Source organism: Thermobia domestica, chromosome 7 (assembly GCF_964235325.1).
Source record: "Thermobia domestica chromosome 7, izTheDome1.hap1.1, whole genome shotgun sequence".
NCBI classification, from domain to species: Eukaryota; Metazoa; Arthropoda; class Insecta; order Zygentoma; family Lepismatidae; genus Thermobia; species Thermobia domestica.
This window is the reverse complement of record NC_137460.1, coordinates 46,603,681-46,675,769: the sequence shown is the minus strand read 5'-3', so window position 1 is coordinate 46,675,769 and position 72,089 is coordinate 46,603,681. Positions and strand designations below refer to the sequence as shown.

The window sequence follows — 72,089 nt, the reverse complement described above, 5'->3', positions numbered from 1 at the left end:
CAAAATGTATTGGACAGAAACAGCCTCGCAACAACTGCGTTCAAGACTACAAATATAACTCACGCATGTTTCACAAACACTGCACTTTAATAATGTGAACACAAAATGAACATGAGCGATTGACTTCTGTTACCTAGCACACATGAGACAGAACACTTCACTGTCTACACACATGCCATGTTCGGAAAGTTAGCTTCCAAATTGGTGTCAACAAGATTAAAAAATACCGTAGTTTATCTTAATATACTGTACAGTGAGTTATACACTATTTTTTGACATAATGAAACAGTTGTTAATAGAAGCATTGAAATATATAACAGGCATATATAGTACCAGGTACTGTGTTAAGAAAATATGCTAAAAAACACACCTTCAGTCTGAAATAGGGGTGGTATCGAGACGAGACGAGACGAGACTTTGTACAGTCTCAGTATCGTCTCGGTTCATAAATAACGGTCTCGGTCTCGTCTCGACTAAAAAATCACTGTCTCGGTCTCGTCTCGGTCAAGAGATGCTTGTCTTGATCTCGGTCTCGGTCTCGAGTACCAAGTCTCGGTCTCGTCTCGAAAGTCTCGAAAAAAATTATGTGAAATTAAAATAGTGAAAGTGTTATTCTTGTACAGTCTGTTGTTTCCGCTTATTTTTTCCTTTTATTTTTAACTTAGAATTATGGTATGGTGTACCTCTTCATAGCTAATTTGCTAGGACTAATGCTTTCCATGTGTGTATTCCAGGTTCAATGATCAGTGGGTATATCACTCTAAAACCCTAATAGTAACCCATATTTCACTTTCAGCAATAGACTTTGAATCATATAGCCTCAGAACTGCCTATATAATTAAACTCTATTAAATAACTCCAGTACTATTGTAACGAAATACCCTTAATCCCCCCTAATTTTCAGAATGACCACCCCGGGCCAAAATCCGTACTTGAAAAGAATGAAAGAACAGCACACATCTAACCTTCAAAATACAGACCCGCCCACCGGGGAAATAATCCTAAAAAAATGAGGAGAGTTTTCGCCGGTTCTGTATTAAAAGGCCGCGTAGCGTACCCAGATAATGTATATGTATAACTCTCACCTTTAATTTACAAAATTGCAAGCAAAAGTTCTCAGTTGTTTTAAGGAAGTTACTTAGCAATGACAAGCCTCCTATTTCAATTTTAACAAGGATAAACAATTTATTGTAATAAAGAAAAAATAAATAATAATAAAAATAAAAACAAATAGTACACAAAATATTAACAATTTGATATTAATAGTAATAATAATAATAAACAATCTTACTGTTTCTGATGGAAAAACAGCCTAGCATACATTTAAAAAAAATCGCCATTCCAACATGGCCTACACCAACCTCTAATTTTCGTCTTTCAGTAATCTAATTTTTCAATCAGCAATATTTTACACTTGCTCGTGACTAAATAAGTCAATCCATAAGTATTTATCGTATTTCAAATACATTTGAGTATACTCACGAAAATTCCAATGATAAATTTTTCACCAATTTCCACAAAAAAAAAAAAAAACAATAATTGAATTTAACAAAGTGTAAAGAACAAACTCTACATACCTTGAACAGTGACCAACTGACGATCTACGTCAGTTGATTCATGGCTTCCATTCCGGGTTCAAAACCAACTAATCACAATCCGGATTTTAGATCACGAGGACCTCGTCATTTTACATTACCAGCTGGTACCAGATCTTCGAATATATTTTCTTAATACACTACAAACCTGTTTTGAGACCAGAAAGGTAGGATGGAAAGGGCGAAGGGAGAATAAGGTCGTATCTCTCCATAAAAATAAAAGATGGCGCCATCTACTTCCTAATAAATCCATAATAATAAGTGACCTATTTATATATATATATATATATACATCACCCAAATCCACATTACATATTTGTGACAATCCATGTCGTCACACATCCCCCTCCGTAGATGAAAAATTTTACTCATAGAAATTTTTCATTACTGACCAATTTTTAATTAAATAAACAAATTAAATCATCTTAACCAGATTTTAGGAGTACCTTACACATTTTTCAATGAAGATGAAATGAAATGATGATGGAAAAAAAGTGTTAGTAGATGATTGATTGATTGTGAAGGTGAACAATAACAACAAAATATACACACAAAACCGGTACCCTCAATTCTCATTATGCTTTTCAATTTTCACTGATGTTATTAACATTTCTTTGTTCTCTATATAATTTTGCTAAACTTGTATGGGTAACAACCATTTTACCATCTTCAGTCTTACATTGAAGTGTATTGGCAGTAGGTTTAGATACGACTGTCATTGGCCCCCACCACTGTGGCATCAATGACTTTGTTACGTTATCTTTCAAGGAAGATTTTAACTGAGACTTAACCAACATCCTGTCTCCGACAGCAAACGTGACTGGAAGCATCCGCTTATTATACAACCGACGCTTTGCTTCCCATGCTTTATCCATATTAACGAAAGCTTGCTCTCATATTTGGGCATTATTAGGACCCTCCAAATCCTCAGGTGTAATACTCCACTTTACCATCAACGTATCCACCGGTTCTCTCCCAAAAAACAGACGAAATGGACTAAACTTAAGCTCCGCATGTTCCGCAGCATTAAGACAAAATTGGAGCTCATTCAGGAAACGCACCCATTTCTCCTGCTTACCATCCAGATATGCCCGAAGACTCGTTTTAACCAGTCTCACATATTTTTCGAATGCGTTCCCTCCTGGAAAATACGGAGAACAGCGTATGTGCTTTATCCCTTTACCAAACAAAAATTGTCTGAAGTAGGCCGATGAAAAACAAGGGCCCCTGTCCGTGGAAATAGCTCTAATAAATCCATATTTACAGAAAATATCATATAACGCCTTAACTACTAACTTACTAGTAGCATTGCGTAACGGAACTAAATGTAGATAACGACTCGCATTATCTAAGCACAGAAGGACATACTGATACCCGAAACTGGAAGGCAACGGCCCAGCTAAGTACGCGTAATAATGGGCGTTAATTTCCCTACAATATTCCGAAATTAGTTGTCCTTGCGGAAGAGTATTTCGTGCCTTTACTAATTGACACTCATGGCACGAGTGAACGAAGTCCCGCACTTCGTTGAATATATTTGGCAAGAAAAATATCTACAAATCTTTTTGTATACCTTCAATAAACCTAAGTGCCCGCCATTAGGCAATAAAGTATGATAATAACTTAGTAGTATAGGTCCCAATATACGCGGGACGAGTATTTTATAAGGCGACACCTTGGCCTTAGTTTTTATGTATAAAGTATCTCTCATTAACTTATATTTTGATGCTCTCCGCCATGGCTCTTTACCATCTCATAAATATCCTTAGTATCTGTCTCTGATTGCTGATACTGTTTAATGTCCTCATGTGCTAGCGGTAAATTCCACAGACTATACATATATCCCTCTGAGTCATTAAAAGGACAAGGATCAACATCAATATCATTCGGATTTATCTCATAAATCCTGGAAAGAAAATCTACCTGATAGTTCTTATAAGACGAGACATGTACTATTTTAAATCTGAACTCAAATAAGTTCTGCACAATGTTGGCATATCTTCCAAAGTTCTTAGGGTTTCGCAACATGTTAACCAAGGCACTATTATCCGTGAAAATAGTAAACTCCGAACACAAAAACGGGCGAAATCTCATTACCGCATTATATATAGCAAGAAGTTCAAGTTGAAAAATAGTGCGATTAAAATCAGCTGGTTTCAAAGTTTTACTGTAGAACCAAACAGGACGCAATAAACCTTGCTCATCCTTTTGTGACAAAATAGCCGCTTGGCAACGTAAAGTTGCATCGGTATGCAAGTAAAAGCGCTTACTCATGTCTGGAATTCGCAAAATAATTTTTTCAGCAAAAGCCTCTTTTATTTGTGCAAGACTCGCATCCTGTAACGGACCCAACTCAAACTTCACCTTCGGAGATCTTAATCGATTCATCGGTTCTACGATACCTGCATAATTATCGCAGAATTTAGCGTAGAAATTTAAAAATCCTAACATTTTACACAACCCCCGGCGATTTACAGGCGGACGGAGATCCTGTATGGCTTGCAACCTATCTGGCAACATAGATATCTCAACATCTTTAATAAGAAACCCCAAAAATTCAACACTACTCCTCAAAAGTAAACATTTATCTGGTGAGATGGTTAAGCCCCTTTTCGCAAAACGCGATAAGACTTCTTCTACAACTGACTATGTTCTTGGATTGTAGAACCAAAGATCACAATGTCATCTGCATAGTATTCTACCCCGCGCCCACGTAAGTCTCCCAGGATATCATCCAAGGCCCTCATAAGTGCTTGTACTCCGACACAGATACCCATGGGGATTCGCAAATATTCATATAATTTATCCTGTACGGCGAATGCTGTGAGCTTACGGCTATCGGAGTCAACTGTAACTGGAAAAAAAGCTTTTTTTTTTTCATCGATCTTGCTTACATATTTAGCTTTAGCGAGCGAACTAATGCATTCCTCTATATTAGGACATGGCAAGCCGTCCCCACAAATGAGCCTATTCAGTTTAGAGTAGTTGACTACTAGTCGAGGTGACCCATCTTTATTACGCACTAGGAAGCACGGAGATCTATATTCAGACTTGGAAGGTTGTATCACACCATTTTCTAATAATTGTTCAATTAAGTTCGATAACTCTTGTTGCTGACTTTTCGAAAAAGGATATTGGCGCTCCCGAACTACTTCATCAGACTTTAATTGAATAGTGTATTCAAAGTCACTGATAGTACCAATTCGGTGGGTAATGACATTCGCATATTTATCTAATAAATATTCTACATACTGAACCAAAGTAGGATCTTGTTTCACAATATCCTCATCGATACCATTCAAGATCTTAACCTTTTCATCTGTACTAATTTCCCACTTATCGCTTTTACAATTATTAAATGCTAATAGTAACGGATCCCCTTCCTGACCCAAAACATCAGAAAAATTATAATCTTCATTACTATAACAAGACGTTACATCCTTATTAACACACTGTTTTTCTCCCTCTATTGGCATAGAACTAACAGAGCCACCTACATCCACGACACTTTTTCGATTAGAATTAAAGCTGGAATTCTCTTTTAGTTTCGCAACCGAATGTTTATTGTTTCTCAGACCATTTACTGTTTTATGTTGTTTCATCTGTAATGAATGCTTTTTGTCAAACCTGTTCTTTTCCTCTCCATTACCAAACATCCTTGGACCACCCGACGAAGTTCCAGTGTCGCTTTTCCTATCAGCAGTAGTTTCAGGAAAACTCGAGCTAGCGAAGACCAATTGCCTATTTACTCCACGTTTGTTCTTTCTTTTGCCCCAGGGCGTACCATCGGGACTAGAGAGATCTCCCAAAAATAGCCTAGCGAATGACCCTCCGTCGCCAGGACCCCTGGAATGACAAGAAGCCGCAGAAGAATTCGTTTGGAAAGATGAGGGGGAGGGGAAGTCAACAAGAGGGGTTGTAACATTTCCTTTGCTAAAAACAACCTTAGATTCATTGAAATCCACTAAAACTCCTTCCTGACGAAAACAGTCTAGTCCCATCAAAATGGGAAATTCCAAATCTTTAAACAAAAACAGTTTGCATTTAAAGGTGTAATTATTCACCGTAAACGGAACCAAAACTGAAGGTCTCAACACCATAGATTCTTTATTTATAGTCTTTCCTTTAAAACACTCTTTATAATTTACTTGCACATCACTAATTTTATTGAAGAGCTCCAAATTCAAAAGACTAGTCACACACCCACTATCTAAACAACTATTCACTGCAATTCCACATACTTTAACTTCAATTGACGCCGCATCATCTTTTTTATTTAAACGATTTAAGTTCTTATTAGTCTTATTTGAAAAAGAAGAAAATATTTTCAAAGTTTTGTTTTCTGGGCATAGCCTCACTAGATGTGGACCCTGACATTTGTAACAGCTTATAGTTCTACGAGAATTCTTAAAGTCACTCCCTACCGGAGCATCCGGCAACTCTATTTGGGACCTCATTTTATAAGTAAACTGCTTCATATAAAGTTCATGATAACTATATTCACTAACTAGTTTATTAAGTTCATCTATTGTCTTGGGTTTTCTATGGTAAAACAATCGCTCCCTTATGTTTGGAAGAACGCCACTAGTAATAAAACTAATCAGCTTTTCGTTCCCACAACGCAACTTCAAAAGTTTATCAACAGTGGTTACACGCTTTACAAAAGCTTTTAAATCCTCGTTATTCTCTTGATGGCGATACATGTATTCTACTATTATTATCTGAATAGCACATTCTGATAATAAATTATGAAAAACAAAATCACGTGCAAAATCCCAGCTTTTACATGTATGTGGCAGCTCGTTCAGAATTTCCTGTAGTGGACCCGTAACTTTCCCACGCAATGAATACAAAACCGCAGAAAAAGGAAAACGTTCAATATTACAAAAATCATCAATCTTTTGAATAAATTGATACAATTTTAAGGGATCCGTACCATCACAATTCTCTAATGATTCCATGAATGAACGTAAAACTAAAAATGCTGATGACTGTTCCATCTTATTAAAACAACTATTTTGTGTCAATTCAGATAGAGGTTCAGCTCTAGCTTCTTCGTTCACCGAGCTAAGAGGTAAATGACCTGGCTGACTGCCAGCTGTTTGCACACACACACTTCCACCCGGCTGTGTGGTTGTGTTATCAGTGCCTCTACCTTGACCTACTACAACACCCGAACCAACAGGTGCAGTCTTGCTGTTAGCAGTTGTTATGGACAACAGCAGTTTCTTAGCGTCACTTTCATTCATAGAAAATATTTTTGATTGCTTTTCGTCTATAATCGTATTCAAAAACGCATTAACATCCACAGGAATTTCGTCTACAAACTCTTCTTCAGGACAGAAACTAGAGTCACCACCTACAGCCATTTTTTGGGATACGATTCTATACTTATATACCAGATAGCATGGGTTCGATCCCCGGAACCAATTCCTTGCACTGCCGTACAAGACTTCCTACAAGGTACCCAATTAATTTATACGAGCAAGTAATTACATACACAGCCCTGACTTTATATGCCATTAACATGAAAAGTAAACAACTGAATTTAAATTTAAATTTAATAAGTGAGAGAATTTTAAGTGAGTTGGTCACTGTTCTGTAACGAAAACACCCTTAATCCCCCCTTCTTTTTCAGAATGACCACCCCGGGCCAAAATCCGTACTTGAAAAGAATGAAAGAACAGCACACATCTAACCTTCAAAATACAGACCCGTCCACCGGGGAAATAATCCTGAAAAAAAGTGAGGAGAGTTTTCGCCAGTACTGTATTAAAAGGCCGCGTAGCGCACCCAGATAATGTATATGTATAACTCTCACCTTTAATTTACAAAATTGCAAGCAAAAGTTCTCAGTTGTTTTAAGGAAGTTACTTAGCAATGACAAGCCTACTATTTCAATTTTAACAAGGATAAACAATTTATTGTAATAAAGAAAAAATAAATAATAATAAAAATAAAAACAAATAGTACACAAAATATTAACAATTTGATATTAATAGTAATAATAATAATAAACAATCTTACTGTTTCTGATGGAAAAACAGCCTAGCATACATTTAAAAAAAATCGCCATTCCAACATGGCCTACACCAACCTCTAATTTTCGTCTTTCAGTAATCTAATTTTTCAGTCAGCAATATTTTACACTTGCTCGTGACTAAATAAGTCAATCCATAAGTATTTATCGTATTTCAAATACATTTGAGTATACTCACGAAAATTCCAATGATAAATTTTTCACCAATTTCCACAAAAAACAATAATTGAATTTAACAAAGTGTAAAGAACAAACACTACATACCTTGAACAGTGACCAACTGACGATCTACGTCAGTTGATTCATGGCTTCCATTCCGGGTTCAAAACCAACTAATCACAATCCGGATTTTAGATCACGAGGACCTCGTCATTTTACATTACCAGCTGGTACCAGATCTTCGAATATATTTTCTTAATACACTACAAACCTGTTTTGAGACCAGAAAGGTAGGATGGAAAGGGCGAAGGGAGAATAAGGTCGTATCTCTCCATAAAAATAAAAGATGGCGCCATCTACTTCCTAATAAATCCATAATAATAAGTGACCTATTTATATATATATACATCACCCAAATCCACATTACATATTTGTGACAATCCATGTCGTCACACTATATAGTAGTTTACTTCCTTTTTATCAGAATTGTTCAATATCTCCTAACGGATAACGCAACACATAGCAGCACGAATGTATTTAATCGTACCGAAATTCAAACTTTACAATTTCTCATTTATTATTCAATACACTCTGCTTGCGGGCTACTTGGACCCTTAAGGGGCTACTTGGACCCATACCAAAAACTCGTTTAAAGTCCCATGTGCAATGCAATAATGAGTTAGTTCAGAGTTAGATCCGTTAGATAGGATCAAAATGCAGGCGTACACACATTGAAACTAGTTTTGTGGTAGGCTACGATTGAGCAGCATTGGTGAGAATGGTCGTTGATGAAAACAGTGTATTTATTGACAGCCAAACTTTTATGTGTGGACACTATTTGCAAGGAAGTGGAACCAATGCTAAGTAAACACATAAGTAGTTACATATATGTTAATGAAACTGACATGGTAAACTTTCTCATATACAATAAGATGTGTGCGTAATTGCATTATTTATGAAGTGTGTACATATGACTTGGAAAACAGATATTTTGTCCCACCACTTCTTTTGTTATCTTTATCCCACCCCATCCTTTGTTATCTTTATACGTGAAAACTAAAGGTCTGTTGTCACGTGTCACACAAGTAAAAACCTTTCATTGTTTCCTTAAGGATACCGGTACAAAATGGTATATCAATATAAAAGATTGCCTGCAGGTCGAAAATATGCTGATTTTTCATAACAGCTTGAAGAATGTTTACCAGCAATTCAGTCGAGGAAAATGTCGCAAAAAGAAACAGAAGCTCACTTCAAGTTAAGTCGTTCCACCATAGAAACAAGATTAAAGAACAGATCAAGGCAGAATCCGGGCCATCTGAAAGTGTTCACTGAAGAAGAAGAATTAGCCTTCGCTAGTCATCTTGATAAAGTTTGTGATTTCGGATTCATCGTTAATTAACTTGATTTCAGATTTATTGTGAAGTCCTATTTAGCCATGCATGGGAGAACTGTCATTGCTTTCTAAGACAAACTTCCCAGTCGAGATTGAGTGAAGTTATTTTAGAAACTGCACCTCTAGTCAACGACTAGATTTGCTGCTAATATAGATAGGGCTCCTGCAGCTGCAGAAGAAAACGTAATCAGCTATTACAGTCATTATATTTGATAGTACCTCTTAACATGTTCTCTTTGTGGTTTGAAGTAAATAAAAGGTGTTGTTATTGGAACACCTACATCCTACTTAGTCTCAGAGCAGACCTCAATGGTTTTCTGTAGGAAAATATGGGAGTGGGTTCAAGTAGCCCGAACGCGAGTCTTACTTGGACCCATTTTTTACAATAATCGCCTGTGCTTTGTTTTCAATATATGTAACTAAAACTGCCCTCGATATGTATAATAAAGCCTGTAGTTCCAGTTAATATGGGTTATGACAATAACTTTCGAGTTTTCGTGGGTGAAAACAGGCCGAAAGAACGAATTTATTGCAAAATTGGGTCCAAGTAGTCCGCATCTACGGTAAATTATTACTACAATATACGTATTTTGTTTCAAATTGATGAAATGCTTTATTACCGTTTCACATCTCCGTGGTTATTTAACACTTCATAACATGAACGTCCTGAACCTTGTGGTGGAAGCTACTACACTCATCTTTGCTATGTGAGGTCTCGAGTTGGATCACAAAACAAGTTAGATTCAAAGTACGATGTTTCGCATAGTTCGCGTCTCATTTTAAGTGCATTCTGTTTCTTATGCAGGTTCATAAGGTCGTAATGCATTACGTAAGCACATATCCAGCGCCGTAACATAGATTAATCTTATTCCTGAGCTCTTAACGGTGCATACAATCTTTATTCGAGAAAACTAATCTTGCGTTCATTACGTTGAAATTTTATATTGATTAAAAATTACTTGCGAACCATGGACATACATATTATATAAGTATATAGGTAATTCGAGTTATCTGCATCTATTTTTTCTCACTCGCCAAAACAAGTGATTCTTAACTTTCTAGTTTTCTTTTGTATTAATTTTCGTAGTTTTGCTGCAACATGATGCATTAAATAGTCAAAAATATTTTTTTTTCGCTCTAGAACTTTCATTAAATTTTGGATCCATTTTTAATTTACCTTACCTAGTAAAAGTTTATATATATATATATATATATATATATATATATATATATATATATATATATATATATAAGTTTGAATTTACCTCCGAGGTCCAGATATAATAAAATCATCACCATTATCATAATCAACCATTATCAATACACTGCTGGATGAAGGTCTTTCCAAGTCTTTTCTACAACTATATAACTTGGGCAATTCTTTTCCAGGTTACTCCTCAGTGGTTCTTGATTTCCGTCACACCTTCTCGTATGCGGAGGTTTCCTAGGCTGTTTTTGTCTCGTGGTATCCAGTCAAGAATTGCTTTCGTTCGTCGATCATAATTTCTTCTTGCAATACGTCCAGCACACTTTCCAGCTCATATTAAATTATTTCATTAGCACCATCAGTATTCGTTTCTATATATTTGGGCTACAAATAGTTCTAATTCGCTACTTTCGGAGTACAGACACGCTAGTTTTTAATCTTCGGATCTGGCAACACTGATTGAATGATTTAAATCAACACAATGTGAGGACTCCCATTTGATCTAGCTTCAAGCACGCTTGATTTCGGTTCGCGTGGTCCCGAGTTCGATTTCCGGTAAAGTTGAACGACCTAAGTGGTTCGGATTCCACTATAATCATTAGCTCCACGTCTCCTTTAGCCGTCCTTACATAACTGTGGGAGGGACACTAAACTAAAACAAAACAAAACAAAAGTGAATACTGTGTATTACTAACTGTTAAGCCCTTGAATAATTGCATAGACCTATATGGGATGGATCGAGTTTGAGGTGGTCGGTGGTCAAACTAAAACAAGTGAAATGTAAATAGGGTGTAATTAGAACTTTTAATTAAGCACGGTCTTAATCTAAAGTGTACACCAGGCCTACATTTAATTTCAGTTACAATTTGCATTTACATGTATTGCTGGAACGAAGATTTAAACACTAACATTATAAGTAGCCCAAAGACTATGAAAAACGTCTTCTCTTGAAAGCATTCTTGCACCATAAAACAAACTACGAGTAATTTTAAAATATCTTGCAGTTTATCTACGTTATTTGGACATATATAGAATAATATTTAACAATTTATTTAAGTGGGCAACACTGCTTAAAAGAATGTAACTGCGACTTGTTGTAATTAAAACCACCAAAAACTATTGTTGTAATGTTATAGAAGTAAAGAAAAGCAATAATCATTATAAAAATTTAATACAAATTAATACGTCATTTTAAGCAGTATAACAATCACTACCAATGTGTTTGGTATCTCTGAAACGATTTGAAATATCAATTGTTGTAAATGGCGTTATAAGCATTTAAGTCTTTTGGAAGCATCTACATGATGAGACGTGATATGTCGGCGCGTTTTCGAAGTGAAGTCTTTAGAAACATTTAAATTTTCCGTTCCTTGTAACTTTGCTCCTTCATTCATTCGAACTATATTATACCATGATTATAGTATTTGACGCTAAGATACAGTTGATGCGCATTGCACCGTCCATGCCATTTGACTTATTAGAGATCTCCAAAACGTTGATGTTAGTGATACTGTGGTGTCCTTTGTTACACTAAATAATATATGGGCTATTGTGGTTTTGTTAAGTAACTAAATTAGAAATATGTAATACTTTACGTAGCGCAATTTGAGAAAATGTAACTTAATTTTGCTTTAGCAACATTGCTTGTTTATCTATAGAGGTACTGCATAGTATCTAGAAGAATTTCCCAACTTGGTTCAAAATTTCAGCATTATATATATATATATATATATATACCTCGTTCAATAGATCTTTAAAAAAGTAAAAAGTGTTGTGGCAAAAGATTTTTCATATCGGTCACCGTATTTAAGATGGCCGCCAATACATGGTGCCTGTATAAGATAAAACGTCCAGTACCACTAATATGAAAACAGTTGGAGATAAACGAACAGTCAAAAAGCGAAAGAGGAAAGGTATGGGGTGCGTCGAGTAATGTTCTTGCAGTGCTCCCAGGGCAGCCTTTCAAGGGGGCAAAACTTAGAAATTTTAAACCGAAATATGGGTCAAGTGATACGTCGTTGGATAAATCTTAAAACACTAAACAGTGTTGTGTCAAAAGATTTTCCATATGGGTCACCGTTTTCAAAATGGCCGCCAAGACATGGTGCCTGTATCAGATAAAACGTCCAGTATCACTAGACCCCTAATATGAAAATAGTTGGAGATAAATGAACAGAATAAAACTCGTATAGAAAAGCACAGAGGGTATTTATCATTCCACGGCTCGAGTATACCGGGTAATGCAATGGAGAAAAAGATTATTAAAATATAATTGACATGTTGCAAAAGAGGAAATGATAGAAAATCATCTTTCCGATCTCTGTCCGTAAGTAGGTGAAGCGGGAATGAATGGTAAAATCTCAAATGAGAACCTCCCTTTTATTTGCAATAGATATGGTTTGTCTGAAACACTTGTGTGTACAAATGACTGGTACTATAATGAATAAAAATAAAGTGAAATAAGGTGAATAGAAAATAAGGTAAAATTCAAGTTTAACAACATTTTAGCCGCCTCTTCGCCCCTGATAATTTAACGCATGCGTGCAAGACTTTTGGGACATATCTGCATCAGTATGTACCGTTTCGTTACTAAGGATCACAACTGAAATTATCGTTGAAAGTTATTCGGAATGTAACTGTGGACAACATCTCAGTGAAACTCATATTCTATCACATGCAAGAAGACAGAAGGAAAAGAAGTGAACCAATATCATGCAGACGATTGTTGAACAAAACCAACGTTTGTAAACATTGTTCTAAAATTGCATTGTTCGACAAATTTGTTTCGCATTTCAGTTGATTCATTTTTGCACCAAACCATTTTTGCACCAACGGAGTGAGGTTGGAGCGATAATTTTCTAGGAGTTAGATTTTTCTCTTTCCATTATCGCACTCTCACTCTAATAATTTTTTCGACTGTTGCAACATTCCCGAGCTATAGAATGATAAATATCCTCTGTTGTTTCCTATTCGAATATTTGTTTTGGTGTTTTCATATTAGTGATACTGGACGTATTATCTGAAGCAGGTACCATGTCTTGGTGGTCATTTTAAAAACGGTGACCCATATGAACAATCTTTTGCAACAGCACTCTTTACTTTTTAAAGATATGTCGAACGAGGTATATACTCACCCCATGTTTCCATTTACAATTTTGAAGTTGCACCCTTGGCCCCCATGAAGGGTGGCCCTGGAAGCCTCCGCGACAATATCAATCAATGTACCACATGACATTTTCTATTTGAGTTTTTGTTAGATTAATTTACGTTCAACTGTTTTCATATTAGTGGTATTGCACGTTTTAACTGTATCTGATAGAGGCAACATCTTGGCGGCTGTTTTGAATACAGTGCCCGATATGAAAGAACATTTGCCACAACGCTTTTTAGTTTTTAAAGATCTATCGAACGAGGTACCACTCACCCCTTGCTTCCATTTAAAAATAAAGTTGAATCCCGGGAACCCATGCAGGGCGGCCCTGGGTAGCACCGCGACCATATATATATATATATATATATATATATATATATATATATATATATATAGAGAGAGAGAGAGAGAGAGAGAGAGAGAGAGGGGGGGGGAATTCTATTTGCATCAGCAGTGGATTTTGTTTCGGAAGAGGCTTGATGAACGAGTAAGAAATGCAATGCAAAAAAATGATCACAAATTTATTTCGGCGGGAGGGGGTTGAGCCCGATAACCACCCCCTAAATGCCACTGTACATCAGTCAACCGTTCTCATATTATCTAACACAGCAATGAAACAAATTTTGAGTGAAGGCAATTTTAGTATCTATCAATATCAATATTCGAGACGAGACCGAGACTTTCGAGACTAGCCTAAGTCTCGTCTCGGTCTCGTCTCGATTTATAGAGGTCTGTCTCGGTCTCGGTCTCGTCTCGGTATTTAAAAGTCCGTCTCGGTCTCGGTCTCGGTCTCGTCTCGGTATATAAAAGTCGGTCTCGGTCTCGGTCTCGTCTCGATAATTCGAGACGAGACTGAGGCGAGAACGAGACTGGTCTCGGTCTCGGTACCATCCCTAGTCTGAAACAGATGAGACTAATTTTTTAAAAATATTTAATTTTTTTATAGAGATAAGATGGGTAATGACAAGAGCAGTTGATGATTTAGTTTCCCGGTATTTGCCTGGTGGGACTGAGGGCGGACATTGCTGCATTTTCTGTTCAGCTCGTCTTTTCTCTCTGTTTTCATTCTACTTTATTTAACTTCTCCATTGCCTGCAACAGCGAGCAAAGACTCCGTCCCATCAATATTTGATTGACAGACCATACTTGTCCTGAACTGTGGGGCACAGTATTTCTGATTCCGAACGCTTGCGAAACGAATTGTTCCATACGTTCTTTTGTACTCATGTTACCTATTCCTACACCAAATTTGGTGGAATTATCTTTGAGCAACATCTCACCCTTCCCTCGTTAGTAAATAAAATGGCAAGTCAAGTAAGAAAATGTGTGCTGGTTTACTATACTGTTACTTGGCGCATGCATCTTGGTATTGTATTGTTGTCTATACATACAATCCGTACTAATTTATTAATATTCAAGGTGCAAATCTGAAATAGTACAAAGATACACATCTTTAAACTTTGCATTCTGTGATCCTTTCCTATAGATTAACTATTTGGTTGGCTGGTTGGATTGGAATCTAGCGTGTGTTTCAGCAATAAGGCTAAATGACATGTGGACTTAGTTTAAGGTATAATCTGAGCTACCGAAACGCGTACAAATGTTTCAATACTCTCATTGGAAATTCAACTTGTGACTCTGTGTGAACAATCTGTATTACACTTCATTTAAGGAAAATAGTTAAAATCTGGGTATATAATGACATTAGTGGTAGTGAAATATTGAGGTGAGAAGCAACAAAGTTTACCTAGTCAAGTTCTAGAAGTATAACATGTTCTAAAGCCCTGTACAAGTTTGCAGACTGTGTTTAAGAGCATCAACATTGTCGTAGGATTCACAAATATTGTGGGCCATAACTGGTTCAATCTACTTAGTGTTTCGTGCTTGTTATTGATTTGATTGCACTTTGTTGTTTAAAGGAGCATTAATATTTGATCAGATACAAATCCAATTGAATTTTAGTTGAATGTGAGTTGTTAAATAATGCTGTGTGTTTATGTAATGTTGTGTCACTAGACCAGCGGTGATTTTGATAAATTGAATTAGAATCATAACAAATAAAAGTACCTAGGTAATTGGTGAGAGAAAAAATGTTTTAGCGTAACATTGGGTGATCCCCAAGGAAAAGGCGAGAACTTAATATTCCCCACCCAGAACCATAGCTAGGAATTGGATCATAATCCTTCTCGTTAACTACAGATAATGTCTGTACCAACGAGTATACAAAGACACATTCAAGAGAATTTAAAAATAAATAGACATTTCCGTTTTATGGTATTAAATAGTATCATAATTTGTTGTGTGCACAGCATGACTCGTTTTCTGTTTGGATATTTGTTATACGCACGTGAAAACGATATCGAGCGAGACTTCAAAAATATAATTCCCAATGTAAATGTAAATGTTAATGTGGAATGAAAGCTAAAAAAAAAGCGTTTTACAACGTATTAATTATTACGGGTAACTGAATAATTCTTTCCTTTCCTTTGCATACAATTCATTTATAAATATTTCGTTTGTAAGGAACAAAGAAGAATGTTCATGCCAAAGAAGTTCATGCTACACAGTAGTAAGATAAAGAACAAAATGAATTATGAAGTACATTTAGCAAAATGCATTTTCTCGTAAAACATGGAGCCCTAATAACATGTGTTTTGGAAAAGTTGGTATATTCATCCACATTCCGAGAGTGCATTTACCTATTCTTTTCTGCATACCAAGAACGATTTCAGTAAATGTTTCCCTTAAAGTGTTCCATGTTTTTGATGTGTTAAGATATTCATGTTCCTTAGAAAAAGTTCTCAGAAAGAAATACTCTGAACCTTGTTGAGGTGATTATGTCCTCCGAAAAGATTCTCAAATTAGGATACTCCATAGTTGCAACCGTATTATGACAGGACTCTCTATCCTGCTGAAACCGCGAACTTTTTTACTCAGATTCCAATATGGCAATGGACGGTAACGCAATATGTAGATAAATCTTAGTCGCGCATGTATTGAAGAAACAAACTAAACGTGAACAATTAGACATAATACAATACTGTACATCTGCATTTTGTCAGAATGGTGTAGAATCATGTGGAACACGATGACGATTAGGATTAGGATTTAGATTTCTCGGCTTTCGGCATCTATGGCCATTTAGCCCGTCACGTTTCAGGGACGACGTTCCTCGGTGAGCCCACTACCCAGGGAAAGGGCAGGGAGAAAGGAAAGGGGAAGGGAGGAAGCGGCCTGAGACCTATATGTTAGCTACCACCCGGGAATTTGCCTGGTGTGAGGGAGGAAAACTCAGGAAAACCTCATTGAGAATGGCTGGCCTGAGAAAGCTTTTACACTTTTTCAACCGAGTGGTCCCACCGGCAATCGAACCCGGGACCGCTAGCACAGAAGGCGAGAGCGCTAGCAACTACGTTACGCGGGACCACATGTGGAACACGAGTAGGTTGTCAGATGCCATATATTTAGTATTATGTGGGTTCACCGCTTCTTGTGAATTGAATACATCTCAACTGAAATAAGTCGAAATTAATTAGGATACTGCTCCATGGTATGAGATCTTTAAGCCACACATGTAACTACGTTAGGTTCCTTGTGTCAGGTGGTTGAGGTTCTTGTAGCGTAACAACTTTATGTTGATAAAGGCGGCATTATTATATTTTCTTTCACTTAACTTTATCTTCCCTGACTATACAAGTTAATTTTCAGACAAGATGGTGGATGTCATGCTGATGGAGATATCACGTCATAATGTTGCTATACTCTGATATTCAGCAAATATCACCTTACATTTTCACGGTTATCTTCACTTTTGATGGGGCCGCGGTGGCTAAGTAGTAGAGCGTTCATCTCTGGAACAAGGGTCTCTGGTTCGATCTCAGTTCGTGCCAAGTGCACTTTGTGATGGACAAACAACGTGTGCGTGGGCTTTCTCGGGGTTCTCCCGTTTCCTTCCACTTTATTGTTCCACCATTACATTCATTTCTCCTCATCAGCGTCTCCTTTAGCCTAGCCGACATAATTGTGAGACGTATAACTGAAAGATTTTGACTTTTCGTATTCATACGATTATGTTTAACGAAAATATTTAAGTGATTTTCATTATCCTTAGGCCTATAATCTGACAGGAAAAACATATTTCAGATGTGAGAAATATTGTGAATGAGTGATAAATTTTAACATTTTTATTTCTAAGATTTTACTAGTTTTATTTATAGATTCTTTTGAAATGTTTCCGTGTATTCTCTCAGGATTCTAATTCTATTAACTCTACTGTCATTTACTTCTCTTATAGTTTATGTGCTGTGCTCCATATTGTAAGGGGTTTTAAAAGTAGGACTCCTCGCCAAATTTGGAGACAATTATTGACATTAGTCTCAGGTTAATGTTTATGATCAATGAATATTACAGTAATTTCAGAAACACATTTGCTTTGTTATAGTATGCCAACATTACTCGAAGTAACTAACTTTTTCTTACTTGTAATTTTGAGGACTTGATTTATCCAAATCGATTAGGTGGATTTGTACTCTCAAATGCATTTAAGGTTAGGCCTATATCGAAGTATGGGACCTTTTCTCATAATGCTGGTTCATAGAATTATTTAAGTAATTGACTGAAAGGGTTGTTATATAGTTACAATGACGATGTAACTGACAGGTCTAATGAACAAAAAGCTGACTGTCGTTCCAACTGCATCACGAAACGTATGACTGATTGACCTTTTCGCTTTATTTTGCGAAATTTAGTTCGTTCAGTTTAACATATCTACCCATATCGTAAAGTCGCCAACTCCTAGTGGCCCACTTGCCGGTAAATGTCGATCGTCGATATAGTGAAGCGTCGAATGATTATCGCTAGTGTGCACGGTTTTGTCAAGTTATAAAATTCAATGGCGAATGCATTTTATCTGATCCCAAACGGTTATCGCCGAATATTCACGGTTAAAGGAGCATTCTGTTTAGCCAAATTAAAAAGACTTCAACGATTTATCTCAGATTTCTTCATTGCGAAGATTTCTTCATTGGAGAAGTCGGAAGAACACGCGGCTAGTAATCATAAGGTAGGTGGTTCGCGACTAGCTATGGGTACTTTTTCTTACCTTTTTAAAAGTGCTTTTAGACTCACCTTAATGTAAACAAATTACGCATATGAAGATTTAACTGATTTTGGAGGGATAATTTTGTTGTTCATTGGTATTCCGTCGCGTTTGTGTTGCTGGTGGCCCACTGGTGGTATAATTTTCAAAATGGAAGTGGGGCACCGCGGATCGTCGCTGTGGGTCCGCCAATTTTTTGCGAGATGTTGCTAGTTGCCCATCGGTGGTCCCTCATTAATTTTGCGATACATTACCATTTTACGTGAAAGAGCTATTGGGTACGTCTATATAGTGTTTCTATCTTTATGACTAATTGAAGATGATATGCATCTAACGATACATAAATCAGACAGCAATAGAATTAGTGTGTATACAATTTTAAGTGGAAGTAAAAATGGTGAATATGAGAAAGTGGTTACTCTATCTTTCCTCTGATTTCTGAGTCAACGATAATTGACATCCACTAATATATTACATACTTCTTTCATATATAAGAATGCAATACAGTTATTTCTATCCTCAAAAGGAAAGATGTCCTTTGTTTTCGAAGACAAAGTCCATCTAGAAAATGAATCAGTTAATGGATTGTCTAAAACATATCTCGTAAGAGTTTTTGTTTCTTTTCTTCTAATTACTCAAAGGACAAATACAACAATCACATGTCTAAACAGAAGTATCAGTAAGTTAGTGTAGAAATACGCACATGTTTACATATATAGTTCCAGATCGTTAAGCTCTACAACCTTAGTTCATAACATGCTCTCTCTATATATTTACTATGCTCGCAAGATGGCATCAACATTCAAGGGGTATTTTTTTTTCTTTAGAGAACACGAAAACAGCTAAGAAAATAGAGCTGAAACAGGTAAAGTAAGCAAAACTAGGATATAGCTAGAGTACTAGAGTATAGTAGCGGAAATTCCCGGGGGTTTGAGGGGGACATGTCCCCTCCAATTTTGGAACTGGGGGGACAGTCCACCCAATAATCCGATTTGAAATGTGTGTTTTTGGGGGGAGGGAAATGTGATGATTTGTGTCCGATTGCCACAAAGGAAAGTGAGATGAAATTGATGTCCCCAAGAATAAGCCTCAAATCTGCCCGCCTCCCAATGTTGAAGACAACTTTGCTTCCTGATCCTCCACAGGATTGTTTTTCAACTTCACAATTATGAAAAAAACGGTCTTATTTGCCCCCCTCCCCCAATGTTGAAGACAGATTTGCGTCGCTGCTCGAGTATTAGATATGTTCGCTACAAATTCCCTTTATTGTTACTTTTGGATTCTCGTGTCTTACAGACGGACATGAACAACGCAAAACGAAACGATACCTTAAAGGAGCAGTTCGACTTAGAAATGCATTTTTTACAATTTATTTCCATTTGTAGAGTTGAAAATTCTAAAAGGAGTGGTGTTTGTTTGATCGTGATACGTTCAGTCGTTAGCGAGTAACAGAGGAAGAAATATTTTGTGATGACGTCATAGGTGGGCAAGGAGCGCGAGCAGGCTTACATACTACACAGTGCCAAGCATTTCGTTTGTGAGAGGTGCGGTGGCACGTCCTAAGTGCAGTTTCCTTTTCCAGAACTGATTGCAGAAACTTACAAATATCATCTGCATGTAGAAAATGATATCTGATGATGGGCTGTACAAACGTTTTTATAATATTATAAAACGTATCCTATAAAGCATGAGTTCAGCGTAAAAAAAAAAAAATCGAAACCAATATGTAAATAGATGGCGGACGAGATTGCTGCAACACCTTTTCTTTAATCATTCTTCCGATTCCCAAACGTAAGTATGTTCATTTTCATGTTTTGTTGCAATTTTTAATGCTGACCCTATAATTTTGTGCTTCAAGGTATGTACAGGAGCGCAACATATGAGGCAAAAATGAAATAACATCTGTAAAGTTTGCCAGAATACGAAAAACACTTCACCGGTTAAATTTCTTTTATTCGCATAGCTGTCCGCGAAACAACTCTCATCACCCGTTTCATCATCATTGTCATATGATATAGAGAAATTAAACGATGAATCAAGGTCTTGAGGAACAGTCATTGTCATTGATTCCTTCTACAAGCCGGTATATTTCACTCCCTAATTCACAGTGTATAGCTTATTTCTAAAGCAGTATCTTCAGAATCTTGAGTGACATCGTCTCTATTACCCTCTAATGCATCGTCTTGACTACAACCATCAATTGCGTCTTGTACGATATTTGTACGTTGGTAACTGGACATAAATCGGTGCTTGTTCAATGGCTCGGATTTTAAACCTTTCAATAATATACTTGGAACAGCATTCTTTCTCAGTTTGCGTGTAAATAATTCTCCTGGCATTAGCCAGAAGTGGATCTAGACGGTAAAAACTCAGGGGGGGGGGAGTCAGAACCCAGACTATAATATATGTATATCATGTTTACTAAAAACTTTCAAAAATATCTAAATAATAGCTTAAATCAATTTTGTCACTCAAAAACTGGGGGGCCGAGGCCCCCGGCCCCAGCCTAGATCCGCCACTGGCATTAACTTTTCTTTCAGTAAACTTGACTTCTCGAAGGCAGGCTTTTCAAGATGTTTCGAACACGAGTGATTTTATTTGGTACATTTTTTCCCATTGATTTTCTTGGGCCTTAATTTATATCGATCTGGTGATTTCTCACGACTTAGAAGCGTAAGAAAAGATAATTTACGTCCTCAGCTTCAATTGCACAAGAATTACAACCGAAAACACAGCAGGTGTTAGGCATTTCTACTTCACTTCACAGACACAGCACACGCTGTACTAACACGTGTTTTCTACTTCACACTAGTGTTTCTTTCAGAAAAAAAATCGGGGGGGGGGGAAGGAGAGGAAGGGACACTTAGTATTCGAAGAGGCACATTATATTTACACAGTACAATTATATTTATTACATTATAGACGTATTAGTTTGGTCTCCTCCGGGGGAATCTCTCAGAGCTCCGGGAGACAATGCCACCTTAAAAACATGTCTGGAAGAAACACTGTTTCGCACAACAAACGTAATTACTGCTCTCTCTCTACTCTTTTTTATACTAATGCTATAGGAAAAACAACTAACAAAAACTTCCCTCAAGAATTCAACACAGGGCAAGACTGCTAACAAATCCAAAACATAATCTATTAAATCCAATGCACTATTAAAGGTTACCAGCTACGTACAAGGGAGTGGTTGCTGACTCACATTGAGTTTCTCGCGTATCCCACCAATGACGTCACCATTTACGATTCATCAAAAACAAATGCCTGTAGAAGCTGAACGAGACGGCCTATCAAGATATAAAAAAATACGGGTCTCTTATTTTTTGTTTCTCTTTCTATTGCACCAAACTTGTTTTTAACTCGAACTGCTCCTTTAAAATTACTGATCCAGCATAAAAAGATAAATTCTCGAAATTTCACTTGGGAATACTCAATAACTCACTATTTTTTTGAAATTATCTATCAGCCACGCTCTTATGCAAAATGGAGAAATTATCTAAAGCTTACTGCACTTTGACTCTATTACTTTCATCGACTACCTTTATCAGGAAATTTCAAGCCAAAATTTGGTAAACAGTTTGAGGAGACAGAGTACTTCTATAAGAGAAAAGACACAAACAAGTGCAAATGTGACAGGAACTTAATTATCATTTAGAAATATTTAGTTAAATCTGCTGTATAAGAAATTGGACGAAAATTGAAGGTCTACGAAGAACTGTGGTTGGGCATGCGTATAAAAAAAATTAGAGAACTTACCTTACATGCTATATTTCCACAATAAAATCATTACAACACTTAAGGCAACTTTTAATTTGTATGATCTTTTAATTTCACTGTGCATACTTTATATAGCTCATATTTAGAAAGGAGACAAGGTAGCGGGAAACAAGTAACACAACTTTAGCTTGAAATTATCGAATTTTATATTTTAAACAAGCCTTTCGCTGGCTGGGGGCTCCGCCCCCAGACCACAATGTTTGCTCAGCCTACGGCCTCGCATTTCTTATCTATCGGCCTTTCGATCAACAGTGAATTTCGTGAACTTGCTCTTGATATTTCCTAATTTTGCCCATCCGGAGGCTTCGCCCCCACACATTGTCTTTGCTCGACCTACAGGCCTCTCACCTCTTGAACCCATCATTTTTTTCTTATTTCAATTATTTAAAAGATAAGATTTTATATCCCAAGAAAACGCCCATTTAAATAGCATGAGAATTTCTTCATCCCCCTTTAGACCCCTAAAAAAATAAAAATATTCACTTTCGGCAATTTTTCTGTCGGTTAGTCCTGGAAGGCTACAATCATGAAAATTTCATTATTCCAACCCTTCCAGAAGTGCCTAATCATTTTGGAGTATAGAAGTCTCATATAAATAACATGGGAAAGATTTTTCAGTCCCCCATAAAACCACTCTACGCTTGGAAATTTTTATTTCTGATGAATCACTTAGGTAAAGCTAACTAAAACGTATAAGCATACCGAATTTCAAGTTTTTATTCCAATTGTAAGTACCTAAAACATGAGATTATAGTTCCAAGAGTAAGGTCCACTTAAATAACATGGGAAAATTCTTCATCCCCTCTTTAGACCCCTAAAAATTAAAAATATTCATTTTTGGCAATTTTCCCGTGGGTTAGTTCCGGAAAGCTACAATCATGCCTAATTTAATCATTGTAGCCCTACATAAAGTGCTCAATAATTTATGTCAGCTCATGTAGTTTTACATATAGTTAAGATATAAACATGGTATTTTGCTAAAATCTGTGGTGGAAATTTAATTAACTTTCTTGGCTCTTAAGTCGACCCCACTTCCGAAAGTATCTTTTTTTCCATAATTGTGGCTAAAAACATAAATGGTTTCTCCAGTTTGTTGGAGAGTAATGTACACTCATGTCCAAAATGACTGTCGCATATCTATAACTGTCTTCTTGTAAGAATATAATTTGATAATGATTTTCAGGGTAGTTTTAATACAGATACTATGTGTATAATCGAGAAATGTATATTTGTGGCAAATTTCATAAAAAAATAATTATAAATACGAAAATTAGAATGAGTAAAATAGAATGTTGATAAATGTACAAGAAAGTTTTATTGTTCTAATTTACTGCTGTTTTGACGTGAAATTTGCCAGATACATGTCTTTGCCGATTATATACATTATAAGAAATACCAGACGAATTTGTTATCAAATTATATTCCCACAACAACATATTTATAGACATGCGACAATAATTTTAGATATGAGTGTACCAATATCACCAGTAACAATGAAGGTTATAAGGGAGTTCTTTGTCCAGGAAACAGTGTACAATGTGAATATTACGACTGATCCTGATCTAATGTCACGATTCTTGTTGACGTCTCACTTTGATGTAAAATTTAAATGTTGGGTTTCTTAATATTAAGATTATGTTGAGATTTAGGGATGGGCACGAGTCGAACTGAAACTTGACTCGACTCGAAACTCGACTCGAATTCAAGTCGAGTTTCGAGCCGAGTTCCGAGTCGAGTTACTGTTTTTGAGATCGAGTTTCGAGTCGAGTCAAGTTTGATACGTGGCTCGCTCGTTTAGCTCGTTTTAGCTCGTTTTGAAATCATGGCCTGTTTAAACTGGAAAGCGAAAGCCATGAGAAATGTAAGCCGTAATGTAGAATACTTTTAGTGTTGCTCACGAGAGGGGACACTGCTTGCATCTCATGTCGTCTCGATAACGAGACCACAATAGAATTTTTTTTAAAAAAATAAAAGGACAGCCTCAAATGTCGTGAGCACCAATATATATATATATATATATATATATATATATATATATATATATATATATATATATATATACTGCAGTTTTTACCATCAAGACTGAGGCCTGCACGGTCGTATTTCTGAACCTAAGCAGAAGCCCAACCAGGGTAGTGATGTCAACGGGCTCGGCTCGGTTCAACTGTGCGAACAGCTCGAGCCGGCTCGGTTCAACTGAGCCATCGGCTTGGCTCAATTGAGCCCTATGGCCTGAGCCGGCTCGTTCGGGATGAGCCACCGAATCGGTTTAGTTCGGCTCAAGTGAGCCATCGGTTTTTGCCGTCTCGGTTAGATGGGATGTTGACTCGGCTCACTTCTCGGTTCGGCTCGATAGTAGATGAGTTGTGAGCCGAGCCACTCAATCCGTTGACAACCCTAAATCCGGGTCAAGCACCGCGGTAATTCAGATAACTGCTAACTCCAGACCAGAAAAATAACAGGGTTGCCGTGGTATTCTAAGATGGATATAGGCCTATACATGATATGTCTCATGTAACCCCTCTTTAATCAAATTGATGTCGGTATCAATTTATCTCCTGGTATACACCTTTATGCTATAGCAGTGTCGAAGCAGCTCTCACGTTATGAATACTCGTAATTAATTAATACGTAAAATTTACCATATTTTCCAATATTTTATCATATATATATATATATATCGAATTACCCCCTCCAACCATAATTATCAACATTAAATCTCCTTATCTTCATATACCGGTATGTGACTGTGTATAGCTGTGTTGAAATGGCTCCCATTATGAATGATTAATAAAAGGGATAATTCAAAATTGATCACTTTTCTGAATATCTTATCAAAGGCTATATGGAGAAATTACTAATTTTTCAGTATTAACATATTGCTTTATTAGTCTGTTTTTCTGTTAGTATCAATTATTATAAAGAATTCTAGTGACAAAAGAAATCATACTTAACTTTAAATTATCTTCATAATACTCTTTCGTAATATTCCTATATTGTCTTTAGCTGTATAATTTTTAAATTCTCATATTTAGAATTTCTTGCGAGAAAAATAATCGTCATCTAGTTTCTACATATTATTATTATTATTATTATTATTATTATTATTATTATTATTATTATTATTATTATTATTATTATTATTATTATTATTACCAATATTTGCAAAAAGCCTATTCCGGATAACAATGTTGTTATTTGTATAATATGGACAGCTCGTGGAAACATATTGTATGCCACATTTTCTGACTTTTGAGTAAGTATAAAAAGAAAGTTCTCATTCCTATGCAATTCGATACAGTGATACATACCAAACAAGTTTCCCTTGTGGTTTAATACCAATCCAGTCGGTGTTGTCCCACTTGCGACATTCCTATTAGCGACAGGAACTGTTAACTGTCCTATGAGCGACCGATTCGATCTGTTAACTGCTCTATGAGTCACCGATTCGTTCATACTAAGATAATGGAAGAAGACAAGGTTCTCTCTTCTTTAACTTGTTTCATGCTAATGCGATTTAGAACATAACAAAATGTACTATGAAAAATTTCGCTCTACCTGAATTTAATACGTGAGACTACTCTCATTACACTAACAATATTTTCTACGTTTTTCCTAAATATTTTTGAATTACTTTCTATGAATACAATGACTATATCAAGGGGAAAACTAACTAAATATTTAGAGTAGCTCCGCCTTTGTCTATGATTCTAATATAATTAAAAATTTCATGTTAAAATGATGCGGAGCATAAGTTTAGATTGAATATGTTTATGGCATAAGAAAGAAATCAGAAAGAGGTAAGGGTGCCCAAAGAAAATTTTCTAGGGAGGGGCATCTTCATGGTTGCTGTATCATGTCTGGTATATCTGATATTTAATATACGTGGTTTGCTATATTACGTATACAATTTAGTGAGCCAGGGGGGTGATCCCTGCCTTCCCATCGGGCGCCCATGGGAAGAGGGTGTTCAGCACTTGAGGATATCAAAGAAATCTAAAAAAAATTATTCGAAGAAATTATTACACAAGTTACAAATCTCTCGCAGGACTTAACAGTTCGTCTAGTTATAAGGGATTACTCGCATTTCAGATTGCTATACGACAAGCTTTTATGTATAAGTTAAAACAAGGAAGGAAGGCAAAGTAAGCAATTAGTTTTCGTTTTTGTAGCTTACAATACGGAGGAAGGTAGTAAAGAGTTTGTTTACCTTTTGGATTGTTTAGAGTGAACTGCATTGTAATTGGTGAGATTGGTTGAGAATAGCCAATCAGATGTAAAGGATCTCAAAAACTGTCGTTTATCATTGACTTTTTTCATTTTATTCAGTGTCTTTGAAGTCTAAAAAGTAGATAGTTAGCGAAACTGTTACACGTTTAAGTTTTTCAAAATAAAATATATTACTGTGCTTAGTGAGTAACTAGATTTGAATCAAATTAAGTACAGAAAACAGAGCTTTTGAAGAAAGGAGATATTACAACTGGATTGTCAATAATTACATAGAAATATACTTTTCATGGAAATGTCCCTGTTGTCTCGCTAAGTTATTTGACATGTTTTATGTCAAATCTAACTCAAAATTAAAATAAGTTTTATTTACACTCACTGTAGAGGGAAAATATATTTGATGAACTGTATTACTGGCAGGTACATTTTTCGTAGCAAGGTTGTTCGGGCGCTAATAACGCCAGAGGCAAGCATATTTCACGAGAGGGAATATATCATCTTCCATCATCTCAATGTAAATTAATCGGTTGCTCATAGGACAGATAATAGTCCCTGTCGCTAATAGGACTGTCGCTTCTGGGACTAATTCATCCAGTCTACCTTATAACTTAATTTTACCAGAAGTGACTATCATGACGTTCGCTAAATCCTCTCATATCATGGTAAAAATGAAATGAAATATTTAAGTTTTATGTCCCACGGTTATGCCGGTTGGAGTAAAGGAGGCGGTGATGATGAGAGATGAGTGAAATGGTGGAATGAAGAAAGTGGGAGGAAAGGGGAGAATCCCGGGAAAACCCACGAGCACGGTGTTTGTCCACCACAAGGTCCACACGGCGCGAGCTGGGATCGAACCAGGGATCCCAAGTAACGGAGGTGAACGCTCTACCACTGAGCTACCGCGCCCCCACATATCATGGTAAATAAAGAGCTGACTTCGCTTCTTCATATTTTGTATGGCCGGAAATTATCTTTTATCTTATTCATTGGAGGCAAACGTTCTTACAGATTTAGACTGGACTGCAACTGAACACGTGTGGTTTATTGTTCAACAGCCCTGCAACTCTGCAAGTAAACAAGTTACCACCAAACGGAGTCTGTAATCAGAAGTCCCTACAGAGGTTCAGAATTTTCTTTACTGAATAGTTTTAAGCTCTTTTTTATAGTAGGCAATAAAAATAGGAGAAGAACAATATTACTTTTCTGCGGCAGTTTGTCATTTATTTGAGCAAAGCTATGGTAGTCAAAATTTGCAGACACTCCTCAAATAACAGGAAAAATCGCACAGCTATTTACATAGGCAATCGGAAAAACAAGTTCATTTCTCTGCTTTCACGAAATATTTACATGTGTGACACTTTGCGTGCTGAAATTAATAATAATAATAATAATAATAATAATAATAATAATAATAATAATAATAATAATAATAATAATAATAATAATAATGGTGAATATCTACAATATATTATCATTATTCATACTTTATCTTATTTCTGACAGCAGTGTTACATACATGATTTTGTCTTCTTCAAACACAAGCCACTGTTGTGCTTATCCGATTCAAATCTCTCCTCCATATTGTTCTGCCTATTTACTCAGTGAAGTATTAAACTAATACTCATTCACAACAATTCTTTGATCCAATACTTGATCCAATTTGTTTTGTATATACCCACATTCATGTCCAGTTCCATCTAAATAAACTAGTGTAACAACAATTTTGTTCCCGAGTGTTATAGTAGTGTATGATTGAATTCCGTATATATGAAGGCCCATAAATATGCAAATTACATATGAGCCGTTAAAATTAGTGCAATATGCATTGGGCCGCGCAGAACTTCGCATTTGAATCAATTTTACACAAATCCCGAGAGAACACTTCGCGAATGTGTCATAGATTGTGTCTTAAAGTTACTCATATACAGACCATGACAATAGTCTAGGAGACAAAGTTTGTGTCTGTCTCGTATCGAAAAAGTATCGTAAAAGTGGTGGTCTCTTAGGAAGTGTATATGTACCTGGAAACTTATGACTTCATGCCCACCATGAGCCATTTTTTTGCAGAATTAAATGAACTTGAGATATATTTATTTATTACTAAGCTACCAGATACAATCTCAGAGGCCATTTTACACTGGTGCACTCAACAAATTAACAATAATAACAACATTGGGAAAGAAAATGGAAGGATGGCGGCCAGGGTCTGTATTTTAAGGTACCATCTCAACATTGACCTGGTGTAACTGAGGAAAACCCTGGAATAGCTCAGTCAGGATACTGAACTCTGGATTCGAGCATGGGACCTTCAGATTGCGAAGCAAAAATAACAATAAACCTTTCAGTTTTACGTCCCACTATTATGTCGGTTGTCTAAAGGAGATGGGGATGATGAGAAATGAATGAAATGGTGGAATGAAGAAAGTGGGAGGAAATGGGCGAGCCCCGAGGAAACCCATGCACACAGTGTTCGTCCAGCACAAGGTTCACTTGGCGGGAGCAGAGATGGAGCCCGAGAACCCATGGAACGCTCTACCAATGAGCCACGGCGGTCCTTATAATAATAATAATAATAATAATAATAATAATAATAATAATAATAATAATAATAATAATAATAATAATAATAATAATGTTGTAGTAGTAGTAGTAGTAATAGTGTCATTGATAATAATTATATTGTGTATGTATGATACTTGAAGAGAGTACTTGAACTACACACACGATTCGGCTCGATTTTGCTCGTTTTGGCTCGATTCGACTCGAAACTCGAACCAAATTCGAGTCGAGTTTCGAGTCGAGTTGGAGGAAATTTTTCGAGCCGAGTTCTCGAGTCGAGTTCAAAGATGTCTGTTTCGAGTCGAGTCGAGTTTCAGAGAAAACTCGCTCGAACTCGCTCGTGCCCATCCCTATTGAGATTAGAAGTAAATTTACCGATTAAAATTGTACTTTTCTTTCTTTCTTTCTTTCTTTTTGGGGGGGGGATCTGAGAAACGAGGTTTTATATTTTGACAAGCCGGCTTTCCATACCCCAGATTTTTTTTTCTGAATTAAAATACTCTTAATATTTTTAAGCTGTGGAGAGTGAAGCTCATCTAACTTAATATTAAAACAGCAATATCCAACGTATGATAATTTTTCAGTCAATTCCATTTTGTAATAAGTAGATAAAATCGAAGACGTTAAGACGTCCCTCTATTTAGGAAGTCTAATATACCGGGACGGAAGAAGTGAAAGAGACGTAAGTTCAAGAATAGTGCAGACTAAACAAGCATTCTATAGGAAAAGAGGACTGCTAACACCAATAAATGTATCATTGGACGTTCGAAAAAGATTTATTAAGACCCTGGTATAGAATGTGGCACTTTACGGGTCAGAGACTTGAATATTGAGAAAAGCTAAAATATCCAAGCTGGAAGCATTTGAAATGTGGTGTTGGCGCAGAATGCTGCGCATTTCATGGACCGAAAGGAAAAGGAATGAAGACGTACTAAAGGAAGCTAATGAAGGACGACAGATCATAAGGATAATAGGATAAAGAAGAAACAGCATTCTTGGCCATCTTATTCGACACTCCGATTGGATCACTGTGCTGATAGAGGGAAAGGCAGAAGGAAAACCAGGAAGAGGAAGACCAAGGATATAATAACTAGATGCAGTTACGAACAAGAGGCCTTATCAAAGTATAAAACGGCTCTCCCAAGCGAAAGAAAAGTTCTAAAATTTTCATGTTGCCCGCCAACCTATGGTTGAGGTGACAAAGAAGAAGAAAATGTAAATAACATTCAAGTATAGATACCCAAGCTTAAAAGACCAACGTAAAAGAAAACCATTAATCTTCGGTTTGTTTTGCACAAATTATTACATGGTACAACCTTAAGCTGAATAGCTACTTATTGAATTTAAATGGTCTGATGTATCAAACGAATTGTCTAAAATATGGATACTATAAAAGTTTTCTTATACATATAATTATTATAATATTTATGTCTCTCACCCAAGAATAGAACACAACATTTAAAATATCAAGGATATTAATAATTCACTTCATACTTAAATAGAACAATTGGACAACATTTACATCCGCTTTATACTGTACTTGGCAAATAACTTGAAGTGCGCCAAGATACATTTCATAAGTAAAGTGAGAAAATATCACTTTCACCATTAGATCAGGCAGAGCTGACTATATGATTATGAACCATAATCTCATAAACAGAAGCTAATTTTGATCCACCTTCAGTTTACCATTTCTTATTTGTAGAAGAGATGCCAGAATGAAAAGTAGTAACTATTCGTGTGAAAATGTCAAACGAAATATTAATATAAAATATGTTTATAGGGAATGTGGTTTATTGCACGCAAAGCAATCAACCAATAAATATATGTGCTAAGAAAAGTGTTGGGTGTACTCTATAAATAAAATTTTGTTCCCAAACATAACAATGAAACCAATGTAAAGTGCTACAAGCCGATAATGTAAACATGTTTGTTCCAATGTGGATTTCGTTTTGAGATTTTCGGTAGAAAATTTAAAAAGTAAACACTTATTACAAAAAACAAACTCTTTACATGAGTGCATGTAGCAGACAAGAGATTGTTCTCGTTTTGGACATATAACCATATAAATGAGTATCAGTTATCCAAAATTGTACTTCCACCAACCTTATTTCGATTTGCATTCACGACTACCCAAACCAAGCAAAGTGTATACAGATTTTAAACTTTGACATACAATCTGTTTCATAAGTGTCGTAAGTCTACTATTGTACAGTTAGCCTAAGTATATTGTTTATGCAACATGAATATATTTATTTAGATTCGATAGAACAACAACAATAGGAATCGAATGCTGTTACAAATTGTGATCACTTTATACGATCTTTCTAAACTGCAATTAATAAAATATAAGTGGTGAATGACATAAAATTGTACTCAAGAAGTAGATTTGAATTAATAAGACATAGGCCTATCTATGAATACGGACTCTGACTTGCTGCTTCAAACAGGCTAGCGAGTATGCTCGAGTCCCACCTTGTGTTCTTTTGTGGCCAAGAAACGCAATTTCTATGTTGGTATTCGTGATTTAGTTCCCAATTGTACCGTGTGCTGCGAAAGCGAACTTAGCGCCAATTTCACACTTTTAAGAAAATTACGTATAAAGGTTGATGTCCAGCATCAACGTAGCCGTAATCAAAAGTGAAATTGTGTTTCCTTTTTTGGAAAGGTGTTGGTTTTCCTCTCTTTTCGATTATGCAATCGTCGCATTTATGTGGATTTTCAAAGTTTGGCGCTTAGTTCATTTTTGCATAACACGGTACAATTAGGAAAACGATTCTCATACAAATTCCAGTTCTTATTGGCGCCTCACTTTAAGACTTGAATATTACGTCATATACAATGATCTCGAAGTTCATAAGGTACTTAAGAGGCCTAATCAGTGCGAAATTAAAATACCGCTAATTTTACTGTATACTGAGAAAAATCCGTTATTCGGACAGCGGTATATTGTACAAACATACGGTATCCTCTTGCTTACTATAGAAATCAGTACGGAGCATACGTTATCCGTATGCTACATGGGCACTGCCCTTAGATGTTATATCACGCCGTTGCAGGATGTCTGACATCTAACAGTTTTCCGTATATCACATGCATATACTTATGTTACCTTCGTCAGCTATATGTTATATACGTCCATTTGTATATGAAATCCTGACCACCTACATTGTTTCATACGAAAAGTACGTATAGATGGAACACTTATACGGAAAGTATTATAAGACATGCGTTTTCAGTTATACGTTTGCTGTACGTTAAGTCCAAAAACTATAGGATTTACAAATATAACATAAGCATTACATTTTATGTACGCCACATAAGATGTTTTTATCAGTGTAATTATGCGATATCTTCAAATAGATAAATAATAATCGAAATGTGGAACAAGAGTGCGCTGGACAATATTATTTTGCATGAAGTACCGTTGTCACGAGTCACTTAGTAGCTTTCCGTTTGCAGCCATTTAGAAACGCGAAAATAAATAGGCCTACCGATTTTTCGAAATGACTGGAAATCAAAAGCAGATAAGTGAATTGTGATAACTGTATCTCATGTAAAATAATATTGTCTAGGGCGCTCTTGTTCCACATTTCGATTATCTTTTATCTATTTGAATACATCAGATAATTACCGTAAAATTAGCGGTATTTTTTTCGCTGTGATTTGGCCTCTTAATCACCTCAATCAACGAAATCCAGTCTTCTCTCATCTTACCATTAAATATTTGTTTCGTTATAGTCAAGTACATATATCTCATATCCTTTATGGGGGCGCGGTGGCTCAGTGGTAGAGCGTTCACCTTCGATGCTTGGGGTCCCTGGTTCAATCGCAGCTCGCGGCGTGTGGACTTCGTGGTGAGCAAACACCGTGCTCGTGGGTTTTCTCGTGGTTCTCCCGTTTCCTCCACTTTCTTCATTCCACCATTTTCATTCATTTATCATTATCACCGTTTCCTTTAGCGTAACCAGCATAATCGTGGGACGTAAAACTTAAAGATTACATTTCATTTCATATCCTTTATTTCACATCCATAATATGGGACGTGAAACAACATAATAAACTAGTAAGTTATTATGCAAGAATTTTACATTCCAGAAACAGTTACATGCAGTCACAAGTCTATTTATCTCTATTCTACTTTGTCATTTATTGATAAATATGCAGCTATGACCTTGAAAGCGACTACGTTTTCCGCGAACATAAGATCTTAGAGCAGAGTTTATACTGTGTAGAACGTTGAGTTGAGATGGTTTTGAGTTTAACGTCCCGTTTAGCAGCGATGCTATATCAGACGTGGACCTGCTGATTAACGTGGAATCCGAACCACATGAGCTCCCACTCGGGTCTCCCACGCCAAAAACGCGTACACTAACCGCTTAGCCACGAAGGAGCTCAAGTGTAGAACGTTGTAGGTTTTCATATTTAACTAGTATTATTACATAATTCCTATACATTTTGTCAATAGTCTATATACACTAGTTTGTTCTTAATTGTACTAGTTAATGTAGTTAATGTTTTTGCGGAGACAAGTTAATGTTTTTCTCTTAATGTGTTAACTGATAAAAAAAATGTTTATTTCTTTGTACAAGTGTATCAAATATTTCAATGATCTAAAACATATTATTTTTTTCATTGCAGGGACGTATCTAAAATGAACGTAATGAAACCATTAATTATTACGATTGCTGTTTTCCAAGTAATATGTACAACATATTGCTCCAATAATCATAGGATCCATATCCCTAATGACATTTCGTCTATTGCTATGCAGAAATGCTTGAGAAACCTTTTAATAAACAACCAAGATGTTATTATAATTTCAAATCAAAGAGAGATAACGAGATGGAAGTATTCGCTATCATTTGATCAAAATACTGAAATATATGTTTCTGTTGTATTATTTAGCGATATTAGCAAATTCCGAAAGCAAATTCATAAAACTGGAGATATGATAATTATATACACTTACTATGATTGTTTTCGTAATGTCAGTTCTTTATTGGCACGAGGCTTATTAAATCCTAAATCAAAATTTATAATTTTTCTTGGTGATTCAGTAATTACGGAAAGTAAGCTGCGTGTAGTGTTTAACGACATGTTGAAATTCAAAGCTGATTCTGTGTTAGTTGGAGTACATTCAAGCAGTGAAATACTTTTGTATTCGTATTCTTTGTTTACTTACAATAAGTGTTGGTACGCACATAACATTGTCTCCGTCACCTCATGTAATGATGTCTTGAATACTCAACTAGAGACACTTTACGAACAAAGAATAACCAACCTTAACATATGTCCAGTACGTTTAAGTACAACAAATACAAGTCCAAACATAGAAATTGTATCGGGTAATAGTAGGAAAGATATACAAGGAGTCGAAGGACAAATTCTGAAAACATTATCAAAGAAAATGAACTTTACGTTAGTTATCACAGAACCTGCAGACTTAATGAAATGGGGCTATAAGCTTCCAAACGGAACAGTTTGTGGAATATTTGGTGACGTAGTGCATGGCAGAGCAGATATTGGAGTAGCTGGCCTGACACCAAATTTAGACAGACTTGAGCTCTCTTCTATCAGTGTAACATTTTTACGCCGTCAGTTTGTATGGGTTGTTCCAAAAGCATTAGCAGTTGCCAGATGGAGAAGTATTTTATTCCCTTTTACGTTGCGCTGTTGGATGCTGGTAATTATTCTTCAATTTATTTATTCATTATTGCTGTCAGTAGCGAAAATATTGAAAGGAAGACGTGATATGTTATTTATTAAAAATCCTACACTAAATGCTCTCGCAGTGTTGCTCGGAATTTCAGTTCCTCGCGAACCTCAAACGTGGTTTTACAGAACTGTATTTCTAATGTGGCTCTTTTATGCTCTTGTCATAGCTACAGCATATCAAAGTGCTCTTGTAAGTTTCTTAACATCTACTACATATGAAGCAGACATTAATACCATGACTGAACTTGTGAAATCAGGTTTAACTCTTAATGTGCATCCAGTTATAAGAGAACATTTTCGGTATACTAGCGATTCAGTTTCACGATTTATATTTACAAAGAGTGTCCAAGGAGATGCTTTCAGAGATATTGACCGTGCAATTCAAGAAAGAGATATTGCTGTTGCTTATGAATCGGTAGCAACGATATATGTCATGAAGCAAAAAACACAGGGTAAAGTACCAGTTCATATTATGGATGACATAATTGCAAACTTTTATGTGGTATTCCTCCTTCAGAAAGATTCAGTTCTGCAAGATCAAATATCGAAACTTTTGTTTCGGTTGTTTGAATCTGGATTGAGTTACAAATGGGAGGATTATATTCTGAACGCGTTTTATTATGAAGAAGAAAGTGCAATTAATGTACCGATTTCCATATATCATTCAACGGGTGCTTTCTTTCTTCTATCATTCGGACTGGCTGCAAGCTTTATTGTATTTCTATTTGAGAATTTATTTTTATGGTTAAAGAAACATAAGTAACCTAAAGCACGTGTCAGAGGGAAAAAACGTAATGTTTTGGCTACAATGCTTAATGCGTGTTACAAATTAAGAAACAAAGTTATGGAAAATGATTGATTAGGCAACTGATAGTATTAATTGAATGTTTAAGGTGGAAACTGTTTGGTTTGTTCTTCACACACACAGTTTTTAATTATTAATAAATCATAATTCCACGATGTACTTGTTTGTGAACACACCATGAAGATCTTCTTGGCATAACAAAATACAATTTAGGCTGAATTATTTGCCGAAGCCTTCCATTCCACGTCTCAGCCTTGCTAACACTGGAGCAAGCGTATTCTTATTTAGAAGATGTAATAAAATAGGATATTACTTCATAAGATAGTTAGGAGAAACAAATAACAAGAAACAAGTAAAAACAACTAAATACTGCTACTTCTTGACATCAATATAAAAGTAACAATAGAACAGATACTGTCATCTGAGCGTCCTTGATGAATCTAGGAATCCAGATCTTTTTTGTCCTCCGTCCCAGGGAATCATGAGATTCACGCATTCTCTTTGACCTGGAGAAACAAGGCGAAGTAAAGAGGCTGAGACGTCGTGCTGTGAACTTGACTTCCATGAGTGAATAGTCAAGGAAGTGTGGCATCTCCTCAGTGTTGAATTCAGGCATGTTCAAGAGGGGGCTGAGCCTCTCCTAGAATATATATGCGCCCCCCTAGAATAGTTATACACATGCACTGAAATATTTGTTTTTCCTGTTTAATTTTTCTCGGAAATAAAAGTTTTGAAAGCAAAGATTCTTTTTTAAAAGAAAATTAGTTTCTTCTTTTGCCCAAGCTAATTGTTGTAATTAACAAACCGCGTTCTTGTATAAAGTCGAAGTTAAATAAAAACTTGGAAATTAGACACAGACGCACACAAACCCTTTACAACGTTAGTTAGGGAAAAATGGCAATATGTTGGTTATTGCAACCGACCAGACAATAACAAGTCACGAGTTTTGTCGCGACAGATTCCTACTGCTCTATTGTACTCTAGAACACTGCCCCCCTTAAATTTTTTGCCCCCCCCTGGTACACAAGTCTGAATTCAACACTGCACCTCCTTCACACGCACAGACATTAGAGCCTCTTTGTCATCCCAAAGGAGACACTTCTTTTGCTTACTTTATTTTATAATGGTGGTAGTTATCATGATATCAAGAGTACGTGCCTGTTCCCGCCTTGTTGCTTGATTCAATTTTAACGTCTTTTCCTACAACCAACTCTACATGAGACGAGAACGTACAGCTTAAGCTTGACCACCGTAGTGTAATTAATGTCCTGGTCCCGGGAATCAAACCTAGTACTCTGTGCACAAAAGTCGTGCGCGGGAGGCCACGGAATAATATAGCAGGCTAAAGGTCCTCAATCGTAAGAAATCACAAAAAGTAAAGCAAAATTCAAAGGAAGCAATATATTTTTTGACATAACCCCAGTGTAGAGGGCTTACGGTCATCACGAAAGCAAAAGAGAAAGTGAGCATTCGTTGTGCGATTTTCTTTCTAGCGTAATTACCAAATATATCGTACACACACATACACATTCGATCTTTTTCATAATGTTTACGACCCATTCTTCAAAAATGCCTCTTTCATTACATAATTTCCTCGGTACTGAAAAACAAAAAACGATAAACGTACGAAAGTATAGAAAAATTATACACTATGCAATTGCTATTAAATACAGAGTGTTTGAAAACTATCTGTCCAAATTGTAAGATGTGACCGAGAGTACCAATTATACACTGACTGTCACAGAATATGCATCTGGAATTGTCGCGAATTGCTAATGGCGAAGACAAAGAAGGAAAAGTAATGAAACATACCACATGCGATGTAACGTAACTTTACAGTACATGCCAGAAAGAGCAAGCATCAACAGAAGCCTTACACCTTCTGCGCATGGTTGCCCGTACATGTTCAAACAATCTAGGTATATCTAGAAGATTTCCAGTTGCACCGCGTGCCTAACGACGAAATCGTGCTTTGTAGTCGGTAGTGGTAACGTATACAGTTCTCTTCTGCCACCACACAAATATCTAGAAAGGAATAAATCAAAACACGACAGTTTGTGTGATGGTGATGCGTGAAAAACAGAGCGCAATCACAGAATCTACTGACTTGAATATATAGCTTACAGATTAGTTGTGACTACATCGGCAGTGTGTGCAGGCGCATCATTTTTCCCACTGCAACAAACTACATATCAGTTTCAGTGTAAGGAAAAAATAGACAATTTTTCTATTTAGAAAGAAGTGTATTATTATAATTACCTTTGAATTTTTGTGTTTGATATTGGTGAGTTTGAAATCATCTTTACTTCTTGGTGAAATGACCTGGAACACATTTTCTTTTACTAGTATAAGAAAGTGAGAGAAGATAGGATTAAACAAAATGAGTGGTGACCTTATGAATTTGTTGTTTGCGACATTTTGATGGTTTCTTCCTTTTCTTATTCAATTCTTCATTGTTTGATGTAAACACATGGATCAATATCATAACTATTGTCAACAAAGCATCTCCAATTTGGGCTAATACTTTATATAAAAGACACTTGTATTTCATTCGAGCGATAAATGAATTTACTACAACCATGTACCCTTCATGGTGAAATTTCTAAACAATCAAAACGAATTTTTCCCAAGGCTAGTATCTGTCTATTAAATGAAAAAATATATATAATGTCCATAAGGAAGACGGTTGAATAAACCTGATCGACCCGAGCACAGTTCAAATTGTTTCTTGTTGTTTTCGCCACTTGCGATTGAGTCAGGGATGCTTCACACCAGAGGTAAGGGCTATGCCACTGTGTACCTAGCATAATGCAGTAAACTGTTAGGCATTTCTTTGTCAAGATTTATTAAGCAAAACAGTTCATTTATTTCTTATTGTGATAATGCCTCCAGATAGAGGAAGTAATGGTTACTCATACAAGGAATATTATATATATGGGTGGGTGGGTGGTGTATGTGTGTTTTTTCAACTAAAATTGTTCAATAGAAACACGATAAGACAACACGCACTGTTACAGAAAGATCCATTTAGATAAACTGACATGCTATGAGCGAATGATTGGTTCTTTTGCTTATACCTGAAAGCACAAATAGACATTACACATCGAGGTAAACAATAGAGTCCATAGAGAATAATGCACGTTTTATTGTGTTTCTGGATGTATGTTGTTCCTCAAAATATGTTCATTTCAGCTAGCCATTAGGTTATTATGAGGTGTTATTGAATAAACTGGGTGTCCTAGAATTTCAGTCTCATATAAAAAATTGAAATGTTAGTAATTTGGTATACATTTACTGGTAGTTGGAGAAGAATATAGTCCTATTATAGCTTTCGTTTCAGATGCGAAAGTCGCTATGAGAGAAAAAATAATTGTGGTAAACAAATGAAGAGAAAATAGATGTTACGTGTAGAACGTATAACACGAGAGGAAGATCACATATATCTGAAGAATGACCTATGGCTTAAAATCTTTACACTATTCAGTTTAAACTATGATAACAGTTCGGAAGTCTAGCGACATTGACAGTAGAAAAGAATTATTTTCGGATTATTAAATATTCCATGGATAAGTAAACATAACCAACTGACCCACTGAAGTAGGAGACAAAAATGTTCGCAGACAAAACTAATATTTGTTGTGTTGAACAGATACACACACACACACGCACACACACACACACACACACACACACATATATATATATATATATATATATATATATATATATATATATATATATATATATATATGTGTGTGTGTGTGTGTGTGTGTGTGTGTGTGTCAGGTTTTCATAAAATAAGAATCGCTGTTCAAAGAACTGTGAAGTCGTAACCACTCGACAGAATGCAACCAAACTTGGTAGAATTATACTTGGGAACATGCAGAAGCAGTTAGTGTACAAAAACAAAACAGTTGCAATTTTCGCCCCCAGAGGCAATTGTGGCGCTGTACAACTCCAAGTAAGTGCAGCTTGGAAGAAATACGACACTAGTGACGCTAAATGATAAGAAAAGAGTAATTTCCTCTCCTGTCCGTCTCGTGACATTGCTTACCAGTGCTCTAAATACTCTATGGTCAGTGGTGGGTTTACGAGGGAGGATTTTGGGCTGAAGCGTCCCCTTTAAATTCCTGGATACCTTTCAAAAACACAGTTAAATGTTAGTCTTTCCTCTACTCATAAATTGCAAGCTCCATCCAAAATTCCAAGAAAGGATTAATTTCAAATCTCACCTCAGAGGCTATTGTGATGCTGTTCGGTGCTAAGTACGGTGAGTGCGATATGGACGACAAATGACATTATTGACGTTGAAAGAAAAAAAATTCTCTGTGCGACGCGTGGCATCGATTTGTAGTCTATTAATAACCTTGTGATGTAGTGATCTGTTATAGGTAATGATGGTGATTTGGGGTTCTGCCCGAAGGAAAGTCTGCCGTGAAGGATCATGAGCAAGTGGAATTCATGGTGACTAGTACTGTATTGCATGATGATGACTTTCTAAGGACAGGATGTACAGTTTAACATAGGATCCGACTCACGTGTGTCTTCGCCGGGAATCGAAGCCAGGATCTCTTGATCACAATGAAAAAGGTGTGCGGAGAGAAAAGAAGCAAACATCGGGCATTAGCAAGGTCATAGCAGTTCACTTCTGGCATGTAGTGGAGCTCAAACCCGTCTCACAAAATACATGCACGCGTGAGTAAGCACTTGAGTCACTGGCGCAAATCCCGGGAGGATGAGGGGGGCATGTCCCCCAATTTTGGACCTGGGGGGACTGACCCCCCAATAATCTGACTTAAAAAGTGCTTTATGGGATAAGTGTGAAGATTTGTGTCCGACTGCCAGAAAAGAATGTAAGATGAAATTGAAATCTCTTGTCTTTTCCATTTTTTAAAAAGAATCGTATTCTGTAATATTTCAAACTGAACTTCGTGCTGTAGTGCGTTCAGTAGTCTCATCAATATGTATTAATTCCACTTTCGCTACTTGGGCACAAATTGCAATAAATGCCAGAGGAGGATATGCCCCTCTCCTCATGCTGGAAAGTTTCTCAGCTGTAGGTACGGGCACAATTTCCGGGGAAATGGGGAGACATGTCCCCCCCCAACATTGGAACTGGAGGCTCTCCCAATAATTCGATTTGAAAAGCGTTTTTTGCAGGTAAGTGTGATGATTGGTGTCCAACTGCCACAAAGGAAAGTGAGATGAAATTTGTTTCTCTTGGCTTTTCCATTTTTAATTAAAATGAAGGCGTGCGAATGTGCATAACGTAACCTGATATGAAATCTTATCTCCTCCTCTCCCCTAGGCCCTAGCACACGAAGAGTATATAAACTATAGAATGTCAGTAGAACCCATCTTTTCAGTAAAAGTGCATTTAATCTATTTGTAGCATCAGTCTGGGCATCTACACATGCTTCGTAAGCTAAGTAACTCTATAGCCTATGGAACCCGAAGGTTCAATGCCGCGTTCACAAAAGCTCTTCACTGACTTCTATCCTTAGCCAACTGGATCCAGTTTCTACTTTGTATTCCTATTTTTGCGAGATCCATCTTAATATTGTCTTCCCATCTGCGCCTAGGTCTTCCTAATGGTCGTTTTTCGATTGGTCTTACCGCTTACACTTTGAAAGCGTTACAACTTTCTTCCATCCCGGCTATATGTCCTGCCCACCTAAGCCTCCTAGACTTGGTGACCCTAACAATGTTTGGTAAGCCGTATAATTTACGTAGTTCCTCGTTATGAAGTTTCCGCCATTTCCCATTCCCGTTCCTCTTGGGTCCGAATATTCGTCTGAGTATCTTGTCCTCAAATACTTCCAGTCTTCCAGATGTTCTTCCCTCAAAGTAAGTGACCAAGTTTCGAAACCATACAGAACAACAGGTATGATTATCGTTTTATATATTGTAAGCTTCAAATTCCTCGAAAGAATTCGCGACGACAAGAGATTTTGAACTGAATAATAACACGAATTCCCTGTTTTAATCGACATTTAATTTCTTCGTGAATATGACTTTCGTCTGTTAATATTGATCCTGGATATTTGAAAGTATCCACTTTATCAAAAGTATTATTTACGATTTTAACGCATTCATAATTTGCCGTATTACGGTCCCGATGCACTTCCATGTATTTAGTTTCCTCTGCATTTTCTTCTAAATCCTTGTCCCTGCAAGCGTTTAATAAGATCTGCATTTCTTTCTATTGTTCTTCTATTATTTTCTACTAAATTTACATAATTAGCGTAAACATAACCTGTTGAACACCGTTCAGCTCTAGGCCCTGGTTGCTATCTTTGATTTTCCTTATAGCGTATTCCAGGACAAAGTTCAATAATAATTGCGACAATGCGTCTCCTTGTTTCAGGCCATTTTCGACGTGAAAGGTCGCGGACAAAAAATTTCCTACCCGGACTTCACTTTGAGATTCATTTAAACATGTCTTAATTGATCTAATTAGTTTTTTCAGTATTCCAAATTCTGTAAGAACGTTGTACAATGTTTATCTCCTAACCGAGTAGTAAACCTTTCTAACAATCAATAAATAGTTTATGTACCAGGGTATTGTATTCCCACTTCTTTTCGAGTATTTGGCGAATGGTAAATATTTGGTCGATAGTTGATCGTTTTTGTCTAAATCCACACTGATAATCTCCAATAATTTCTTCTGCGTATGGGGCCAATCTTGCTAATAGAATGTTTGAAAGAGTATTATAGGATGTTGACAGAAGAGAGATGCCTCACAGTCAGTTTTGTCGCCTTTTTTGTGAATTGGAACAATGATTGATTCTTTCCACTCTTGCGGCAATTCTTCCTTTTTGTAGATAAGGAGAATGAGTTTGTGTATCTTGTTCCACAATTTTTCACCTCCAGCTAAAATTAACTCAGCCGGAATTTCGTTTACATGCGGAGATTTGTGTTTCTTTATTTTTTTTTATGGCGATTTCTACTTCAAGTCGGTTGGGTTCTGGAATATACGGTTCTGCGGTGTGTACCTCCCTTTCTCCACGTACATTATTTTTTGGCTGCGTGTTAAGCAAATCGTCAAAGAAATCTTTCCGTCTGTTTAAAATGCTATCTGTATCAGTGAGAACTGTTCCATCAGCTTTCTTTAATACTAGCAGCATTCACCCCGCTTCGCTGCGGTCACCCCGGAACGCAATAAACTTTGTTACTTAGATAATTTTTACTTTTTCGCTTTCAAATTGCAGTAAATGTTAACATTATAGCGCCTGTCATTTATGTTAACCCGCCGAGTGACACGGTCATGCGGGTTGCATATAAATGCGTTTATTTTTATACCTATGATGAACTAATAACAAAGGATTTGTACGTTATGGACACTTGAATGGTCAATTATCTCAAGACACTGGTAATTAAAAATTAAAGTGATATGATAAAAACCATCTAGGGTCCAAATCCTAATAACCCCCCAAAAATAAAAGAAATTGGTTCAGCCGTATTAGCGTGATGAGGGAACAAAGGATTTGTACGTTCTCTTTTATAATATAGATAAGCACGAAGTTGATAGCCTTTCTTAAATTCGTTGAGAAAGCCCCTTATACATGTCCCGAATGTTTTTATTTTTAATATTATCTTCAAGTTCCTAAATTTTAGCTTTCAGAAAATCGCGTTTCTTTGCTCTAAAAGGTTTGGAAGTTTCCCGGATGATGTCTAGGGAATTTTGTGTAGTTATTTCATTCGCATTTTGTAGCTAATGTACTTCTCTGCTAGTTCCAACCATGGTGTGTTCCTACGATTTTCCGCGTGTCCCAATTTTTCTTTTGAGAGAGGATACTTCGTAAGCAAAGAAAAGAATTCGATTGCTGGAATATTTTTCTCCATATCTTAAGGTTGTATCTGTTAACTAAAGAGTACATGACATGCGTCAGATTTCTGTAACGATTCCTGTAATGTTATTGAGATTATCATAATTTTGCTCAAAGAGTATTGTTGCGTGTGTCATACATAATTGATATTCTTTCTTCATAGTTTTGGGTTCATTATTTATATTATTATATTATTATAAAACAATTTTAACGTGGATCTTTGTGGTTGCCTAATTAGAAACATACCAATTATAAATATGCTTGTATTCAGATTTTAGAATGTATTCACGGCAGTGATTTGTAATACCGATATGTTTTACTACTTCATCTACATCGCCTAATATATTATACTCTACAACAGTTGATCAGATTCATCTACCGTAATATGAGTTTCATCTCCCTTCTCTAGAATAAGCATCAAATCTGTCCACCTCCCAATGTTGAAGACAATCAATGACGTATTTAGGATTTTGTTTCGAGGGACTATGCCCAACACAAGGAAGGAAGTGGGCAATTGCCCACCTGAGTTTGAGAATTAAATATATTTTAATTTATGCATAAATTGAAGTTATAATGGCAAGAATTGCAGACCGATAAATCCTATATGATATACAAAAATTTAGGAGTGAATCTAACCTTTTATTCTATTCATACAAGGAAAGGAAGGATTCTCTTGGCCTTCCTAATCTCCCGGGCTAATTGTTCCCCCGTTTTGATTTTCTTTAATTCAAACATTTCCTTCTTTTAAAAATAACTAAACGATATAATTTTCCCTTTATTATAATAACTAAAGACGTGTCATTTTGGAACACCAGTTTCGCTTACCAACTCCTCTTAGTTTTGGTGTTACTGGTGACGGCCGACTTGAATCACAACTGACAACGGTCGATAAAGTATGATAGGCGAAATGCAAGAAAGTAATGACAAGAAAAAGAAACAGAAAAGTAGAAAGGACGTAAGAAAGAACAAAAGGACGCAGTTCTTACATGGAATGAAATTTGACAAATACAGTATTATTTCTGAACTAAGAGCACAAGAAAATGGAAAGTCAATGACATTCTTAGAAATGATAAGAAAGATTATTTTTGTACTTGGAATGCGAAAAACTAACAAACTTATTTAGGGGAAAGCTTGAGCCCTATAGCCTCCTAAATATGCCACTGAAGACAATTCTGCTCTCCTGATCCTTTACAGCATTACAGCATTGTTTTTCAGCTTCATAAATATTTTGAACATCGCTTATATATATATATATATATATATATATATATTACGTCTATCTGTCTACCTATCAAACAACCGTTCGATTTATCATCTTTCATTCAACATTCAAATACTGCATAGAAATAAAGCTACATAGAAACGCAAGAAATAACCACGGAAATATGAAACACAATAGCGCTTCTTTCTCCTCTTTTCTTATGTTTCTGAAGCCGAAAGTCGGTTCGATATTTTTCCTCGGTCCGCAGGAATATCTTGCTTTCCGTTGTCTTTTCCCGGCACACACATTTGTACTGCTATCCATCCTGCTGTCACCCACGAAGTGATTATCCGTCGACATTCCCATTTCAGACAACCACGACCCGAAGGACAGACAGAAAGACGACCGCTAGACGCGGACAGAGAGGTTCACACACGAGTCAATAGACATTTCAACAAAAGCAGGCACCAAAATTTGAGTGGGAGGGTTGCAGCTGCGTTGCCAAGCTTTTAAAATCAAACATGGAAGCTGTTTTACTATGTTTTTTTTTTCAAAATCTAAAAAAGTATGGCATAGATATGTGTCTCCTCTAGGTTTGTTCAAATTTTGACGTTTGTAACTTTAATAATAAAGAAGAAAATAGTGAAAAACTTTGCTATGCTTTTTAAATGGGCTAACTTTCAAGGTTACTAGGGGTACCAGATCACCTTAAGAAAGAACTGTTCAAGACCAAAGTTAATATAAGAATGAAGTTGTCACTTGCATCAACAATGCCTGTGCCTGCTTAAAGAATGACCACGATACATTAAGACTTTCCACCCAAAGTACTTTGGAGAGCCGGCCTTAAGCCGAGCGCTTAAGGGAGCTTGGTGCTAGTGCCCTCTACTCTATTGTCCGGTTTAATCTACTCTTCAGTGTCGCTTTAACAGCATATTAGGCCCCAGATCAAGCAAGTGTGTTGTGGTCCCTATGACTAACTTTTGCTCCTAATACTTGTAATTAATACATGCCAGTCTCCTCGCGGGGCTCCCGGCCAAATGGCTATGGTGCCGTTAAGATGGCTCTGCTACTCTCGGTTGTCAAGTACGCACAACAACATATTGCAATACAGGTACATCCATGGATTCCACAGGGGAAGGCATGGCCTCGCCATAACAAGCAAATTAATAGTTTGTATTAAGTTTCCGGGCATAAGCAAATATTTTCTGAGTTTAATGCTGCAGTAGTTTCTTTATTCTTTTACGTTTACAACTTCTGTTGTAAAAATATATATTATGTCCAGGAAGTATTCTGCAACCCCCAAATTTCCCTACACACTCCCCTGGCGTTTGTGTAAAAAAAGGTATATCATTATTCTAGGTGCACACCCTCTTTTGTTTCGAACACCCCACTAAGGAAATGTCCCTGTCGTTCTTACTGATTATGTCATGTAATACTACCGTGCATACCGATATGTAATCAAACAAATCTTCTTCAGTGCGACTTCTTTGCATATCATTTCTCTGTCTTTCCATGTCTACATTTTCATTTGAGTTATTTCTCTGAACAAGAATTTTAGAAATGATTTTTAAAAAATGAATGAAAAGCTTGCCATCTTGGCCAGGAATATTAGGGATGATAAAAAATGCATCAAAGATTGCGAACTTGCCCAGTAATTAGTTTTTGGATCAGGGACCACAAAGCATATCATACTGAGTTAAATGATAGTTTGGATTTGGCTACACTGTATATGGTTCTCCAGATATAAAATGTACAAGAAAAATTTTGATTGAAACATATTGGATCTTGGATCAGGGGCCACAAAATTTTTGAACCGCTCCTAAATTGAGTTTTCGTATTTTCTGCGGAATATGCACACCATACTGAATTAAATGTTAGTTTGAGATTTACTATACTACTGAAGGTCAATTCACCTAAGATGGTCAACGTTTGTGCTCTCTACTTCTTACGACAATTCCTTCCTCCATCAACGGCTGTGCTCGATGTGGTGGCCACGAGACGACTATCAATCTGCAACGCAATTTCTACTGAAGCTGTGTGCGTTGAAGGTGAATGAGAGGAATTCTAGACCACACCGCTTAACAAGCTTTCCAGAGCCTCACTATAGTGGTGGAAGGTCTTGTTTCAGAAGGCCAAAGGCACAGAAATCCATCGATTACGGATCTGGTGACTTAACAGGTATAACAGACACACCAGTCTCCGTAGCCATACACCGATAATACGCGACAAAACTGGGAGCAGCGTGACAGGATGCTTTATCCATGTGAATCCATTCATTCTGGGTGTCCCTGCCTTACAACTGTGGGGTGTGCGTTGTGTATAAGGATAACATGATGTTCGTTTGAAAATAGGCTGCATTCACCTTGGCCTCCGAATTCACAGGATGCATTGACAACTTCCCAGGGGTGCAGACACCTGACACCACCATGATACCACCATGATATAATCTATTAATACCATGACAATAATAACATATTTTGGTTTGATTTATGACGTAAAGTAAAAGCTTACAATTTTTATTTCCGTCATTTTAGAATGAACACTCTCCCAACCAAGGATCTTATAAAATAGAGGATCTGCCCTTACAACAAAATCTTGAAGCCATATGTCACAGTTTCGCCACCCCTACTCTGCCCACTCCACCCAATAAGATTGCAACGTTTTGAACCAACAATCATGGCGGAAACGAAAGTAGCCAATCAGGCAATGGCAGAAACGAGAGTAGCCAAACAGACTTGTCAATGCTTTGTTGTTTTTTGGCTCCATCAATTTAATAGGATGAAGATACATATGGGCAGATCCTCTATTTATAACATCCTTGCTCCCAACGGAGATCGGGTCATTTTTGACACATGAATATTTTATTTCAATTTTTTCCCTATTTCTTCTTCCTTTTTCCGGTCATCGGTCTAGGTATGTTTCTTTTAACCTACATACCATGCAATAGCATTTCTATTACCCTAGCATTCTTTATTTGTCAACCACAAATAAATAATTCATTGTCTGGGACTTCAATGACCCAGTCTCTCTATTTATGTGAAAGATATTTTATTTGTCTTGTCTACCTCATACCCTCAGATTAGTTGTCATTTTTTCACTTTGAATGATCATTTCAATTCTACTCATTTCCTTAGCTCCTACATGTCAACACTCTTGCTAGGTGGGAGACAAATTGCCATATCAGTGGCGCAAATGCGGGATATTTCCTTCCTAATATGTACCAATGGAAACACATGGTAAAACTTATATATATATGTATATCTGGGTGAGTTTGTTTGGATTATTTGTTTGCGGGAAAGATCGTATGATATTGGAAAATTTCATTTTTACGAACGGGAAATTTCCCTTCACGAACTGGTAACACTGCCTGTCAGAGTAAATATCAAACTGGGGGTAGTAGTATATATATTTTGATAAATAGACCAAGACCAACAGTACCGGGTCTAGCCTGGGCCCCCAGTTTTTCGAGTGACACAAACAACTGAAGATATTAATATTTTTGAAAGTTTGTAGTAAGCTTTCATAGTCTGGGATCTGGCTTCCCCAACTTTTTATCTTCTAGATCCGTCACTGAAGACCAACATGCTCATCACAAGTATCAGGGTTTAAATTAATTGGAAATCAAGTAATAATACTATTGTTCTGCTTAAAAACAATTAAAATATTGATGGGTCAAAAATGATCCTATCTTCGTCGGAAGTGTTATTTCTAGTAGTCCTATCTTCGCTGGGCGAGTGTTAATTTTTATGATATTTAATAGTGCCTTATGTTTACTGCAGGAAAAAGATAATACATTTATAGACTTCGTTAGGATGGTGACTTTATCATATTTGAAACATTTTATTAACAATCGAGTGTAAAATAGAAGTGAATGCGTTCTGATTTTGTTCTGATTTCGTAAGAGGCAAATATGCTATCCAGCGAGAAAAAAAAACTTACATTATTTTGTGGAGTGTAATACATACAAAGAAAAACTTTCAAAGTACTGCACAAATTAGCCATGATATAAACCATATACACTTACGTGAAATGTAAATGGAATATTTAAGTAAATATGATCCATTGCATTCTTCATGTTAATCTACAAGAAACCATGGAAGTCAAGTAACTTATTGACTACATCTTTATTCAACTTGTCTCGAACTTTCTGTGATTATTAACCATGGTATTGTATTACAGTCTTTATAACTCTTCATCACGTCACGGTGTCGTATCAATTGTTCCTCGGAAGAACCAGATATTGAGTAGCCGTCAAAATTTCCAATTTAGCGTGTTCCAAACGGATACTTTAATACACCCATCTTACCAACAACACTTCAAAATATTTGAATAGTTTCGACAAAAGACACTTACAAATATAACCTTCATAATGCTAAGTGAAGTCTAACTGGATATTTGTAATTAACAAATATAATAATGCACTATATTTGAAAGTCTCAGTTTATTAATATACCATAAGTATAGTCCACTTCATCTTTAATAAATAATATTTTGAATAATGCAATCAATTTCAGTATTAAACGTTATTAAATACTTAGAGCCCATTTTGGAAATTAGCTAAAAAGGCAGAACCGAAGTATAATAACTATCATAATAGTATGATTATAGAGTAAGTCACTGTGATAATGTAAAATTGATAACATAATGTTCCACCCTGAGGTGTTATACTGCAAAGTTGATATAAACTTAATTGTTGAATTCAATTTTAAAAGAAAAATAAAATTACAATTTAACTTATAATGAAAATATATTTTTCATTAATGTATTGTTGATGCATATTTATCAAGACTAATAATTTAGTATTTCTTTCTCAATATAATTAAATAGTTTACTTGTATACGGCGTTCGATTGTACCATTGTTGACAGTTTACGGGGATTCCATAACTTAGAACAACACAAGTTAACCACAGACACTTGGATACCATGAATAATAGTATGTACAAGCCCTCTGAAACGCAAAATGTTAAATATTATTCCGCTTATTCTGCCGGTAAGTGGTATCAATCGCCATACAACCCACACCACACCATTTTGAACCGTACATCATTAATTAATTGACAAAAAGGTCTTTCATTTTGCTACGTCGGTATTGTGTACTAGCTTGACTTTTCTTACATTACTTTATTATTCTTGAAACCTATGTACTACGGAATCCAAAAGTCTCTTGAAGTGTGCATAAGTATTGATAACATACCAATTTCTTCCTAGGACGATGTTAATTAATATTATTAATTAACATCGTTCTAGGAACGAAATTGGTATGTTATCAATATCAATATATAATTTGTAGTTGAAAATTAATATAACACATTTAAATGTTTACCAAAAGCCACTTCACTTTCTTCCATATTATATGTACAAGAATATAACATAAGTGACAACTAATTCGTATATTTGTATCTATATTTACGATTGATATACTTTCAAATAGGCTTTATATTCAGAAAGCCGTCGCTAATATTAATCCAACTTAAATATTTAGATAGTTATATGAAAGTTCTCTTTTCAATCTGGGTGGTAGTAAAACAATACCAAACAAATGCCAAAGGTAATTTACCTACGAACCAATGCAATGAGTATAAAGATAAACTATTGTCCCTAGCTAATACATTTTTGGCACACTTCAATTAATACTTCGATATGTATATTCAGCAGAATACTAACAATAAAAGAGGAGACATATTTAACATGAGGAGATCCTTACTTACTCACATTTCTTAAGTATATTACCCGAAATGGCTTACAATATGTATTATTTCATAATACACTACTTTCCAATAGAATTATGTTAAATCCACTTCCATTTTGCAGCGTAAATAAATGTACTCTGTGACAAATACCAACAAGCTTGTTACTAAACCAAAACTCAGTAAGAAAAACACACCAATCAGATGTTTAATAGACAATGATACATTTCCCGATTCTGATTGCTCAAAGCCCATTGAGATGGCCATATCCTCCTCAATCTTATTACTTATTCCACCTTCAAACATATATAACAAACTAGAAGATATTTTACTGTAGAAGATTGAATGTTTTTGTAAAAGAAACACAGAATGTGCACTTGCAATTATTTCGTCCATAATATGAACACTTACTTCTACTTGTGTATGTTCAAATTGCTTTGATATTATATAATTTACAGTTACTAAATTACATTGAAAAGCGTAGCCACCTTCTGTCGAAATGTGATTTAAAACCCATAACTCAGAATAACCAGTTAAAAGGTTGTCATAGATAAATTTCGATGTAGGATCATTGTCAGTGAAAAATTGTTTAAAATCCTCATAACCTACCAGCTTGAGTCCAGAGGTAATAAGTTCACTCATAAAATTAAGGTCCTTCTGATATGGAGGAGAAGTCAGAAAACTTACAAGTGAACTAGTATACGCTGTGCATATAAGCAAGGAATACAATGCCCACATTATAAAAACAAATCTCAAGAACGTACGTTGAGAGGTTTTAGGAACTGAAACTCCCAAAAATAGAGACCAAGAATTCAATGTTGCATTTGCTATGAACCTATCGCCATCAAATATATTTAACTTTCTCAACATAGAGAGTAATACAACCCATGCGGAATTAAAGATAATTACAATAGTCCAACATGTGACCGTTAAAGGCAAGAAAACACACATCCATTGAGGAACTTGACGTGCTTTAGGAACCACCCACTTAATGTCTCTCGGCAATTGCGTTGAAACTGGGCTGGTACGTTCATATCTTTCTAATGTGGAAACAATACCACCAGTTGCAATATCTGCTCTATTGTTAACCACATCCCCAAACATCCCATAAGCAGATCCATTTTCCAATAGCCAACCCCACTTATGTCCATCTGCTGGTTTGTTTGCAAGTATTGAGAAATTCATTTTCTGTGACACAATTTTCAAAATGTTACCATCAATTCCTCCCAAACTAGTTGGATTATCGGGACTCAATGTAGTATGTGGAGGGTATTCAATAGTACTCACACGTAAAGGGCAAGAATGTAGATTACTAACTTTGTCTATGAACAGTTTTTGAAACTGCAAATTCTTATCTTCATCATATTGATCCATAATTGAAACATTATGTACAAAACCACATTTTCCATGTGAATAAAGCACGTATGTGTAAAAAACACAGTTTGACCCTGAATTTACTCCGATAATCACATTAACAAATCCCAAACCAAACAGCTGTTTAAACAAGAATTCTAATTCTCTTTGTTGTGTAGGTCCTGAAAGGATAAGCATAACTCTAGATGTGGCATGTATCCATTTTAAGATAGATTGATCTATATTAAATGTAGAGATCTTTTCTGTGTTTAAATAACCAACCATTAACACGTTTTCCAAATGGTAGACTGTATCCTTGAACACACTTAAGTCCGTAATAAGAATCGATGGTTTCTTTGTATTGTATAAGCAACCATCAAAGAAGCTGCGACTTCCTTCAGATTTGGATATTTCTAGTAGTATAAGTGTCTTTGCTTCAGTCATATTATCTGTAAAAAGTTCATTCGCACATATCTCCTGAGATGGAATGGTACCAATTGGGAATGGAACACAACTGTTTTTGTGTATGACAATGGCAAAATACAACACAAGAGAATATACAAGCATGGTTTCTAGTAGATTGCAGTTGTCATGTTTCTGAAATATTCAAATACGGCATTATTATGCTCTACTTAACATACATTTCTGTTTTAGTAAACACTACTTCTAAGCAAAACTACAAAACTATTGAATAGTCCTAAATATGAACAATGAATAATAACTTCCTGACTAGTAAGACAGAAGGACAGAATGTAAATCCTTTTAGTTGTAGAATATCACAATGAGGTAAATGCAAGTTATAATATATCACGCGTAGTGCATACAAATTGTTGTGTCATGGTTTGGTTTTGTATTGATATTAATGCTACTACTACTACTACTACTACTACTACTACTACTACTACTACTACTACTACTACTACTACTAATAATAATAATAATAATAATAATAATAATAATAGTAATAGTAATATTTTGATTTAGTTTTACAATTCCAGAAGCACAATGGACTTCCAAGTTAGCGAATTTAATATTGAAACAGATCAATAACTCCTGAATGCAATTGGAGGATAGTAAGACATGGAAACCTGTTAATTAATATATTTCTACCCCTATAGTTCTCAGTAAATAGATGCAGGAGATGATGGAACCTTATCTTACAATGCTGAATCGATTGTCAAAAAACAAGTTACTCGCCATGTGTTGCTGTTATTGTTCTACAGTGAGTTCAAGAACGAACAGAGACCATTGAAGACATGGAGCAATCTGGACGCTCTACAATGAATGGTTTGGACAGAAATGTTACCAAAGTGAAAAATCTCCTGGACTCCGACTGTCGTTTAAGTAAAAGATTAATCGGTGAAGATCTCATCATGTGCAAAACAACGGTTCAAAAAATTGTTTCTGAAAATTTGAACACGCGGAAGGCTTGTGCTCATTTTCACCCGGGGCCTTGAAAGAACTTTCTCTTTCAAAGTCTCCTTGCCCAAGGCAAGCATCTTGGAAGCGGTTCTGCATACGTGAAAGTAAAATTTAATCACGTAGCGCTATTCCAGCGAACACTCCATATTTAACGTTTTCTGCCGTTACAAAAATTCTAAAACAGCTTTTGTGTCACGAGTGATTCTCACTGCGTCAGAGCTCGGACGCTTCTTCCGCTTGGTGCGTTGCTTAACTTAGACGCCCCACCACAAACCTTCCGCTGAGGAGTGCGCTGTCGGTGACTGGAGCGCCACGCAGCGGACAGTCTCATTATTTTACGGACAAACCTGTAGAGAATCACTCTTAAGCATTATTTTATTATTACTATAGTGTGTATTTGCACAACTTGATACTAATTTTTTTTTAATACTTTACGCTCACTGTTAGATATCTTTTGGTTTTACCTTGTTGGAAAAGAAATAGTAGTAACATATAAAGCATTATAAATATGCAAAAAGATAACACTTTTAGAATAATATTTCAGTTTCATGAAGTTAAAAGAAAACATAATTTGGAATTAGATGAAGCATAATTGAACACAGAAGTAAAGATCATGTGGATCGCTCTAGCAATAACAAGCCTTACCATTCTACCTCACTTTTCCACTTTCATATATAGATTACTTAATTTTCATACAAGTTCATAATGCGTATATAGCAAAAGATTGAAACTTCATGTCCTTACTGAACGTTTTTATACTTTTATTTTTCCTGTCAACTTTATCTCCTTATTTTTATATTTTACTGGCTAAAGTATAACTACTAGAAAGAAGGAATGGGATTTCCTAGTTGTATCTCATATCTAAACTGTAGCTACAAATATCTTTAGTTTAACATTTCTTGCCTTTATCTACATACAACTATAATGCTTATTACAGTTATAATTATCATAGAGCCTCAAAGATATCAATGGTAGACTCAGGGTTGATTCCCGGCGAGAGCTAGTCTGATTCGGATCCTACACTAAACTGTAAACCTACGTCTCATATAACCTAGCTGCTGAAACGGACACCAAACTGAAAAATCAATCAGTCAATTAATTAATTAACGATCTTAAATGTCACTTAGTGCCTTACGTCCTTTTCAAGCTAGCTACATACAGCACATTTCAAATCATACATTTCAGATTACACACTAAGTTCAATTTTTATATTGAACGTAAGTAGATAGTTCTAGTTCGACACGTGCTTACAAAATATTTCTATCGTGACGTATAACACTATATTATAGAAAATAAACACTTTTAGTAGCTATAGCTACAAATGGAGTTTCGATGTATGTTATGTCCATACCCATTTATTTTCCTTAAAAGCAAATTATAAATAAAAATCCTAAGTGGAAAAAAGGTATATTGCAAATCATGATTGCAGATTTCTTTTATATTAAACCGCACGTGTATTAAGATCTATAAGTGTGATTCGTAATTACATGCTAACTAACTCACATTTCTAATATCATTCCTTACGCTTAATTTTGTTTTCATTATTTTCGTTCTTCAGATAACTTGGTACTAAGGAACACAAAATGTGTAAGGAATATATATGCTGTATAAGTTATTCAACTTATAGACAAAATTGAAAGGTCATTTATTCAACAGGCTAAATTCAGATATATTGCATTGAAAATCTATTACATAATAATACATACAGGGTGTTTCAGAACAACACCAACAACGTTTGGAAGGTGATTCTTGACACCAAGACAAGACAAAAAATATACACCAACCGGGTGCACAAATGCTTCCATTCGGAGTTATAGGTTACCAAAAATATCAAGAAATGAACATTTTAAGGTCCAAAGCTTCAAAACTATGGAACCTACCGTACTCGGGTCAAGACTTCACTTATGAACTAATATGTGTGCTATCCAAAAATACATGTTTCAAAATCCTAAGGTACTCACGCAAAATTTTTATAGAGGTTGTTTGGCTACGGGCATATAATTTGAAATACTCACCAACTACCTCCATAAAAATTGTTGCGGAAATACCGTAGTAAGATGCAAGTAAAAACACATTAAGAACAAACAATAAAGAAACTACGTCCATCTGATGAACAATAATAAGAAATGATATAAAATGCAATGAGCTGATCAGTACGGTACTGTACACCTACTTTTTGGGCCACCCTGTATATTACCCTTTCTTCCTCCAAGTAGTACCTTCAAAGTAAAATAAAAAAAAAGTAGCAGACCTGAACCTCATCTATGTCGAAAATTTTATCGAGATCGATATGGTGGTCCAAGAGTTGTTAGGTTACAAATATAGTGACTTTCATTTCTACATAAATTGTCGCATTAGAAACCAGATATTTGTTTACATACAAAATTTTGTACATAAAGTTTATATAAAAGTCTATATTAGAATATTAAATAAAATAATAATTATATGTTTTAGTGCATTAGTATTATTGAAATTTGCCTACTGATCTCTTTTTTTTAAGAAATAATTTTAAAAATAACAAAATTTCACCAGATCAAAGAGCACATTAAGAACTCAGTTTCATTCAAGAGCCCCTATTTATTGGAACAGAAACGCTTCATGATAGTAGATGTGTATGTGACTGTAAAAGTTTTGTAATTAATGCACAATTACGAATAAAGAACTAAACAGCACATAAAGGAAATGAGTGCAGACTATTAACTTTAAAAAATAATTACAATAGTTTTATTTTCGAATGCTTCTTTTTTAAACATTCGTAATATTGAAATTTTTCAACTTTCATTTTTCACACATTCAAAAAAAAAACGGTTCTATTACTAGTACAATTATCCTATAACATAGATTTTTGTTATTTTCCCAATTTTTCCAATTATCCCGAAAGAAATCGGAAAAAACGGTTTATTATCAACATGTTCAAAATTTTCGTAAATTTTACAACACTATATTTAACACTAATATATCAGTCATTTCTTAAAAATCATTTTTACATATATTCCTCTCCTCCAAGTTACGGGGCTGAATTTGGACTTACACGGCATCGGACGTGTCACTGTTTAGCTCAGCTTTCGCGAAAATTATGAATTCGACACAAACATCGCCCATTTTTGATCACTTTTAAATATGTTCCCATTCACCCTCCACTAAGTTGCACCGTCAAGGTGAAATGATAAAGATCATCCCAGGCCCGAATCTCATCTATGCTGAAAATTTGATCGAGATCGGTCGGGTGGTTCATAATGTATGTAGTTACAAACAAATTGTAACAACCTGTTTTATCGGTTGTTTACATTTATGTTGGGGTTGGCCCCCGTATGGTACTACTGTACCAATCAGATTGTTTTGTTATTCGTGTTATGTTGTTTGTTATATTCTTTAGTAATGCTAATTCGTTCTTGTTGTTAGTAAAAAAATGGCACAGAGGTAATAAGAGTACCCAGGCTAAATCTTGATATGAGACACGAAACACACACCAAGAATCTTACTCCGAAAATTTCGAATGTTTCACTAAAACTAGTTACTATAGATTTGTTTCAATTTGTTTCAAGTTATAGCAATAGCTTCACTCCCATTATATGTGTTGTTCTTAAAAACAAGCTTAATATATATATATATATATATATATATATATATATATATATATATTTAAATCTGGTTTCAATTTGCTATTACCTGAAATACAACAGTAAATGCCACTTAGGTGTACTGTTTACGTTGCTCTTCTGTTAATAACATAGCGATCATTCTGGCTATTACCGCGAGAGGGCATTCGAATCACTACTTGATGCAAACGTAATGCTAAAAAATAAAGATGGCGGATCACGACTCAGTTAAACCTTTTCGTTGCGGTGATGACGGGTCAACAAGAACCAGAAAAGAGTAAGTGCGTTTTGAATTATATATTAAATGTTATTCTCAGTAATTTAGAAATTTAAATTTTATATATGCAATTACGGTTCATGAGGTTAGGTCCTAGTATTGCTATACAATTGCTATAAAAACTGTTTCAATTATAGTCAAGTATGTAATATTAAAAACGCGTTTATTAAGGCCTGGTTACGAGAGAGGAATGACGCAGTTAATCATCACATATTATATTAGGTAGACGGTGACCGGGTCAGTGCTCCTAAAATTTTGAAAATTTCATAACCAAAAATGTTAATTTGGAAGTAAATCTTGTCAAAATCGTCGATTAGGTCAACCTTGTTTGTTTTGAAGAGAAGAACCGAGGAGCCTGACTAAAATAAATTTCATAATTAACCTTTTTCGGAAAAAGGCCACCGAGTATCACCTCCGCCATTACTAGGAATATAAAGTGATGGGGCAGGAGGTGTAATAGTCGAAATCTATTTCTTTCACCCACGAGGATTGCCTTTTAAACATTGTATAGAGTGTGGAACTGGTGATTGGAAGAAGTGAACTTCGACGTGTAAAGTTGCAGGTGGGAAATTCATAACCTCTTCCTGCAGAGATACGGATGGTAGGAGCCCGTCTGTGTAGAAGTACCGGAGAACTGGTAATACCAAAATTTTCCTTTTTCAACTCTAGGCCATATAATAATTTACCGAATGGAAGTCTTCATGATTAGTATGTGCAACTAAGTAAGAATGCGTTACGCGTCCCTATAGCTCATCATGTTTTATCCACTCATATAAATATGTCGTAAGTATATGTGATTAAATTATTAAATTTGGTGTGTTTAATACGTGCACTTGAAAATTGTCTTGAGAAAGTGTGTTTCTATTGTGTCACCAATTGGCTTGACCGGGTAGAATTTTACTTTGAGCGTGCCTCTACATATCAATGTGCCTTTTAATATTGCTTCGTAATATATTTTGATTGTTTAGGTTAGGGTGAAACTTTACTTTGAGCGTTCCTCTAAATATAAATGTGCCTTTTAATATTGCTTCATAATATATTTTGGTTGTTTAGGTTAGGGTGAAACTTTACTTTGAACGTACCTCTAAATATTTTGTCTGTGTAGGTTAAGAAAACTTGTGCTTTGAACGTGTCTCTAAATTTCAATGTGCCCTTCGTATTGCCTTGTGATATATTTTGTTTGTGTAGATTAGGGAAACTTTACTTTGAACGTACCTCTAAATATTTTGTCTGTGTAGGTCAAGAAAACTTGTGCTTTGAACGTGCCTCTGAATCTGGATGTGCCTCTTAATATTGCTTTGCGATATCTATCTTGTCTTTGTAGGTTCGGTAAAAGTTTACATTGAACGTGTCATTAGTTCTATACAAATGTTCTTTTATTTCGTGACTACGTATTAAACGCATATTTGCCTTATCCCAAGGAATATAGATTAATTAAAAGTCACTCAACTTTCCACTCTTAGATGAAATGTAGCCTGTGTATCCATCACTCTCAAAAACAAACAATTTGTGAATTTAAAAATGCTGACAAGCTGAAAACAAATGATAATAGTTTTGATAATGGCGTTCTAGTTTTTTTATGATATGTGAACCCTGTCGTATAGATGTGAACGTAGATTTCTTTTTTCATTGATCATTTGTAAATAGTTCATATCACATTAATAGTAGTGCTTTTTCATGGTAGATGTATTACGTAATTGATACATAAGCTAAAGTAAAGCAATATACGCTACTTAATTACCTTTGAGTTGAAATGAAAATGTGGTAGCAATAAAATAGGCTTATGTTGTCGCTTTATTTGATGAATGACAGGGGTTATAATTAATGAACGTCCATATAATAATACTTTTGGTAAATGAATAAGTAGAGAGGATGGACCACTAGTTCTTGAGTGATTGTGAATTAAATATGTATTAATGAAGATATTGAAAGTTGAGAATCTAGACAATGTTTTATGCTAAATTAATGTAACCATAAAATTCGATAAAATGTATTTGACATACTGCGATGTAGGCAAATATTTAACAACAATATTTTTTTTCTGATACTTGTTATGATGTAATTGTTTAATAATTGGCAGGAATAAATAGTCACGATAATTCGACTTTATAATTTCAAATAATGCCCATAGGTTTAAGCTTATACAATTCCAACTATTCATATGTAATTTTTTTTTTCGTAGTGTACAATTTAAGTTTAACAACGCTGAGTTTTCTTTCACTCTTGGTTGGCCGCTAAACAAGAACTTGAAATCTTCCGATATTTTCCGTTGCGCGTATGAATTAAAAATTCTGTTAGGTTAGATTAGCCCTAGTAGATAATAACTCCATTTCTTATAAATATAAACGTATGATATATTATATGGATTAGAAACAGTTAGGAAATCTAAAGCTAATATAACCTGATTTTTTTTCACAATACCTTGAAATGGTGTTGTTATAAAATGACTTTCAATTTTATACACGACAAGATTATTAAATCTAGAAAAAACCTGACCCATCTACGGTAGGTCCCATAGTTTTGGAGCTGTGGACCTTTAAAGTTCATTTTCTCATGTTTTCGGCAACCTATAACTCCGAAAGGAAGCATTTGTGCACCCAGGTTGGTCTATACTTTTCGCCTTATTTTGGTGTCAGGAATCAGCTCCTAAACATAGTTGGTGTTGTTTTGAAACACTATATATATATATATATATATATATATATATATATCTTATGGTTATAATTACCGTACAACTGTAAAGATGTCAGTGGGAGACTTGGGTTCGATCCCACATTAAGCTATAAGTATTCGTTTTTTATAACCTCGTTGCCGAAAAAGGTACTAAACTGAAACGTAATCAATTAAAGATCTCAAATGTCAACCAATCTAGTACGTTACCTCCTTTAGTCGCTAGCTATTGTACAAAGCATCCAATGCTATCAGAGTCTATACTAAATTCATTCTTTATATTGAACATAATTACACGATTCTAGTACGACTCGTGCTTACAAAATATTTCTATCGTGACATATATTACTACATTATAAGCACTTTTTGTAGCTATAGCTACAGATGGAGTTTAGATTTATAACACGCACAGTATAACATAACAGCTATATTTTATTACCTTAGAAACATATTATATATAAAAATCCTAGGTGAAAAGAAAGGATATTGGTTTTTAAATATTAATACGCACGTGCATTTAGGTCTCAAAGTGTGGTTCGCAATTACCATAAAAATGTTACATGACGGCAAACACATATTTCTATATTGTTTGTTATGCTTTCTTTTATTTTCGTTCTTTGCTTTTGTTCTTCAGATAACTTGGTACTAAAGGACACAAAATGTGTATGAAATGTATAGAATATGTTCTATAAGTGATTTTATTTTTAGCTATAATTAACAGGATAATTTATTTCACACGCTAAATTGACATATGAAATGAAATATTTCAGTTTAGCGTCCCATGATATTCCCTTTAGGCTACGGAAGACGGTGATTGAGGCAAGTGAATGATAATAGAAGAATTGGTGGAATGAGTAAGTGGGAGGAAACGGGAATACCCCGAGAAAAGCTAAGGACACGATATTAACCATCACAAACTTATTTGGCCGGGTATCGAACCAGGGACATCACGTATCAGAAGTAAGTGCTCTACTACTGAGCCACCGTGACCCCTAAATCAAAATATGTTGAATTAGAAATGTATTGTATTCAGGGTGTCCCTAAAACTCGGAAACGGTGAAGTATATGTCAAAAGGAGAAAAACATGTATTTCATCATTTAAAATGTACTACACACAGAGGGAAACAAAATTTTCAAATGGCAAGGGGGATCAAGTAGAATATCGTTTGAAAGCTATTTTCAAAAGAAAGACGATGAAATAAGTTTCGATTACGTATAGTAAACCTGTACGAAATGGCGACAAGTCAAAATGTTAATACATATTGCATTGAAAAGTCTTTGGCCACCCCTAGAAATCTGAAATGGCTCAACAGATATCAAAACTGAAAAACACGTATTTCGTCATTTCAAAAGTAGAGGGAAGCAAAGTTGCTCCAGGGTCTTTCGGAGGGTCCCAGACGGAATCCAACTCAAAATTTTAAAATTGCACTTGGGGCGAAGTAGTATATCGTTTGAAAGCTATTGTTAAAAGAAGAAGATGGAACACAAATATTAGTACTTGTAATAGGAATATTAGTAATAGCATCAGAAGAGGTAGTAGGCACACTTCTACTGGAAATAGGACTGTCTCAATTAGTAATTCAGGCATGACACCCAGTTAATTAAACCCTTCAATAGATGTGACTGTTTACATATCTCTCAGTTCACCCAATCCCTGTTCTTTCGGACACGGTTTGCATAGCTGTTCCGAACTTGTATTGTCATAATTCTTTTACAAATAACTTTCAAACAATATGGTACTAGACGCTTTTCCTATTCGCAAATTTTAAGTTGGATCTGTAACAAAAGCCACCACTGAATCTTGGATTTGGAAGAGGATCGTCAGGACGACTTTTATTAAATATAGAAGCAGAAAATGATTATAAAATCAAATTATACTGCTTAACATCGAAATAGAAAAGAGAAATGTAACATTCTTTTTTATTTTCGAAAAGGAAGTAAAAAGTAAAACCATAACGATTAAAAAGAAATTAAGAAAAAGGTGAAAATGTTGAATAATATTTCCATACGGCAACACGGTTTCCTTCTTCCTTGGAACGAAACGGATTCCCAGCCGGTGAGTTACGTACGGCATTGCTCCGGTGTGAGGATGTCTGCTTGGGACTTCTGTGACCAAGAGGAAGCGTGGATTCGCTGCACGATCACGAGTTTGTCTTTCGGAGTGTTAGGTACTTCGTTTAACCTTTGTTTAGTATATATAAAGGAGACCAATTTTTATAGTTATCAGTTACGAATATATCAGAAGAAAATTATAAAACTAAGAATCGGTATATTCTCGCGAGTGTCGGAAAGTGGGCAGTAAAATGGAGTCGTTAAATAGCAAGGGATTAAGTTTAATCCCAATACGAATAATCGATTCTGTCACAGAAAAAGACTTAAAGTGAATGATTTTTGGGTTATCATGCCAATTATCAGTTCGTTTGTTTGTGAAATGATCGATGAAAATCGATCACTCCACTTTATTTCGTCTTTCCTGATTACCTTATTACTTCTTTTGAAAGGATATCTTCTTCTGTCTTTTCAAATTCTATTGTTATTTGTGGTTAATAGAGTGGTTTAGTAGGAGTTAAATCGAAGGTCACTATTCCGTCTAAAGGAGAGAGACGACTAGAAGCAGTTTCGTAAGAAAAGGTATTTGACTACCATTATAAGGTAAGAATCAGTTTAATTTTTGTATCTCCCTGTGTCCCTTGTCAATGTTAGGGAATATTTTTCTCAAATGTGTGGTTGTCTCTTAGTGCGCTTCCTATAATAAGGTTTTAACTTCCGTAGTTCGTTAAATAAGAAAACTATCTAGACCGTATTTAAATTATTAAGCCATGTTTCACCAAAATCTCAGCTCGATTCTTAGGAACGATTTTTTGCAGCAGTCAAAGGAGGAGGAGATCGTTTGTTGCCTGGAAATACTAAAATATATATATTTGCATGAGAAAATATTTGAAAACTGAAATTAATGTTGGAACTTTGACGGGATCAATCCCAGTGCTACATTAGTGTGAGTACGTTACGTGATGTAGATTAAATTTTTAAAAGGTAAAGAAAGTAAAAGAGGAAAAATTGCATTAAGATTAAGGTTAGGTGGAGGTACCCCCCAGATTTCTCATATCAGTAACATTTGAGAGTTGCATAAATAATTGTGACCTTAGATAGCATTGAAACTATAGAAGATTCGATAATAAGTAGGCAGCGGCGTGCCGTCAAGGGGACTAGGGGACTAGGCTAGTCCCCTGGAATTTTAATTAAAGTATTTTGTGATAAATATATACCAAAGAAAACGAAAACATTGTTTGTATTTCTCTGTTTTTGTAAAATAACACTATTTCAATTATTCTGACACAACTATAGTCAGCGCCCGTGTGCTGGGTGCGACAGCGAAGTGGAGATCGGAAACGCTCGGGTTTTAATCGGCTTTTCTCGGGGAAGGGAACAGGGTCGAGTCAGCTAGTCCTCATATTATGTTGTCTAAGCTCTAAGCATGGGCGTTCTATCGCAAGCGAATTTAATGCTCGTTTGCTTTTTACAGTGAATAGTTTTAACGCTATTAAATTTATAGTATTAATCTTAACACTTTAAGAAATCTAGGGAAGTGTGAACTTTTTAGATTATCAATATATTTTGCAAATGACTCGAAGAATAAAGTGTGGAAGGGGACTCGTCTGAGAAATCAAGTCCCTTGCGGCAAAGCGATGGCGCAAGCAGTGATATTACTTCAAATGGTATAGGGGACAGTAGGGGCGGGGATCGGCCGTTTCAGTCTTGTATTCTGGACCATTGAATTCCTTAATTTTCAAGAAATGCAACAAATAATAACCAGTAGTAGAACAACACCAAACATTTCCATTTAGACAAAAATGAAAGATTATATGCATAATATCAAAACGGATTATTTGCTTCTTCAAAATAGTTAACTGCATGTAAGACAAGAAACAAACTGTATTGCTGGCCTTGTACTCTGTTCCACATAGAAAAGGACGTGTGGAATAATGATGGCTTTTGTGACATGAATAATTTTCACAAACCCAAGTTGCGCCACGAAAAGTGTTATTCACACCTGTCCACAATAACTAAATTGAAAACTTTCGCGAAACCAGAATTGATTTTCAATTGAGCGAGCAATGCAGAAGTTGATTCAAACCGAGAACTAATGAACCGATTGATTTATGCCTCTTGTTTTATGGCTAAACAAGAGCTATCATTTAGAAGTCATAACAAATAGGAAGATTCTGTCAATTAGGGAAATTATATTGAAGTAATTCAGTTACTTTCTAAGTACGACACTAAATGGACTTGCAGGGGCGCCTGAAGAAAATTTTCTAGGGAGGGGCCCATCTTCATGGTTGCTATGTTGCGTCTGGTATTTCTGGTATTTAATATACGTGGTTTGCTATATTACGTATACATTTTCGTGAGCCAGAGGAAGGTCCGGGCCCCACCCTACCCTCTCGTTCGGGCGCTCATGTTGACTTGTCATCTTCACAGCATGGGAGTTTTTAAAGGAAGCTATTCAACAGAATTCAGAATTATATTATTAAATGTGTTTGGTGAGTAATTCCGGATAAAATTAAGTCAGAAATAAACAATACACTTCTTACAGCAATAATGTTGGACAAAACTACGGACATTGCAAAGATCTCTCAACATTCAATCGGTACGTGAAAGACGGCAATTCATGAAAGACATTTGGTTTGCATATGTTACTAGTGATTGCACTGCGACTGCTCTAATTGAGCATGCTTTCCAAATTCTCTCTCATTTTAATTGTAAGCAAAAGCATGTAGCACTAGGCTATGGATGGAGCTGCCACATTTTCTGGACATTTGAACGGTTTACAATCTTTTGTGAAAAGGTGTTTGAGTGTATTCACCATACACTGCTATCATCACAGACTCAATCTCGTTGTTCCACAGTATGTTAACCACATCAAGGAATGTAAAATATTTTTTTAGAATAAATGGCATTCCAAATTTCTTTTCATATTCATCGAAACGCTGTAACGCGCTTGCTGAATCAGAAGTAACTAAGCGATTTCCAACGGTTGCCACTATAAGATGGAATTACAATTCCAAAATTGTGAATGCAGTAAATGAAAATCAAATAGAACTCTTACGGTGTTCTGAGAACATTGTAAAAGATTCAGATAATTGCGACACCGAAGCTTTCATGACTACAAAAAAGAAAAAAAGAAAAAAATGTGTGAGTTATCATTGAAAGATTTCGATTTTGCATTTCTCTGCACGGATATACTATTCAACATTCTTTAAAGTAAAACCTTGGATGTTAAATATTGCATCCAAAAAGTACAAAAGATGGTATCTCAACTTAGAAATGCAAGAAACGATTTTGAAGACTTATAGAAAAGTAGAATTGGATGACAAGGGGAACCTTCTAATAAAAGACGTAAAGTAGATGACTCAACAGATTCAGAAATTAAATATGTGCGTATCTTCAATGACATTATTGATACTGTGATTTCAAGATCTCAGTGAGTTACAATTTCTTGAGTTGTTAGATTTAAAGAATTTTCAGTGCTTGAAATCTCGATTTCCTGATTGCTTATTTTTGACCCTTAAATCAATTTACGGGAGTTTTCTTTTTAATTTTAACAATTTGCGGAGTGAATTAATATAGGTTTACAGACTCTTAGATTTTTTAAATAAAACTGTGACTGAAATTATCCATTTCTTCAAAGAAAGAGGCTTGGTAGAAGAAGCATTTACAGAAACATATAAATTGTGTTATTTGGTGTCAACAATACTACTCAGGATCTCCACTCTACAGCACACATTCTTTTCGAACCTAGTCCCCTGTGAGAAAAGTCACGGCACGCCACTGTAAGTAGGAGATTATATTTGAAAGTAAAAAAAAAAAAAAAAAAAAAGGAGAGAGGAGATATTTAAAAAGGTGGAGTTTTGAATGTTCACATCGCATTCAGATACGACGTTTAATTATTATATTCGTTATTAATCACGACGAATTATTTCTTGTTATTCCTTTTTGGAGTTCAATAAAATTATAAATATGTATATGTTCAATAAGTATGTATATGTTATTTTATTTCAGCTATTTAATTAGATGTTAATGCAATCGAAGGTTGGTGGAATTTGACACTGTTTAAACCAATAAAAGGTAAGGGTTACTGCAGGATTGAGCTGATTTATCTTACACAAGGATCTTCAGATTTCCCGCACCCAAAGCGCCCTATTGATGAAGGCTGGTTCAATTTTTTAAATGTTTTTTTTAATAACTGACCGGATTCTTTAAGGGCACGTTATACGTTTTTTGCCGTACGTAACTCACCGGCTGGGAATCCGTTTCGTTCCAAGGAAGAAGGAAACCGTGTTACCGTCTGGAAATATTATTCAACATTTTCACCTTTTTTTAATTTCTTTTTAATCGTTATGGTTTTACTTTTTACTTCCTTTTCGAAAATAAAAAAGAATGTTACATTTCTCTTTTCTATTTCGATGTTAAACAGTATAATTTGATTTTATAATCATTTTCTGCTTCTATATTTGTAATAAAAGTCGTCCTGACGATCCTCTTCCAAATTCAAGATTCAGTGGCGGCTTTTGTTACAGATTCCACTTGGGCACCTGCAGGGATTCGGGGACAAATATTTGCATATCATAAAGCTGTACGTTACAAATAAAGAAGCACTCTTTTAGCGTTTTTATATCTTGTGTTTTACCGTTTCGGATCATTGGAAGTGGCATGGAATTTTCGATGAAGGCCGTGTTAACAATTTAATCCTCCGAGGGTCTCTGGGGCAACTTTATTTCCCTCTATACGTGATATTTTTGAAATGATGAAATACGTGTTTTCTCGTTTTGACGTATATTTCACCATTTCCGAGTTTTATGGGTGACAAAGGACTTTATAGACACCCTGTATATTTATAATATGCTTAGACATTTGATCACGGAACTTTAGGTGATGGATCTTTGTATCAAATGAAAGGAAAATATGCTAATAAAGATTTACTGAAAGAAACAACCTCCACTCAAACAGAAGAAAAAACGTAACTGCAGAGATTATATCTACCTCTACTTAAAATTTAAAAAAAAAGTAAATAAATAAATATTATAAAATTCAAATACAGTCAAACAAAATCTAGATGAGAGCAAAGCAGCCTAAGACTGGACCCTCTTCCAGTTTTCCTTGCAAAATTGAAAATTTGACTTTTATCATTCGTTCATCGAAAAAGAAGTTCATTTTGATCCAATGCAGCGAAGCCAAAAGAATGGTGTTTGATAAGTCTTTATGTGGGTATGTATTCAGTTCATTAATTCAACTTTAGAGAGCTCAAACGCCTGAACCGATTTAATAAGTGAGGTATCGTTGGAATCGTGGTGACATTCGTGTAACATATGGTACGTAACATTAAGGAAAAGTCAGTATGACGGACATAACTATATTATCATCATGGACGTCACCGGACGTAAGAAATGTCTTGCACCCCATTAGAGATGTGTCACGTGGGTGGTGTGGGATGTAGTAATAACAAGGATAAGATCTCTCACTTATGGCTGTTTAAATGTGTAATTTAATGTTAATAAGATAAATCTTGTGTTTTAGACTTGATTTCTAGTCTTGAGTACGGAACAAAAGGTGATGCATTATTTTTGCCGGAGTCGTTCTTTGTATTTATTAACAAGCAAAGCGTCCATTACTCCCAGCGAGTGAACTATTCATCCTAAATAAAGTGCCCAAACTGATAAACAGAAAGCGTGTGAATTATCACGTTGCCAACACCATACGACATACATTTTTAACGACCCGTCAAAAATTGTGACAACTTGGCTGGGAGAACGTATCCTCAAACTATCAGACAATTATTTGTTTTAATCTTTACGAAATTCTCTGAATAATGCCAAGTTAGTTTGAAACAAGGGAGGTAAGCTACACATTTTTTAACCAAAAAAAAGAAGTTATATAGTAATGGGATTAATGTGTTGCCTGAGCTGGTGGCAGAAGGTCATTATCTAAAAATAGTATATATGTTGTTTCATAATATTGTTTTCAAGTGATAAAAATATCTTCTCAATTTTAACCTCCTAATGGCTGATACATTTTTGGCAACCTGATATTACCAAAATTTTAACTTATGTGTACTTGATATTATTCTTATTTTTCTACGACGCACTATGCTGAATGTATTATACTGTTAGTTTAATAAATTGACAAGTTAATGAGGATTTAATCACATGCTTTTCCTGCACAATTTTTATATAAGAGGGGATCTTAATGTTGAATACGAAAAATTACTTTAGTTTTAATCCAAATTAAACATCAATATTAATATATTTGATATATGGCACTCATTGAACAAGAAGTTGCAAACAATAGAGCTTAATCTTAAAATGGAGAAATTTCCGTGCGTCAAATCCACAGCAAAATCCTTATTTACTGCCTCACAAGGCTAACCAATTAGCATATAGACTTACCAATGAGCGGGCGCGGTGGCTCAGTGGTAGAGCGTTCACCTCCGGTGCTTGGGGTCCCTGGTTCGATCCCAGCTCGTGCCGTGTGGACTTTGTGGTGGACAAACACTGTGCTCGTGGGTTTTCTCGGGGTTCTCTCGTTTCCTCCCACTTTCTTCATTCCACCATTTCACTCATTTCTCATTATCACCGTCTCCTTTAGCCTAACCGGCATAACCGTGGGACGTTAAACTTAAAGATTTCATTTTTCGAAACTATTGTTTCAATCCAAAGATATGTGTATAGCAATCACTTTTGGACGTGTATTGTTCTTTCATTCATGAATTCTACTAAAATCACACTAAAGTAAGTAAAGTTTTACGGGTTTGTGGTCAGTAACCACTGTGAGCCAGATTAATTAATCTTCTTCACTTTCTACACGCAATTAGATTTAGAACCCCGGTGGCTCAGTGAACAGTCCTAAATGTCAATCATCGCTCTGTGTGGTACCGAATTGTACATGACGTCATACCAACTAATACAAAGTTACAGAAAATTAAGCTGATGTCTATCGGAACATGTTCGCATTGTAGTAGAGACGATACTTTACAACATCGGTTTTCAACTTGTGATTTGGTGCACGACATATGGTTGACGTTCACACGTATCATGTGTATTCTAGTTCGTTGTGGGATCCAGGATATTTCCCCGCAAATGATTGTATTTCTTGATTTTTCATATTATCCTCATTACAAACAAAATAGTGTAATCTAGTTGTGTGGTGCAACTGTGGAATATTTGATTCAAAGTCAAACCCCAACCCCTGCAGACTACTATTTTCACCTGTTGAAAGAACGATGGAAGATAACTGAAAATATCAAACGAAAACAGTTCACGAATTATTTAGCTGTTGTTGATGAAAAATTAACAATGATGTATTCATAATTTTTGCATTACTAATGTTTTTTAATGTTTCTGCTGTTTATGATTTGATTCCTTGTTATTTGCTAATAATACAGCACAAGTTATCCTTTTTGAAAAAAAAGTGGTAGAGCGTTCATCTCTGGTGCGTGCGGTCCTTAGTTCGATCCCAGCTCACGCCAAGTGAATTTTTTGGTGGACAAACACCGTGTGTAAGGGTTTCCTTAGGGTTGTCCCGTTTCCTCCCAGTTTCTTCATTCTACCATTTCATTCGTTTCTAATCATTATCGTCTCCTTTAGCCTAGCCGGCATAAGCGTGGGACGTAAAACTCAAACATTTCATTTCATTTTTTCAATAAGATTTAGAATTCTAAAAGATTGTGACCGATCAGAGACTATTGACGTTCATCTAAAACTTGAAATTCATCAACTTCTGTAAAGTGGTAGGCTATGAAGACGCTGAAAGCGTCATAGAGTATCACTGTTAAGCATTACTTTGTCATCACTGTAATGCGTATTTGAATAACTTTATCTTAATCTTTAAAGAAAACTTACTTTACGCTCAGACGAAATGAAAAAAAAAAATATATACAAATTTTAGAATAATGTTCCAATTACATTAAGTTAAAAACAAAGTTAAACTAAAACATAATTTGGAATGAGATGAAGCATAATTGAATACAAAAACAAAGATCATGTGGATACTACTAGCAATAACACAAACCTTATCATTCTACCTTTTCCCGTTCATAAATGACATATAATTTTCGTGCAAGTTCTCAATGCATATCTGACATTTTAACTCTGTTTTCTCACTGAGAGTTTCTTTTTTTTAAATTTTTGTTGTCAAGAGATCCAATATATTTTTAGGCAAAAATTTTCTTGTAGGCCTTATATCTCGAGAACTACACATAGTGTAGCCAAACCAAAACTAACAATTTACTCAGCATGATGTAGGTCTACTTATTCCGTATAAAATATGAAAAGTAGATTTAGGGGCCGTTTCAAGCTTTTGTGGTCAATGATCCAAGAAATAATTATGGGCCAATTTCAGAATCTTTTTTTTTAAAAAAATGCATGTTTTGCATCATTCCTAAAATTCTTGTTTTATTACTTTATTTGTTAAAGTAGAACTAACTACAAAGAACGAATGTTATTAATAGTTGTACCTCATATCTGAACTATAGCTACACAATTCTAGTTCATTATTCCTTCTCTTCATTTACAATAATATATAGTTTATTGTTATAACTACTGTAGGATCTTAAAGATGTCAATGGGAGACCCGGGTTCGATTTCCGGCAGGTTCATTATACGTATTGAACGTACGGGTATGTAATTCTAGCGCGTCACGTGCTTACAAAATATTTCTATCGTGACGTATATCACTATGTTATGAACACTTTCAGTAGCTATAGCTACTAATGGATTTAGATGTATAACGTGAGCGGTCCATATCTATATTTTCTTTCCATAAAAGCAAATTGTATGTAAAAGTCCTAAGTAAAAAAAAAAAATGATTCGCAAATCATGTTTGAAGGTAAGTAATATTTTAAATACTAATCTGCACATGTATTAACATCTGTAAGAGTAGTTTGTAATATCTTTCGAAAGTTACATGGTAGCAAACATATTTCTAAGAGCATTTCTTACGTTTTCTTTCTCTGCTTTTGTTCTTCAGATAACTTGGTACTAAAGAACACAAAGTGTGTATGAAATATAGTAGTAGTCCCCCCGTTATATCTCGCCGAGTCAGCAAAAATTTTTGTGACGTCATAGGTCAAAGGTCAATGACCTTGGCCTGGGGTCAATGACCTAGGGGTACCTAGGACCACCCCCTCTAAATTTTGGCAGGGGTACCATGGCCCACCCCCTAAATTTTGGCAGGGGTACATAGGACCACCCCCCTTAAATTTTGGAAATTGCCAAATCTAAAAATTTGGTGTGGTAGCCTAGGACCAGGGTATGTACCTCTGTTAGTATTGGGGGTCTATGTCGTTCCCTTTCATGGGTAAAAAATTGCCAAAAATTCAAATTTCGGGGGTTTTTGACCTAATTTATCCCCTTTGATGAGGTGATATTACCTTATATAGTTATATGGGCGTATACAGGGGTCCATTACCTTTCACAAGACATGGGTATATTAATGCACCCCTTGAAAATTTTGGGAGGGGTACCATGGCCCACCCCTTTAATTTTGGAAAATGTTAAATTTCAACATGTGGTATTATAGTATAGGACCCTAATATGTATCATGATAAATTTGGATGGTTCACCTCGTTCCCTTTTAGGGGTACAAAATTGCCAAAATATAAACGTAAGCAATACGTAATACCACGTGTTTGTTTTTGGTTGTTTTTATCCCCTTTGATGAGGTCCTATTACCTTATATGTTTACATGAGCGTATACAGGGGTCCATTACCTTTCATAAGACATGGGTATATTGATGCACCCCTTGAAAATTTTGGGAGGGGTACCTTGGCCCACCCCTTAAATTTTGGAAAATGTTAAATTTCAACATGTGGTATAATAGTACAGGACCTTAATATGTATTATGATAAATTTGGGTGGTCCACCTCGTTCCCTTTTAGGGGTACAAAATTGCCAAAATATAAACGTAAGCAATACGTTATACCACGTGTTTGGTTTTGGTCCATTTTATCCCCCTTTGATGAGGTCCTATTACCTTATATACTTATATGGTCATGTATAGGGGTCCATTACCTATCATAAGACATGGGTATATTGGTGCACCCCTTTAAATTTTTGGGAGGAGTACCTTGGCCCACCCCTTAAATTTTGGAAATTGAACAATTTAAACATTTGGTATTATAGTACAGGACCTTAATATGTATTATGATAAATTTGGGTGGTCCACCTCGTTCCCTTCTAGGGGTACAAAATTGCCAAAATATAAACGTAAGCAATACGTTATACCACGTGTTTGGTTTTTGGTCCATTTTATCCCCCTTTGAT

At 35.6% G+C, this 72,089-nt stretch overlaps 2 protein-coding genes across 2 annotated transcripts; one reads left to right on the top strand and one right to left on the bottom strand.

Moving 5' to 3' along the window:
• Nucleotides 1-34,307: 34,307 nt before the first annotated feature.
• Nucleotides 34,308-35,690, top strand: LOC145689172 (glutamate receptor ionotropic, NMDA 2B-like). Its single transcript, XM_081763302.1, has one exon. It carries the CDS (start codon nt 34,308-34,310, stop codon nt 35,688-35,690), a length of 1,383 nt encoding a protein of 460 aa, XP_081619428.1.
• A 14,856-nt stretch (nt 35,691-50,546) lies between these two features.
• On the bottom strand, nt 50,547-52,370 carry LOC145689171 (glutamate receptor ionotropic, delta-1-like). Its single transcript, XM_081763301.1, has one exon. It carries the CDS (start codon nt 52,368-52,370, stop codon nt 50,547-50,549), a length of 1,824 nt encoding a protein of 607 aa, XP_081619427.1.
• Between the last annotated feature and the right edge of the window lie 19,719 nt (nt 52,371-72,089).

What these genes read in the sequence shown, in the direction of transcription:
- LOC145689172 (XM_081763302.1), top strand. Translation starts at nt 34,308, where the DNA reads ATGTTGAAATTCAAAGCTGATTCTGTGTTAGTTGGAGTACATTCAAGC.
- LOC145689171 (XM_081763301.1), bottom strand. Translation starts at nt 52,370, where the DNA reads ATGCTTGTATATTCTCTTGTGTTGTATTTTGCCATTGTCATACACAAA.